Here is a 72,089-nt window from a genome sequence, read left to right as displayed (position 1 = left end):
GTGCAATGGTGTTGCAGTGGGCATTGTGTCCTTCAATTATGAGAAAAACTGCACCTATCCGAATGTCCCTAATGTCTACACGAATATTTCATCATACACAGACTGGATTCACGATGTGATCCACAGACATGCTTAAGATGTATTTATCTCTAAATATTGTTTAAATTGATACTTTGCTAATTCATCGCTGCATAAAATTGTATCGCTTAAACCAATATTCAGAGGCAGAAAAAGAGACAATTTTTTTTTTTGTAAAGTAATATTTATAGTTCCTGATGAGTCTCTAAATTTAAAGGAAATTTAAAGTCAGTACTGCATTTGCATCTTAAGCATGATTTTATTCTTTTATGGTCAGCATTTGGTTAAAAAAAAAAAAAAAAGCAACTCAAAAAGCAATGACTTAATAGAAACTCTCACTTACATATGTAATCTGAACATATGGTTTGACATGTCATCATGTTGTATCACTGCTTTCTTAGTAAACAGCCAAATCATGCTTTATGAGAAATAAATGTAAATGTGGCAAATTGTGGTGTTACTTTTGGCACACTCAGTGCGGCAACACTCATGTCCATCACAGTCTCACATGCTGCAAGTAAAAAAATGTGATAATGTTTGAGCTTAACATAACAACAATAATAATAAAAAAAAAACTCCTCCCAAATAAGGGTATAGTCTATTTTACAGTCAACAGAGTACATTAGTTAACACAGCAAACTGCAGATCTTCTGAGAAAGTGAAGGGAAAAAATAAATGCAATAATAGCAACAATCTAGCCTTGTTCATCTTTATATTCATAAAACTATACTCATTTGTTTATTTTACTTAAAACAGGTATTTTAAATAAATAAATAAATAACTTGCATTGTAATTTGACCACATTTTTAGCATTTCTCTTGAATTCTGCCTTTAAAGGATGGGACTCAATGTTCAGCTTACACACAGGAAGTGTCATTGCAGTCAGCTATATCCATGAGACAGTACTGTAAGTGTTCAATTAATGAGGTCCTTAACATTCTGCATGCCTTGACTGGTGTACCCACTCTTCACATTCGGAGCAACTGATAAAGCCTGGATGGATTTACACATGCCTGTGTGAAAAATGTTTAAAATCCATATTTTAGCACACTTACAGTATACTGCACGATAAATAGCTGGGTCCATACAACGAAGAGTTATTAAGGGATATTTTAAAGTAGTATCAGAAACCTTAAATTCTTCAGTTCATGAAATATAATTTTATGAATCAAAATTTTTACTGATCCTGCCATAAATATATACATCACCCTAATGAAATATTCAATACTGCTTACATGCAGTCTGCCTCGTTCTTTCTTCTCCGTTTTGTGCCCGTAACTTATGCAACAACTCACACAGCTTAAAAGATACCTATAGACATTCTAAACTTGAAAACATGTCTAGAATAGCCACAAAAGTGTCAGTGGGTGCTGAAGCTCTTATCATGATAAAGAAGCAGACTAAAACATTCTACATAACACAAGAAATATTAACTTGGCCAACAAATGGCAAACAAAATAACTTTTTGTTACTCTCATTTATCATTTAAATTTTCACAACTGTTTTTCTTTGCCCAAATATGGAGAAAATTTGTACTATAGTGGTGTGTAGTACAATAGTAATAGTACAAAAACAGTTAAGTCGATCCATCAAAATTACTTTAAGTAATAACATCGCTAACTAAACTAATATTAATATTAATAATTTATTCACTTCAAAACTGAATGCAATATGTCCTGATTTCTCAGACCAGATATGTCATCTTATCCCTATAGGAAAAAAATCCAAAACACAGACCACTGAAAAACTTCAAGGTTAGAAGGCAGAGCGTCTACAAGAAAAGACATCAAATGTCGAGAGACTGTGTATGTCAAGTGTTCTCTTACGAGATTCTGTGTCCTATAATCTCAGTTAACATGTCCACAAGCTCTAATATAGAGGTACCAATAATTTTGACAGGGTTTTACTTAAATCGACAGGTTTCTAATATGATTGCCACAAGTTACTTTTTTTACTTTTTAAGTTTTTTTTCATGAGCCTGAAAATCTGTGATGTAGCTGCACACCTGTTGTGCACCCTGCGACGTTACACAAACTGGTTTGTATGGGTTTGTGTTAAGGGTCATATGTATTTATTTTTTCTTCTATGTAGTAGAACACTTTTGTGCTGTAAGTAATGCCTGCCCACTTTGCTGGCTACTACCGCAAGTAAATTACAGACCTGTGGGAGATCCTTAAATTACATAAAATTATGCGTATAGACAGGTAGCAGTGTGACAGGTGATAGGCCAGGATCACCAGACTCTAGTATTCCCAGAGTCTACATCTAAAATAATATGATTGATTAAAAATATATAAAGTACATGAAGTACTAGGTTTTTTTTTAAATGATTAATTGACACATAGTGAGCTCTGTGAATCAGAGGGTCCAGGGTAATCTATGCAACCTAGCACCTACAGTAGCAACCATATATGAGGGTAACCACGTGTCTGCCTGCTTGGAAATGTAGCTGCATGCGGGTTTGCCTGTTGTGCAACCTTTAGCGCTACACAAACTGGTTTCATAAAAATGACAATAAACTCAGTGTACTATAGCGGCGTCCCTGGTCACCGGATCTAAACCCAATAAGCACTTTTGGGATGGGGAAGAATGGGATACTCATAGCATGAAAGTGGTGCTGACAGATTTGCAATACAATGCAGTCACATTAGCATGGACAAGAATTGAATAGAAATGTTTTCATTATCTTGTGAAATCAATGAAACAATGAACTGGGATATTCTAAGAGCAAAGAAAGGTTTTACACATTATTAGTATGGTGTTTCTAATAAACTGTTTGGTGAGTGTAGATGCTGAGACCAAAGTAGCATGCCTGTCTAAAGCAACTTCTAATTACTGCTGATATCATCTGGCCCTTCTCATCACTAAAGGTTGCTTTGAGTCAGTACCCAGCCAATCTTGTTTATCTCCTGTGCAAACATTCTACAGCTATAATGACAAGTAATAATTAAGAGACACAGGAAAGACTAAAGAAGTGTTATGCAACATCTTGTATCTGTGAGGTTGAGCGAGATAAAAAATACACTCTGGTTTCCTTGATAAGGTAAGTATCTGTGGTTATGTGTCTAGCTTTTTTCAGCACGTAGTATTATTCAAATGTATTTACAAATAGCAACATATATTTACAACTGCAATAAAACATTTATTTTTGTGATCATAAAATAAACCACAGACAATCAGGTACACTTCATTCATTCCATAATTCATTTATTCACTCTTTTTAATTTTACCCGATTTTCAAAACAGTTACCAATCCTTACTCATTACAAATGATCTTGTAAAAAACAGATACCAGCCTGGGAGAGTGAAGGTTACCATGTTCTAGCCATACATTATTGTAAAAAAAAAAAAAAACTACTCATTTATAATAGAAGTCTGAAGGTAGTTTTGTCAGACAAGCTGATGACAGTGACTTACAATTTCTATGAGTGTGTGATGTTTTTTTGTTTTTTTCAGGGACACTGTTATTATTATGGTATCAATCACATAACTCCAAAATCTGTATGGCCATTAAAAAAAATATATTTGTTAGTGCGACTCATCAGGAAAAAGGGCTTTAAACTGATTTGGTGTTGTTAAAATAGACATGTGTTAATAGAGAACAATTTTACAATAAAAAGTCTTTAAAATTGTGATTATGGATCTAGAGATGCAACTGAATCTGAATATATTTCATAAGTACAGACAATAATATTTTAAACAGAAACAAATACACTGCAAAAAAATGTATTTTAATTTTCATTGTTTCAATAAGCTTTTTTTTCTGTATAATGTGTATAATGTTAGGAGGCACGGTGGCTTAGTGGTTAGCATGATATAATGTGACGAATAGTGACTATATAATGTTTTTGTTTGTAGGAAGCAACTTTTTAAAACTTGCTCCACACCAGACACAACCTTATGATTCCTCATGAGCACTTTTCTCACAATTAAACAGTTTACTCAAACTACCTTTCCTGTCTTGATTCTGAAAATCTAGAAAAATATGTTTTAATTAGTATTCAGTCATACTGTAACCAACTGTCAGTAGTTTGCTCCAGTAGTCTGATCTGGACCAGACTTATTGGCTCATGCAAAATAAAATAAAAATAAATAGGACTTTTACAGTATATGAAATTTTACTGCCTATTATAGGATTTAAGTTGAAAATTTTTGCTAAGCAGAAGGAAACACATCTTTCATGAGTGGCTCCAATAAATAAATAAATGAACAGATTTAAACTTTACAATAGACATCGTAACTTGCAGCATGGCAATGTATTGGTTAGCACTGTGGTCTTACACCTTAGGGGCTCAATTCCTGCCTCTACTCATCCTTGGTGAGTGTCCTCCCACAGCCCAAAGACATGCAGACTAGGCTAATTGATATTTCAAATTGCCCATAGTGTGTGAATGACTGTGTGCATGTGTGCCCTGCAATGGATTAGCACCCAGCACCCAGCCTGAAGTCTCGTGGCAAAAGCAAGCAAGTCTTGGTTTACAAGTACCGAGTATCATGAGCACGTATCTGCTTCTTGTTTTGACACTAAGTGTCACATGTTCACAATTGAGCCAATGGTTTATCTCTCTTGTGCTCCGAAATTGTGTGTGTGTGTAAAGCAAAATGGATTTATTTTTACTTTTTTTCAAAAATAAAGTGCAGGTTAATTTGCTTTATTTTTACTTTATATTTTGTATTAATTATTTTTATATATTTATTTTTTTGGGTTGTGGAACGCTTGTGTGAGTGAGAGTCTCTATCGGTAAACTGGTGTGTGTTTGTGTGCATGTATGTCTGTGTGTATGTGCACGCGCGCTTGTGTGAGTGAGAGTCTCTATCAGTAAACTGGTGTGTGTGCATGAAAGTTGTCATACACAGTAGCCCCCCTTCCTTGTCCTCTTCTTTCTCTGGTCTCAATCACTACAGCCATGGTTCTTTTCAAAAGTAAAGTGCAGGTTAATTTGTTTAACTTTACCTTTTGTATTGATAGTTTTTATATTAATATTTTTGGGCTGTGGAATGAATTGTTGGAGTTCCCATTATTTTTTATTTGAAAATATGCTTTGATATACAAGTGCTTTGATAAAGAATAGTTTAACCAGGTAAATACTACTTTACACATTCAAATGGTTTTTTGAGTTGTCATGGTTGTATATAAAATCACTGGCATTAAAAAATAAACTTTTGAAGAACCATGTTTTGTCACTTTCTGTGCACCACGGCACCATGATGCTGTGTGAGTGTGTAGGTTGAAAACCAGATAAGAAAACCAGAGGTACAACAACTTCAATCTTATCAGATTATTACTACATGAGAATTCAATTTGTTGGCAAGAGTGCTTCCTGCAAATTAAAAAAAAAGATAAAATGAAATGCATTTAAGATATACAGTATTTAAATAAAAAAATATTAGAATTTAGGACACTAATTATGAGTTCCAACATGTTCCCAAATGACTTATTTAGTATGCATTAATGTATGTTTTAAGTTTTAAAAACAAGCTGAAAGTATGTTGTTTATGTGCTAAGTACACTGTAAAATGTATATTTAAATACACTTTTGTTTTTACACGGGTTGAGCCACCACTGGTTGTAGATGTTGGTATGTACTGTATAGTGGTTTACATTGTGTGTTAAGGCTATCTTTTACCAAATTAAAAATGTAAACCCCCCAACCTCTTAACCTTTTTACATACGAATCTTAAAAGATTTTTAGACTTCACAAGGTACTGACTGACTGGATTAAAGAACTGATAAATTCAAGTTTCCTTGAACAACAAGACTTTTGCCCATGTATTGCTTAAATTAATATTATAAGATTGTTGTAGTCCAGAAGTGGCCAACCCTGACCCTTAAGAGCTGCAGCCCTGCGTGGGTGTGTTTAGTCAATCAGAAGCTGAAAGATCATTCAAGCCTAAATTAAGAAACCCTTGAGCAGGCAAAACACTGAAGCTTCAAGAATGTCCCTCTATTCCTATTAATTGCCTTCTTGTATGAACCTGGTCACTGACACCTCAGCCTGTGCATACATCCTGTTGTTTTACAAGCTGAGGAAAACCCAATGTAGCAGATTCTATAGATTCACTGGTGACTATGTGGGCAAAAGGAATTACTAGGTCAGCCAAACTGTCTTGAACATTCATCATCCTCGTTAGAGACCAGTAATACTGTCAATCACAAGACTTATTCTTCCTAAATCTTAGAACATCACTTATGCTCTTACTATTACAATATAATCACAAATAAGATAAGTGTAAAGGAGCTCTTGGTAGTGCTTTATACTTTGAGTGAGAAAAGCATTTGAAAAAAAAAGTATACCTCCTGAGACACAAATTCACACCAAACATTAAGGAGCAAATAACAAGTTTAATCTTTACGTCTCTACAGTTACGTAGAAACTGCATATTATTTTTACACTCAACAAAAATATAAATGCAACACCTTTGTTTCTGCTCCGATTTTTCATGAGATGGACTTAAAGATCTAAAATTCATTCCAGATACACAATATTACCATTTCTCTCAAACATTGTTCACAAATCAGTCTAAATGTATGATAGTGAGCACTTCTGCTTTGCTGAGATAATCCATCCCACCTCACAGGTGTGCCACATCAAGATGCTGATCTGACATCATGAGTAGTGCACAGGTGTACCTTATACTGCCCACAATAAAAGGCCACCCTGAAATGTGAAGTTTTGTCTCACAGCAAAATGCCACAGATGCCACAAGCATTGAGGGAGCGTGCAATTGGCATGCTGACAGCAGGAATGTCAACCAGATCTGTTGCTCGTGCATTGAATGTTCATTTCTCCACCATAAGCCATCTCCAAAGGCGTTTCAGAGAATATGGCAGTACATCCAACCGGCCTCACAACCGCAGACCACGTGTAACCACACCAGCCCAGGACCTCCACATCCAGCAGGTTCACCTCCAAGATCGTCTGAGACCAGCCACTCAGACAGCTGCTGAAACAATTGGTTTGCATAACCAAACAATTTCTGCACAAACTGTCAGAAACCGTCTCAGGGAAGCTCAACTGCATGCTCGTCGTCCTCATCGGGGTCTTGACCTGACTCCAGCTCGTCGCCGTAACAGACTTGAGTGGGCAAATGCTCACATTCGATGGCGTCTGGCACGTTGGAGAGGTGTTCTCTTCACGGATGAATCGCGGTTTACATTGTTCAGGGCAGATGGCAGACAGCGTGTGTGGCGTCGTGTGGGTGAGCGCTTTGCTGATGTCAATGTTGTGGATCGAGTGGCCCATGGTGGTGGTGGGGTTATGGTATGGGCAGGCGTCTGTTATGGACGAAGAACTCCTTCTTCTTTGTCTTTCGGCTGTTCCCTTTCAGGGGTCGCCACAGCGAATCATCTGCCTCCATCTAACCCTATCCTCTGCATCCTCTTCTCTCACACCAACTAACTTCATGTCCTCTCTCACTGCATCCATAAATCTCCTCTTTGGTCTTCCTCTAGACCTCCTGCCTGGCAGTTCCAACCTCAGCATCCTTCTACCGATATATTCACAATCTCTCCTCTGAACATGTCCAAACCACCTCAATCTAGCCTCTCTGACTTTATCTCCAAAACATCTAACGTGGGTTGTCCCTCTGATAAACTCATTCTTAATCCTATCCATCCTTGTCACTCCCAAAGAGAACCTCAACATCTTCAGCTCTGCTACCTCCAACTCTGCCTCCTGTCTTTTCTTCAGCGCCACTGTCTCTAAGCCGTAGAGCATCGCTGGTCTCACCACTGTCCTGTACACCTTTCCTTTCATTCTCGCTGATACTCTTTTATCGCACAACACACCTGACACTTTTCTCCACCCATTCCAACCTGCCTGTACCCGCCTCTTCACCTCCTTTCCACACTCTCCGTTGCTCTGGACCGTTGACCCCAAGTACTTAAAATCCTGCACCTTCTTTACCTCTGCTCCCTGTAGCCTCACCGATCCTCCTGAGTCCCTCTCATTTACACACATGTATTCCGTCTTGCTGCGGCTAACCTTCATTCCTCTGCTTTCCAGAGCATACCTCCACCTCTCCAAATTTTCCTCCACCTGTTCCCTGCTCTCGCTACAGAGCACAATGTCATCTGCAAACATCATAGTCCATGGGGACTCCTGTCTTACCTCATCTGTCATCCTGTCCATCACCAGAGCAAACAAAAAGGGGCTTAGAGCTGATCCTTGATGCAGACCCACCTCCACCTTAAACTCTTCTGTCACACCTACAGCACATCTTACCACTGTCTTACAGCTCTCATACATGTCCTGCACCACTCTAACATACTTCTCTGCCACTCCAGACTTCCTCATACAATACCACAGCTCCTCTCTTGGCACCCTGTCATACGCTTTCTCTAAATCTAAAAAGACACAATGCAACTCCCTGTTACCTTCTCTGTACTTCTCCGCCAGCATCCTCAAAGCAAATACTGCATCTGATGTACTCTTTCTAGGCATAAAACCATATTGCTGCTCACAAACGTTCACCTCTGCCCTTAACCTAGCTTCCACTACTCTTTCCCACAGCTTCATTGTCTGGCTCATTAGCTTTATACCTCTATAATTGCCACAGCTTTGCACATCTCCCTTGTTCTTAAAAATCGGCACCAATACACTTCTCCTCCATTCTTCTGGAATCCTCTCATTCTCCAAGATCTTGTTAAACAAACTAGTTAGAAACTCTACTGCCACCTCTCCTAAGCACTTCCATACCTCCACAGGTATGTCATCAGGACCAACAGCCTTTCCACTCTTCATCCTCTTCAACGCCCTTCTCACCTCACTTCTACCAATATTTGCTACTTCCTGTTCCACAACAGTCACCTCTTCTACTCTTTGTTCTCTTTCGTTTTCCTCATTCATCAACTCCTTAAAATACTCCTTCCATCTTCCCATCACCCTCCTGGCATCTGTCAGTACATTTCCATCTCTATCTTTAATCACTCTAACCTGCTGCACATCCTTCCCATCTCTATCTCTCTGCCTTGCCAACCTGTACAGATCCCCCTCTCCCTCCTTACTGTCTAGCCTAGCATACAAGTCCTCATATGCTCTTTGTTTGGCCTTTGCCACCTCTACCTTCACCTTACTCTGCATCTCCCTGTACTCCTGTCTACTCTCTTCAGTCCCCTCAGTGTCCCACTTCTTCTTAGCTAGCCTCTTTTCCTGTATACACTCCTGGACTTCCTCATTCCACCACCAAGTCTCCTTGTCCACTTTCCCCTTACCTGATGATACACCAAGTACCCTCCTACCTGTCTCCCTGATCACATTGGCTGTAGTTGTCCAGTCAACTAAAAGCACCTCCTGACCACCCATAGCCTGTCTCAACTCCTCCCTGAAGACTTCACAACATTCTTCCTTTCTCAGCTTCCACCACTTTGTCCTCTGCTCTGCCTTTGTCCTCTTCGCCTTCCTCACCACCAGGGTTATTTTACACACCACCATTCTGTGTTGTCTGGCTACACTCTCCCCTACCAACACTTTGCAGTCACTGATCTCTTTCAGGTTACAACGTCGACACAAGATGTAGTCGACCTGAGTGCTTCTGCCTCCACTCTTATATGTCACCCTATGTTCCTGCCTCTTCTGGAAGAAAGTATTTACCACTGCCATTTCCATCCTCTTTGCAAAGTCCACCACCATCTGTCCTTCTACATTCCTGTCCTGAAAACCAAACCTGCCCATCACATTTTCATCACCTCTGTTCCCTTCCCCAACATGTCCATTGAAGTCTGCACCAATCACCACTCTCTCCCCTCTGGGGATGCTCTGCATCACTTCATCTAACTCACTCCAGAATTTCTCCTTCTCTTTTAACTCACATCCTACCTGTGGGGCATAACCACTAACAACATTGAACATTATCCCTTCAATTTCCAGCTTCAGACTCATCACCCTATCTGATACTCTCTTCACCTCTAGAACATTCCTTACAAACTCCTCTTTTAGGATAACTCCTACTCCATTTCTTTTCCTATCCACACCATGGTAAAACAATTTGAACCCTGATCCTAAGCTTCTAGCCTTGCTACCTTTCCACCTGGTCTCCTGTACACACAGTATATCCACCTTTCTTCTCTGCATCATATCAACTAACTCTCTTCCCTTCCCTGTCATGGTCCCAACATTCAAAGTCCCCACTATCACTCCTAAACTCTTGCCTTTCCTCTTCTCTCTCTGCTTACGAACACGCCTTCCTCCTCTCCTTCTTCGACCAACAGTAGCCCAATTTCCACTAGCACCCTGTAGGTCAACAGCACCAGTGGCGGTCGTTGTTAACCCGGGCCACGACCGATCCGGTATGGGAATTAAATTCTTGATTCGCATCATTGATTTGGCAAATGTTTTACGTCGGATGCCCTTCCTGACACAACCCTCTGCATTTATCCAGACTTGGGACTGGCACAAGAAGACACTGGATTGCGCCCCCCCGTGGTTGCATTCTGTTATGGACGAAGAACACAGGTACATTTTATTGATGGCATTTTAAATGCACAGAGATACCGTGATGAGATCCTGAGGCCCATTGTTGTGCCATACATCCATGAACATCACCTCATGTTTCAGCAAGATAATGCACGACCCCATGTTGCAAGGATCTGTACACAGTTCTTGGAAGCTGAAAATGTCCCAGTTCTTGCATGGCCAGCATACTCACCGGACATGTCACCCGTTGAGCATGTTTGGGATGTGCTTGACCGGCGTATATGACAGCGTGTACCAGTTCCCACTAATATCCAACAACGTCGCACAGCCATTGAAGAGGAGTGGACCAACACTCCACAGGCCACAATTGACAATCTGATAAACTCTATGCGAAGAAGATGTGTTGCACTGCATGAGGCAAATGGTGGTCACACCAGATACTGACCGGTTCTGAGTCCCCAGACCCCCAATAAAGCAAAAAACTGCACATTCCAGGGTGGCCTTTTATTGTGGGCAGTATAAGGTACACCTGTGCACTACTCATGATGTCAGATCAGCATCTTGATGTGGCACACCTGTGAGGTGGGATGGATTATCTCAGCAAAGCAGAAGTGCTCACTATCACACATTTAGACTGATTTGTGAACAATGTTTGAGAGAAATGGTAATATTGTGGAATTAATCTGGAATTAATTTTAGATCTTTAAGTCCAGCTCATGAAAAATCGGAGCAGAAACAAAGGTGTTGCGTTTATATTTTTGTTGAGTGTATATTTGCTTACAGTAAGTTTTTTTTTTTTTTTTTTTTTTCATTTGTACTTCACTCAAAGCAAAGGGGGTCGGGTCGTGTACACTCTTACCTAATAAAGAAAACCATAAGCAGGAAGTCATGATATGCATCTGTATAAAAGATGTGTCTTTTTCTTGGTGTGTGTTAGTGGAACAATGAAGGCATTGCACATTCTGCTGCTTTCTGCAGCGTTCAGCATCATCTCTTTTAATGGTAAGCTAATTTTTGAATAATAATAATATTAATAATTAGTGGCAGCTGGTTCAAATTTTTTTTGTAGGGGCCGAACAAAATTAAATTTTAACTTTTAATAATCGTCTGTAAATAGCCATTTATTAGGTGATTAAGCATCATTACTACTAATATAAAATAAAGGCATGACTTACATTGCATCCAGTGAAATCCAATGTGAAATAGTTACATGTTAAAGTAGCATTCTTCTCTGACTAACTTGGGCGGCAGATAATAATAATAATAATAATAATAATAATAATAATAATCTAGCACATACTAATACTACTGGACATAACATTTCCTTTTTTTTTCTCAAAACACTGAGCTATATATATGTTGTTCACATTGTATCTATCTATAATCTCGTGGTTTTAAAGTGTGGGGCGGCCTACTAGTGGGGAATACAGACATGACTGGTGGAGCGCAATGAATGGGAGAGAAATAGGGGCAAATAATAGGGAAGTACCTATTCTAATTCATGCTTTTCTTTATTTACAATAAAGATCGGACACTCGAAACTAAACAAATCACACGCAAAGAAATGGATCATTAATACAAGTAAATTAAAATAACAGAGAAATAGACAAAGAGATTAGAGAAAAAGTGTTACCATAGTGCAACACTAACAGTTTAACGTCGGCATGTTAATTGCAGAGGAACAATATATAAGGAAACATTCAGTATTATATATATAATTTTATTTATTCCAATATGTATGCTAATGCTTCTGTATTTTTGTTAAACATTAATATTGTAGCGTTTTTACGCCGGAAAGAATGCTGGAGAGACGAGTGAGCTTCCTGGCTGCCCAATGCAATGGCTGGGAGTATTTTAATTCGCTCTGACACAACAGCACATTTATAATAAACAGTCACAAAACACAAGACACACTTCTAACCCACACACACACAACCTGGCCGAACCCACTAACCCAAACACCTTTCCCCAACAGGGTGACAACATAACAACCCCTCCCGCAAAGCATGATGGTTCCCAACCGAAACCCCGCCCACGCCACATTGCCCCCACCCGAGCTGTGACCGTCCCCGGTCACCATGGCGAACTCAGTCCAGCAGGCGTGACGGTGGTCGGCGCTGGCGTTGGGAACGCCGGAGTCTTTTTGCGGGGGAAGGAGGGGCGCAGCCCTCCTCCTGAGGCGGACCGGCCTCCACAGAGTTCGAGGTTCCGCTGGCGTGGGGCTGGTAGGGAGCGAGCCGGTCCCGGTGGAGCACGACCAATCGCGACCGCCCCGTCAACCGCACCCGGTAAACTACGTCGGAGAGCTGAGCAACGACCGTGCAGGGGCCCACCCAGTGCGACATAAGCTTAGGCGAGAGGCCCCTTTTTCTTCCGGGGGAATACACCCAAACCTGCTCCCCAGCAGCAAAGTCTCGCCCCCGGCTGTGAGTATCATACAAGCGGCGCTGCTTCACCCCGGCGTTCGCCAAGTGCCTACGCGCCAGCTCGTGGACACGGAACAGTTTGTCTTTTAAAGAACAAAAGTAATCCATCCCCAGCTTCGCGGGTAAATCCACTTGTGGGGGAGGCCCGAACACAAGGTCCACGGGTGTGCGCAACTCGCGACCGAACATCAACGCAGCTGGCATCAGCTGTGAGGACTCCTGTACCGCTGTGCAATAAGCCCAAAGCACGAGAGGCAAATGTTCGTCCCAATCCCTTTGCCTGATCGCTGTGCAACTGCTCCGGGGCGCCGAATCGGCTGAACATCTCATCCACCAACACTCGAGCCGTGGTGGAAGCGCTCTGGTCAGGAACAGCAAACGCCTCCGGCCACTTAGTGAAATAATCCATGGCTACCAGCACATACCGGTTCCCGCGATCGGAGATGGGAAAAGGCCCAAGAATGTCCACGCCCATACGCTCCATGAGTGCCCCCACGCGGAAGTCCTGTGAAGGCGCTCGCGAGCGCTGGGTAGAGCCCTTCTTTGCCGTGCAGACGTCGCATCTGTGAACAAAGAGTGCACTATCAGTGTGACAGCCCGGCCAGTAGAAGCGGGCGCGCAACTGCTGTAGCGTTTTAGTGACCCCGAAGTGTCCCGCACCCGCATGCCCGTGAACCATTCCCAACACTCGTGCCCGCAGAGTCTGCGGCACCAGCAGCTGAAAAGATTTGCCAGCGCCACACGGCCGTTCCCAGTGACGATAGAGTAAACCCTCCCGCAACGCGAGTCGATTAAACTGCGAGTGGAGAGCTTTTTCCTCTTGTCCCAGGTGAGCAACCGCGGCATAATCCGGTCTCTGGCCCGCGTTAACCCAACCCAGTACACGCTGCAGCTCCGGATCCCTCTCCTGCTCGGCAATGAGCTGATCCCGGTCCATCTGTGGCACAGGTGGAACGACTACAGGCGATGCTTTAGGCGACGCAGTAACTCGGCTGCACGCCGCCTCGGACGGCGGATTACTGACGGAGGCTCCGGAGGACTGCGTAGGGAGAATGTTCTGATTCCCGGGGGTCGGGGAGTGTTCGATGTCGCGATCACCCACGCGCTCTTCAACCCGCTCGCAGTGCAGACAACGCTCTTTGCTACACGGCCGGCGGGATAAAGCATCGGCGTTAGCATGCAGTTTTCCCGCTCACTGCTGGACGGTGAAGTCGTAGTCCTGCAACCGCTCAAGCCAGCGCGCCAACTGCCCCTCGGGCTCTTTAAAACTGAGCAGCCACACCAGCGACGCGTGATCGGTCCGCAGCGAGAAGGATTGCAACGGATAGGAATCTTTGCGCGTCACCTCATTTAGCCGCCGGTAATAGACACAAAACCGCCACGATTTGTCCTTTTTGCGCACCAACACAACCGGTGAAGACCACGGTCCGGACGCTGGCTCTATGACGCCCGCGTCGGCCATCCCACTTCTGACACCAATTGTAGCGTTTTTACGCCGGAAAGAATGCTGGAGAGACGAGTGAGCTTCCTGGCTGCCCAATGCAATGGCTGGGAGTATTTTAATTCGCTCTGACACAACAGCACATTCATAATAAACAGTCACAAAACACAAGACACACTTCTAACCCACACACACACAACCTGGCCGAACCCACTAACCCAAACACCTTTCCCCATCAGGGTGACAACATAACAACCCCTCCCGCAAAGCATGATGGTTCCCAACCGAAACCCCGCCCACGCCACAATATTTTATCAGGCAGTACTAGTCTGGCATTTCTAGTTTCCAGTGCGGCAACAAAGTTGCTTTTTTTATTCTTCAGGCGCTGAACAGAAGGGAAGATCAATATCGTTCTACGCTTTTTGTTCGTGTGCAGCATTTTGCGATGATCCCTAAATCATTCGTTGCGCTGTAGAGAATAATGGTATGCTTTTTAAGCATGTATAATTTAAGGTGGATGGAGCTTAAAGACAATGTAGTGAGGAAATATATGTCTAATCAACCAAAAGCCAGCCTATGTTGCGCTTGGATTCATGGTGGGGATGGTGGGGGCAGAGGAGAGACCTGTGTGTGTTTTGTGTCTTAAACCGCTGGCAGCAGACAGCACGAGACCGAACAAAGTAGGAAGACACTTAGAGACAACACACCCCAGTCACGTTAATAAGCCACTCGACTTCTTTGAAAGAAAGCTCTAGATAAGTGACGAAGTAAGCCTGTTATAACAATAGCACGTGTATTTTATCTGTTTTGAACTTGGTGTTATTTGATCATATTGGTTTAGAAATTGATATTTCAATAAATAGTTAACTTGGCCGATTTCGTTATCATTTTGTTGACAAGTGGGGCTTGAAAATCCCCCCCCTAAGTGGGGAATGACAGAAAATGTTTGAGAACCACTGGAATAATCGGTTTAATCTACATCTCTGTATTTCTTTTGTGTGTAAATTTAAGAAATGGCAAGTCCAGTTATATATGGTACAAAAGCCCCGAAGAACTCACTGCAGTACATGGTATCGATGCAGTGGAATTGTGAGCACATTTGTGGGGGATTCCTCATCCACCCCAGCTATGTGCTCACTGCTGCCCACTGTAGGTAGGTTACTCATGTTGATTGATTCTTAATAGGTAGAAGCGTGTGGATTTATTTTTTTCAATGTAACAAGTTATCTGCTGCATTATAGAAGGCACAGCGATCTCAGTGTGGTCAACGGGACTCATGACATCAATCCGAGCAGAAGCAATCTGAGAAGACACAAAGTGGCTAAAATACACCCACACCCATCATATAATCAACCCATTGATGGGTATAACATCATGCTACTGGAGGTAAAATAAGTCTACTAAACTACAATATATTGAGTCATCATTCACAGGGCAGTTTAACAATATAAAATCCAAATTATAAAGCAATATTACCAGGGTTAAAAATGTTGCATTTAATTTTAGCACAATGTACAGTTTAATATTCAGTGTGATTGTAAGTCTAATATTGCTTTCATACAATAATTCTATTAACAGGTTATTGATATTGAGTAACTGACATTTCAGCCACAATATCAGCAAATATTTGCTTATGTTTTCTGCTGATTAAAATTTTGCTTGTTCATGAAAATAGTTTTTAAAAAAAGTCATAGCTGGATAAAGCATAGTATGTTACTCTGCACTGAAATAGACTAACTGACAGCCTTTAGTAAGTGTATTAACGCTTTCAGTGTAGTTACCTATTGCTAGAATTAAATACAGACAATGGAGAGACAACGAACTGAAAACAACTAAATGAGATAGGCAGTGTGGTTAAGAGATGTAAAAAAGTAAATAAGAACAAACATTTAAAATTACTTGCATATCATTCCATCTTGCTTGCAATGTTGTCACCCAGAAGTGTGATAAAACATCTATAAAACAGATTCAGAATTTTAAAGCCTATTTAAAGCCTAGATTTTTTATTGCAAGTAAGACATTCTATTTAATTGGCTTAATTTACCTTACAAAAACACTTTTGAATGCATTTATTATATTAAAACATAGGACCATTAAACTAGGGCTCATTGACAGGCACACACATGTAGTATCAGCTTATGGTAACTTATTATGGTGCTCACTTAGGCCTGGTGTGACTCAAACCATACATTACCACACAAGAGCTGTTCATATCAGGATTAACTGTTGTTTTTTGTTTAAGCATTTACCATTTTATATAATGATAAAAATCTTTAAATTAAGTGTAGCTTTATGAAGTAGCTATTTTTTTTATCTTAGTGCTACTCTGATATGGGGCAAGAGTAGCTGTGGTTAAGCTGGTGGAAGGTTTGTTTAGGTTTGAAAAACTGTCATAGGTTCAAACCTTAGCACCGCCAAGCCGCCATTGTTGGCCTCTGGACAAAGCAATCAACATTCAACTGCCCGCATGTAATGAGATAACTTTAAGTACCTCTGGATGAGGGTGTCTGCAAAATGCCGTAAATTATATGTTGCCCTCAAAATTTTTTAGAACATTTTTTTGTTTTAATGCTTAAAACTGGATATTCTTTAGCGTAGTCAATTTGCAGCTTGTATAGCAGTACAGATTTACTGTTCTCCAACCATACCGCAACATGCCTAAATAACTGGAAACAAAAATAAAGACACCCTAAGTGAACATGCCAAAACTGTGTCCAAAGTATTAAGTTTTAATATTTTGTGTGAGTACTATTGTTATCTAGCACAGCCATAATCATCCAGGGCATGGAATTCACTGGAGCTGCACATGTTGTTGCTGAGATCCTCTTCCACTCCTCCATAATGATATCACAGAGCTGCATGATGTTAGACACATGGCAAATAAAAATCTGAAATCACTATAAAGTTAGAAAGTGATCCCAAACTTTTGAGCGGTAGTATATACAGTATATTTTTTTAATTGTTATTGACCTATGCTGTGCCACTTGGGTTTTAATACTTAAATTGCAAGCTTTCTGTGAAGAGACTTTTATACAACAGTTAGTTCTAGAATGCTAATTTAATTGAATGAGTAAAAAGAGTTTTCAATTTATGCTATTTGACGTTAAATTTTATTTTCTAAATTTTTCTAAAAGCAATATGAGACTTGCAGTTGTGCTTTTTTACTGAATATTAGCACACCCATGGTGATTTATTTAGGGAGAACCTCTCCAATGTCAAAATATGCTATGTGCTGTATGCTACATCATACTGTAGGTTATAACAGAAACTAACCTGTTCCAGTATGTCCCACAACATTGAAGATTGAACTTTAACAGATCTGGAAGTTGAGTCATGTCAACTGGACTTTTTCTTCATTCAGTAGAAACAGTTCACTACTCATTCAACTAGCTCCTTCAATCAGATTTTTAATAGACCAAAATAATAATAATAAAAAAAAAACATTTTTTTGTTGAACAATTTTTCAACAAAAATTATTTTTATTATTTCTTTCTTGCATACTATATAATGTTAATTCTCTAACAACCAGCTTTCAGAGAGAGTCAATCTGAATGAAGATGTGAAGACCATCCGTATCCCAAGCAAGAACAATTGGATCTATATGCCGTGCCAGGTTGCAGGTTGGGGACAAAATACAAGTGAAAATGGAAAACAAGTGAATGACCTTATGGTGACTGAAGTCCCCATTATTAGTACGGAGGTCTGTAGGAAGGAGTGGGAGGGGAAAAGTATTAATCTCCCATACAACATTCTGTGTGCAGGAGGCTATCAAACCACCCATGGAGCATGTCAGGTATGATAACTGAGAAAAACTCACCAGTCACATTTTTAGGAATATCTGTAATTATGTGTCAGCAGCACAGTACATTAAAGCATGTACTGTAGATATACTGTAGGTCAAAAGCTTTAGTTCACATCAAACATCATAATAATGAAAAATTGTAATCTGTTTGACTTTTATCGTGGCCCGATTTACAGCATGCATTTCGGAAACCGCTGATCGCTTGGGAATAGTCTTTAAAGTTTACAACAAATTTTTCCTATCTTCAATTGTCTAGCCATGATTGCCTTTCCTGGCAGGAGTTGAACCTGATGTGGAATTCAACTGATGTAGCACATCAGCTGCCTCAATGTTTTTTTGTTTTTCTGAAATACGTAAACCAGCTCATTTGGTGCAAACATCCAGACATCACAATTTTCCTCATTTTGATGTTTTATGTGAGGTCTTTACCTGTAACTGCATGTTTTTTTGTTTTTATTTGCTGCTGCTGCTGCCACTTAATTGCCTGACTAAATAACTGCATGAAATAGCAGGTGTGCAAGTGTTCAGTGAACAGTAAGTGTATATGTTTGCTTCATTTTTCTTAACAATGAGACAGCTGAAAAGGTTGTGCTATTTGTCCTGTTTTGACAGGAGGATTCTGGTGGGCCTCTGGTGTGCAATGGTGTTGCAGTGGGCATTGTGTCCTTCAATTATATGAACAACTGCAACTATCCGGATGTCCCTAATGTCTACACGGATATTTCATCATACACAGACTGGATTCACGATGTGATCCACAGACATGCTTAAGATGTATTTATCTCTAAATATTGTTTAAATTGATACTTTGCTAATTCATCGCTGCATAAAATTGTATCGCTTAAACCAATATTCAGAGGCAGAAAAAGAGACAATATTTTTTTTTTGTAAAGGAATATTAATAGTTCCTGATGAGTCTCTAAATTTAAAGGAAATTTAAAGTCAGTACTGCATTTGCATCTTAAGCATGGTTTTATTCTTTTATGGTCAGCATTTGGTTAAAAAAAAAAAAAAAGCAACTCAAAAAGCAATGACTTAATAGAAACTCTCACTTACATATGTAATCTGAACATATGGTTTGACATGTCATCATGTTGTATCACTGCTGGCTTAGTAAACAGCCAAATCATGCTTTATGAGAAATAAATGTCAATGTGGCAAATTGTGGAGTTACTTTTGGCACACTCAGTGCGGCTACACTCATGTCCATCACAGTCTCACATGCTGCAAGTAAAAAAATTTGATAATGTTTGAGCTTAACATAACAACAACAATAATAATAAAAAAAACTCCTCCCAAATAAGGGTATAGTCTATTTTACAGTCAACAGAGTACATTAGTTAACACAGCAAACTGCAGATCTTCTGAGAAAGTGAAGGGAAAAAATAAATGCAATAATAGCAACAATCTAGCCTTGTTCATCTTTATATTTAAAAAACTATACTCATTTATTTATTTTACTTAAAACAGGTAGTATACTGCACGATAAATAGCTGAGTCCATACAACGAAGAGTTATTAAGGGATATTTTAAAGTAGTATCAGAAACCTTAAATTCTTCAGTTCATGAAATATAATTTTATGAATCAAAATTTTGACTGATCCTGCCATAAATATATACATCACCCTAATGAAATATTCAATACTGCTTACATGCAGTCTGCTTCGTTCTTTCTTCTCCTTTTCGGCCCCTAACTTATGCAACGCCTCACACAGCTTAAAAGATAGACATTCTAAACGTGAAAACATGTCTAGAATAGCCACAAAAGTGTCAGTGGGTGCTGAAGCTCTTATCATGATAAAGAAGCAGACTAAAACATTCTACATAACACAAGAAATATTAACTTGGCCAATAAATGGCAAACAAAATAACTTTTTGTTACTCTCATTTATCGTTTAAATTTTCACAACTGTTTTTCTTTGCCCAAATATGGAGAAAATTTGTACTATAGTGGTATGTAGTACAATAGTAATAGTACAAAAACAGTTAAGTTGATCGATCAAAATTACTTTAAGTAATAACATCACTAACTAAACTAATATAAATATTAATAATTTATTCACTTCAAAACTGAAGGCAATATGTCCTGATTTCTCAGACCAGATATGTCATCTTATCCCTATAGCAGAAAAAAATCCAAAACACAGACCACTGAAAAACTTCAAGGTTAGAAGGCAGAGCGTCTACAAGAAAAGACATCAAATGTCGAGGGACTGTGTATGTCAAGTGTTCTCTTATGAGATTCTGTGTCCTTCAATCTCAGTTAACATGTCCACAAGCTCTAATATAGAGGTACCAATAATTTTGACAGGGTTTTACTTAAATCGACAGGTTTCTAATATAATTGCCACAAGTTACTTTTTTTTTACTTTTTGAGTTTTTTTTCATGAGCCTGGAAATCTGCGATGTAGCTGCACACCTGTTGTGCACCCTGCGACGTTACACAAACTGGTTTGTATGGGTTTGTGTTAAGGGTAATATGTATTTATTTTTTATTCTATGTAGTAGAGCACTTTTGTGCTGTAAGTAATGCCTGCCCACTTTGCTGGCTACTACCGCAAGTATATTACAGACCTGTGGGAGATCCTTAAATAACTAAAATCATGCATAGTATAGACAGGTACAGTAGCAGTGTGACAGGTGATAGGCCAGGATCACCAGACTCTAGTATTCCCAGGGTCTACATCTAAAATAATATGATTGATTAAAAATATATAAAATACATGAAGTACTAGTTTTTTTTTTAATGATTAAACATAGTGAGCTCTGTGAATCAGAGGGTCCAGGGTAATCAGAGCAACCTAGCACCTACAGTAGCAACCATATATGAGGGTAACCACGTGTCTGCCTGCTTGGAAATGTAGCTGCAAGCAGGTTTGCCTGTTGTGCGACCGTCAGCATTACACAAACTGGTTTCATAAACATGACAATGAACTCAGTGTACTATAGTGGCCTCCCTGGTCACCAGGACTGAGCCCAATAAGCACTTTTGGGATGGGGAAGAATGGGATACTCATAGCATGAAAGTGGTGCTGACAGATTTGCAATACAATGCAGTCACATCAGCTTGGACAAGAATTGAATAGAAATGTTTTCATCATCTTGTGAAATCAATGAAACAATGAACTGGGATATTCTGAGAGCAAAGAAAGGTTTTACACATTATCAGTATGGTGTTTCTAATAAACTGGTTGGTGAGTGTAGATGCTGAGACCAAAGTAGCATGCCTGTCTAAAGCAACTTCTAATTACTGCTGATATCATCTGGCCCTTCTCATCACTAAAGGTTGCTTTGAGTCAGTACCCAGCCAATCTTGTTTATCTCCTGTGCATACATTCTACAGCTATAATGACAAGTAATAATTAAGAGACACATGAAAGACTAAAGTAGTGTTATGCAACATTTTGTATCTGTGAGGTTGAGCGAGATAAAAAATACACTCTGGTTTCCTTGATAAGGTAAGTATCTGAGGTTATGTGTCTAGCTTTTTTCAGCACGTAGTATTATTCAAATGTATTTACAAATAGCAACATATATTTACAACTGCAATAAAACATTTATTTTTGTGATCATAAAATAAACCACAGACAATCAGGTACACTTCATTCATTCCATAATTCATTTATTCACTCTTTTTAATTTTACCTGATTTTCAAAACAGTTACCAATCCTTACTCATTACAAATGATCTTGTACAAAACAGATACCAGCCTGGGAGAGTGAAGGTTACCATGTTCTAGCCATACATTATTGTAAAAAAATAAAAAAACTACACATTTATAATTGAAGTATGAAGGTAGTTTTGTCAGACAAGCTGATGACAGTGACTTACAATTTCTATGAGTGTGTGATGTTTTTTTTGGTAATTTCAGGGTAATAGACCATTCTCAGCGCAGCAGTGACACTGTCATTATTATGGTATCAATCACATAACTCCAAAATCTGTATGGCTATAAAAAAAAAAAGTATTTGTTAGTGCGACTCATCAGGAAAAAGGGCTTTAAACTGATTTGGTGTTGTTAAAATAGACATGTGTTAATAGAGAACAATTTTACAATAAAAAGTCTTGTGATTATGGATCTAGAGATGCAACTGAATCTGAATATATTTCAAAAGTACAGACAATAATATTTTAAACAGAAACAAATACACTGCAAAAAAATTTATTTTAATTTTCATTGTTTCAATAATCTTTTGTTCTGTATAATGTGTATTATGTTAGGAGGCACGGTGGCTTAGTGGTTAGCACGATATAATGTGACGAATAGTGACTATATAATGTTTTTGTTCGTAGGAAGCAAATTTTTAAAACTTGCTCCACACCAGACACAACCTTATGATTCCTCATGAGCACTTTTCTCACAATTAAACAGTTTACTCAAACTACCTTTCCTGTCTTGATTCTGAAAATCTAGTAAAATATGTTTCAATTAGTATTCAGTCATACTGTAACCAACTGTCAGTAGTTTGCTCCAGTAGTCTGATCTGGACCAGACTTATTGAGATACAAAATTAAACTTGACCCTGGCATGCAAAATAAAAAAAATAAAAAAATAGGACTTTTACAGTATATGAAATTTTACTGACTATTATAGGATTTAAGTTGAAAATTTTTGCTAAGCAGAAGGAAGCACATCTTTCATGAGTGGCTCCAATAAATAAATGAATGAACAGATTTACACTTTACAATAGACATCGTAACTTGCAGCATGGCAGTGTATTGGTTAGCACTGTGGTCTTACACCTCAGGGGCTCAATTCCCGCCTCTACTCATCCTTGGTGGGTGTCCTCCCACAGCCCAAAGACATGCAGACTAGGCTAATTGATATTTCAAATTGCCCATAGTGTGTGAATGACTGTGTGCATGTGTGCCCTGCAATGGATTAGCACCCAGCACCCAGCCTGAAGTCTCGTAGCAAAAGCAAGCAAGTCTTGGTTTACAAGTACCGAGTATCATGAGCACGTATCTGCTTCTTGTTTTGACACTGAGTGTCACATGTTCACAATTGAGCCAATAGTTTATCCCTCTTGTGCTGTGAAATTGTGAGTAATCATCACAATTGATCACAGTTTTGCAATGTCATCAGTTCTTAAATTTTTTGAACAACAAATATAAACTCAGGTCAAATATGGCATTTACAATCATCATGAAAATAAAATTTATATTAAAAAAAATCAAATTACATTTTAAGAATTATTCCCTGCTCTGTCTGTCTTAGTGCACATTTCTCACAGCTATAATCACTATAACACTGTGACCACGTGTGCGCAGAAAGCATCATTTATTTTGTGTTCGTGTGTGTGTGTGTGTGTGTGTGTGTGTGTGTAAAGCAAAATGGATTTATTTTTACTTTTTTCAAAAATAAAGTGCAGGTTAATTTGCTTTATTTTTACTTTATATTTTGTATTAATTATTTTTATATATTTATTTTTTTGGGTTGTGGAACGCTTGTGTGAGTGAGAGTCTCTATCGGTAAACTGGTGTGTGTTTGTGTGGATGTATGTCTGTGTGTATGTGCACGCGCGCTTGTGTAAGTGAGAGTCTCTATCGGTAAACTGGTGTGTGTGCATGAAAGTCGTCATACACAGTAGCCCCCCTTCCATGTCCTCTTCTTTCTCTGGTCTAAATCACTACAGCCATGGTTCTTTTTAAAAGTAAAGTGCAGGTTCATTTGTTTAACTTTACTTTACCTTTTGTATTAATAGTTTTTATATTAATATTTTTGGGCTGTGGAATGAATTGTTGGAGTTCCCATTATTTTTTATTTGAAAATATGCTTTGATATACAAGTGCTTTGATGAAGAATAGTTTAACCAGGTAAATACTACTTTACACATTCAAATGGTTCTTTGAGTTGTCATGGTTGTATATAAAATCACTGGCATTAAAAAATAAACTTTTGAAGAACCATGTTTTGTCACTTTCTGTGCACCACGGCACCATGATGCTGTGTGAGTGTGTAGGAGGAAAACCAGATAAGAAAACCAGAGGTATAACAACTTCGATCTTATCACATTATTACTACATGAGAATTCAATTTGTTGGCAAGAGTGCTTCCTGCAGATAAAAAAAAAAGATAAAATGAAATGCATTTAAGATATACAGTATTTAAATAAAAAAATATTAGAATTTAAGACACTAACTATGAGTTCCAACGTGTTCCCAAATGACTTATTTAGTATGCATTAATGTATGTTTTAAGTTTTAAAAACAAGCTGAAAGTATGTTCTTTATGTACAAAGTACACTGTAAAATGTATATTTAAATACACTTTTGTTTTTACACAGGTTGAGCCACCACTGGTTGTAGATGTTGGTATGTACTATATAGTGGTTTACATTGTGTGTTAAGGCTATCTTTTACCAAATTAAAAATGTAAACACCCCAACCTCTTAACCTTCTTACATACGAATCTTAAAAGATTTTTAAACTTCACAAGGTACTGACTGACTGGATTAAAGAACTGATGAATTAAAATTTCCTTAAACAACAAGACTTTTGCCCATGTATTGCTTAAATGAATATTATAAGATTGTTGTAGTCCAGAAGTGGCCAACCCTGACCCTTAAGAGCTGCAGCCCTGCGTGGGTGTGTTTAGTCAATCAGAAGCTGAAAGATCATTCAAGCCTAAATCAAGAAACCCTTGAGCAGGCAAAACACTGAAGCTTCAAGAATGTTCCTCTATTCCTATTAATTGCCTTCTTGTATGAACCTGGTCACTGACACCTCAGCCTGTGCATACATCCTGTTGTTTTACAAGCTGAGGAAAACCCAATGTAGCAGATTCTATAGATTCACTGGTGACTATGTGGGCAAAAGGAATTACCAGGTCAGCCAAACTGTGTTCAACATTCATCATCCTCGTTAGAGACCAGTAATACTGTCAATCAAAAGACTTATTCTTCCTAAATCTTAGAACATCACTTATGCTCTTACTATTACAATACAATCACAAATAAGATAAGTGTAAAGGAGCTCTTGGTAGTGCTTTATACTTTAAGTGAGAAAAGCATTTGAAAAAAAAAAGTATACCTCCTGAGACACAAATTCACACCAAACATTAAGGAGCAAGTAACAAGTTTAATCTTTACGTCTCTACAGTTACGTAGAAACTGCATATTATTTTTACACTCAACAAAAATATAAATGCAACACCTTTGTTTCTGCTCCGATTTTTCATGAGATGGACTTAAAGATCTAAAATTAATTCCAGATACACAATATTACCATTTCTCTTAAACATTGTTCACAAATCAGTCTAAATGTGTGATAGTAAGCACTTCTGCTTTGCTGAGATAATCCATCCCACCTCACAGGTGTGCCACATCAAGATGCTGATCTGACATCATGAGTAGTGCACAGGTGTACCTTATACTGCCCACAATAAAAGGCCACCCTGGAATGTGCAGTTTTGTCTCACAGCAAAATGCCACAGATGCCACAAGCATTGAGGGAGCGTGCAATTGGCATGCTGACAGCAGGAATGTCAACCAGATCTGTTGCTCGTGCATTGAATGTTCATTTCTCCACCATAAGCCGTCTCCAAAGGCGTTTCAGAGAATATGGCAGTACAACCAACCGGCCTCACAACCGCAGACACGTGTAACCACACCAGCCCAGGACCTCCACATCCAGCAGGTTCACCTCCAAGATCGTCTGAGACCAGCCACTCAGACAGCTGCTGAAACAATTGGTTTGCATAACCAAACAATTTCTGCACAAACTGTCAGAAACCGTCTCAGGGAAGCTCAACTGCATGCTCGTCGTCCTCATCGGGGTCTTGACCTGACTCCAGCTCGTCGCCGTAACAGACTTGAGTGGGCAAATGCTCACATTCTATGGCGTCTGGCACGTTGGGGAGGTGTTCTCTTCACGGATGAATCTCGGTTTACATTGTTCAGGGCAGATGGCAGACACCGTGTGTGGCGTCATGTGGGTGAGCCCTTTGCTGATGTCAATGTTGTGGATCGAGTGGCCCATGGTGGTGGTGGGGTTATGGTATGGGCAGGCATCTGTTATGGACGAAGAACACAGGTACATTTTATTGATGGCATTTTAAATGCACAGAGATAGCGTGATGAGATCCTGAGGCCCATTGTTGTGCCGTACATCCATGAACATCACCTCATGTTTCAGCAAGATAGTGCACGGCCCATGTTGCAAGGATCTGTACACAGTTCTTGGAAGCTGAAAATGTCCCAGTTCTTGCATGGCCAGCATACTCACCGGACATGTCACCCGTTGAGCATGTTTGGGATGTGCTTGACCGGCGTATACGACAGCGTGTACCAGTTCCCACTAATATCCACCAACGTCGCACAGCCATTGAAGAGGAGTGGACCAACATTCCACAGGCCACAATTGACAATCTGATAAACTCTATGCGAAGAAGATGTGTTGCACTGCATGAGGCAAATGGTGGTCACACCAGATACTGACCGGTTCTGAGTCCCCAGACCCCCAATAAAGCAAAAAACTGCACATTCCAGGGTGGCCTTTTATTGTGGGCAGTATAAGGTACACCTGTGCACTACTCATGATGTCAGATCAGCATCTTGATGTGGCACACCTGTGAGGTGGGATGGATTATCTCAGCAAAGCAGAAGTGCTCACTATCACACATTTAGACTGATTTGTGAACAATGTTTGAGAGAAATGGTAATATTGTGTATCTGGAATTAATTTTAGATCTTTAAGTCCATTTCATGAAAAATCGGAGCAGAAACAAAGGTGTTGCGTTTATATTTTTGTTGAGTGTATATTTGCTTACAGTAAGTTTTTTTTTTTTTTTCATTTGTACTTCACTCAAAGCAAAGGGGGTCGGGTCGTGTACACTCTTACCTAATAAAGAAAACCATAAGCAGGAAGTCATGATATGCATCTGTATAAAAGATGTGTCTTTTTCTTGGTGTGTGTTAGTGGAACAATGAAGGCATTGCACATTCTGCTGCTTTCTGCAGCGTTCAGCATCCTCTCTTTTAATGGTAAGCTAATTTTTGAATAATAATAATATTAATAATTAGTGGCAGCTGGTGCAAAAAAAATTTTGCAGGGGCGCAAACAAAATTAAATTTTAACTTTTAATAATCGTCTGTAAATAGCCATTTATTAGGTGATTAAGCATCATTACTACTAATATAAAATAAAGGCATGACTTACATTGCATCCAGTGAAATCCAATGTGAAATAATTACATGTTAAAGTAGCATTCTTCTCTGACTAACTTGGGCGGCAGATAATAATAATAATAATAATAATAATAATAACAATAATAATAATCTAGCACATACTAATACTACTGGACATAACATTTCCTTTTTTTCTCAAAACACTGAGCTATATATATGTTGTTCACGTTGTATCTATCTATAATCTCGTGGTTCTCAAAGTGTGGGGCGGCCTACTAGTGGGGAATACAGACATGACTGGTGGAGCGCAATGAATTGGAGAGAATTAGGGGCAAATAATAGGGAAGTACCTATTCTAATTCATGCTTTTCTTTATTTACAATAAAGATCGGACACTCGAAACTAAACAAATCACACGCAAAGAAATGGATCATTAATACAAGTGAATTAAAATAACATCAGAGAAAAAGTGGAATCATAGTGCAACAATAACGGTTTAACGTTATTGCAGAGGAACAAAATATAAGGAAACATTCAGTATTATATATGTCATTTTATTTATTCCAATATGTATGCTAATGTTTCTGTATTTTTGTTAAAAATTTATATTTTATCAGGCAGTACTGGTCTGGCATTTCTAGTTTCCAGTGCGGCAACAAAGTTGCTTTTTGATCCTTCAGGCGCTGAACAGAAGGGAAGATCAATATCGTTCTACGCTTTTTGTTCGTGTGCAGCATTTTGCGATGATCCCTAAATCATTCGTTGCGCTGTAGAGAATAATGGTGTTTATGCTTTTAAACATGTATAATTTAAGGCGGATGGAGCTTAAAGACAATGTAGAGAGGAAATATATCTGGGTATCTTATTTGCGGGTTTATTTACGCAGCTATTAAATTTGGAGATGCGAATATCAAACTAACTTAACCGCTGTCACAAACCCGGTCAGTAGAGTACTGTATGTAGTGAGTATAATAACGTCAATGGATACATTTGTTACATGGACCACAAAAAAGTAGGTGATTCAGCACTATCAGCCCAATCAACCAAAAAGCCAATAATGAAGCCTATGTTGCGCTTGGATTCATGGTGGGGATGGTGAGTGCAGAGGAGAGACCTGTGTGTGTTTTGTGTCTTAAACCGCTGGCAGCAGACAGCACGAGACCCAACAAAATAGGAAGACACTTAGAGACAACACACCCCAGTCACGTTAATAAGCCACTCGACTTCTTTGAAAGAAAGCTCTAGATAAGTGACGAAGTAAGTCTGTTATAACAATAGCACGTGTATTTTATCTGTTTTGAACTTGGTGTTATTTGATCATATTGGTTTAGAAATTGATATTTCAATAATAGTTAACTTGGCCGATTTCGTTATCATTTTGTTGACAAGTGGGGCTTGAAAATCCGCCCCTTAAGTGGGGAATGACAGAAAATGTTTGAGAACCACTGGAATAATCGGTTTAATCTACATCTCTGTATTTCTTTTGTGTGTAAATTTAAGAAATGGCGAGTCCAACTAAATGTCTTTTGATTACATTTTTTTCCAGTTACATCTGGAGAGAAAATAATCAATGGTACGAAAGCCCCGAAGAACTCACTGCAGTACATGGTATCGATGCAGTGGAATGGTGAGCACCACTGTGGGGGATTCCTCATCCACCCCAGCTATGTGCTCACTGCTGCCCACTGTAGGTAGGTTACTCATGTTGATTGATTCTTAATAGGTAGAAGCGTGTGGATTTATTTTTTTTCAATGTAACAAGTTATCTGCCGCATTATAGAGTGCACAGCGATCTCAGTGTGGTCATCGGGACTCATGACATCAATCCGAGCAGAATCAATCTGAGAAGACACAACGTGGCTGAAATACACCCACACCCATCATATACTAATTTCATTGATGGGTATGACATCATGCTACTGAAGGTAAAATAAGTCTACTAAACTACAATATATTGAGTCATCATTCACAGGCCAGTTTAACAATATAAAATCCAAATTATAAAGCAATATTACCAGGGTTAAAAACGTTGCATTTAATTTCAACACAATGTACAGTTTAATATTCAGTGTGATTGTAAGTCTAATATTGCTTTCATACAATAATTCTATAAACAAGTTATTGATATTGAGTAACTGACATTTCAGCCACAATATCAGCAAATATTTGCTTATGTTTTCTGCTGATTAAAATTTTGCTTGTTCATGAAAATAGTTTTTAAAAAAAGTCATAGCTGGATAAAGCATAGTATGTTACTCTGCACTGAAATAGACTAACTGACAGCCTTTAGTAAGTGTATTAACGCTTTCAGTGTAGTTACCTATTGCTAGAATTAAATGCAGACAATGGAGAGACAACGAACTGAAAACAACTAAATGAGATAGGCAGTGTGGTTAAGAGATGTAAAAAAGTAAATAAGAACAAACATTTAAAATTACTTGCATATCATTCCATCTTGCTTGCAATGTTGTCACCCAGAAGTGTAATAAAACATCTATAAAACAGATTCAGAATTTTAAAGCCTATTTAAAGCCTAGATTTTTTATTGCAAGTAAGACATTCTATTTAATTGGCTTAATTTACTATACAAAAACACTTTTGAATGCATTTATTATATTAAAACATAGGACCATTAAACTAGGGCTCATTGACAGGCACACACATGTAGTATCAGCTTATGGTAACTTATTATGGTGCTCAGTTAGGCCTGGTGTGACTCAAACCATACATTACCACACAAGAGCTGTTCATATCAGGACTAACTGTTGTTTTTTGTTTAAGCAGTATATTTACCATTTTATATAATGATAAAAATCTTTAAATGAAGTGTAGCTTTATGAAGTAGATATTTTTTTTTATCTTAGTGCTACTCTGATATGGGGCAAGAGTAGCTGTGGTTAAGCTGGTGGAAGGTTTGTTCAGGTTTGAAAAACTGTCATAGGTTCAAACCTTAGCACCGCCAAGCTGCCATTGTTGGCCTCTGGACAAAGCAATCAACATTCAACTGCCCGCATGTAATGAGATAACTTTAAGTACCTCTGGATGAGGGTGTCTGCAAAATGCCGTAAATTATATGTTGCCCTCAAAACTTTTTAGAACATTTTTTTGTTTTAATGCTTAAAACTGGATATTATTTAGAGTAGTCAATTTGCAGCTTGTATAGCAGTACAGATTTACTGTTCTCCAACCATACCTCAACATGCCTAAATAACTGGAAACAAGAATAAAGACACCCTAAGTGAACATGCCGAAACTGTGTCCAAAGTATTAAGTTTTAGAAATCACTATAAAGTTAGAAAGTGATCCCAAACTTTTGATCGGTAGTATATACAGTATATTTTTTGAATCGTTATTGACCTATGCTGTGCCACTTGGGTTTTAATACTTAAATTGCAAGCTTTCTGTGAAGAGACTTTTATACAACAGTTAGTTCTAGAATGCTAATTTAATTGAATGAGTAAAAAGAGTTTTCAATTTATGCTATTTGACGTTAAATTTTATTTTCTAAATTTTTCTAAAAGCAATATGAGACTTGCAGTTGTCCTTTTTTACTGAATATTAGCACACCCATGGTGATTTATTTAGGGAGAACCTCTCCAATGTCAAAATATGCTATGTGCTGTATGCTACCTCATACTGTAGGTTATAACAGAAACTAACCTGTTCCAGTATGTCCCACAAGATTGAAGATTGAACTTTAACAGATCTGGAAGTTGAGTCATGTCAACTGGACTTTTTCTTCATTCAGTAGAAACAGTTCACTACTCATTCAACTAGCTCCTTCAATCAGATTTTTAATAGACCAAAATAATAATTAAAAAAACATATTTTATATATATATATATATATATATATATATATATATATATATATATATATATATATATAAAGAAATAATCAACTTAGGATACAACACTTAATAATAATAAATTATTTTTATTATTTCTTTCTTGCATACTATATAATGTTAATTCTCTAACAACAAGCATTCAAAGAGAGTCAATCTGAATGAAGATGTGAAGACCATCGGTATCGCAAGCAAGAACAATTGGATCTATATGCCGTGCCAGGTTGCAGGTTGGGGACTAACTGAAAATGGAAAACTAGTGAATGACCTTATGGTGACTGAAGTCCCCATTATTAGTACGGAGGTCTGTAGGAAGAAGTGGAAGGAGGGGAAAAATATTAATCTCCCAAACAACGTTCTGTGTGCAGGAGGCTATCAAACCACCCATGGAGCATGTCAGGTATGATAACTGAGAAAAACTCACCAGTCACATTTTTAGGAATATCTGTAATTATGTGTCAGCAGCACAGTACATTAAAGCATGTACTGTAGATATACTGTAGGTCAAAAGCTTTAGTTCACATCAAACATCAAAATAATGAAAAATTGTAATCTGTTTGACTTTTATCGTGGCCCGATTTACAGCATGCATTTCGGAAACCGCTGATCGCTTGGGAATAGACTTTAAAGTTTCCAACAAATTTTTCCTATCTTCAATTGTCTAGCCATGATTGCCTTTCCTGGCAGGAGTTGAACCTGATGTGGAATTCAACTGATGTAGCACATCAGCTGCCTCAATGTTTTTTTGTTTTTCTGAAATACTTAAACCAGCTCATTTGGTGCAAACATCCAGACATCACAATTTTCCTCATTTTGATGTTTTATGTGAGGTCTTTACCTGTAACTGCATGTTTTTTTGTTTTTATTTGCTGCTGCTGCTGCCACTTAATTGCCTGACTAAATAACTGCATGAAATAGCAGGTGTGCAAGTGTTCAGTGAACAGTAAGTGTATATGTTTGCTTCATTTTTCTTAACAATGAGACAGCTGAAAAGGTTGTGCTATTTGTCCTGTTTTGACAGGGGGATTCTGGTGGGCCTCTGGTGTGCAATGGTGTTGCAGTGGGCATTGTGTCCTTCAATTATAATAAAAACTGCAACTATCCGGATGTCCCTAATGTCTACACGGATATTTCATCATACACAGACTGGATTCACACTGTGATCCACAGACCTGCTTAAAATGTATTTATCTCTAAATATTGTTTAAATTGATACTTTGCTAATTCATCGCTGCATAAAATTGTATCGCTTAAACCAATATTCAGAGGCAGAAAAAGAGACAATTTTTTTTTTTTGTAAAGGAATATTAATAGTTCCTGATGAGTCTCTAAATTTAAAGGAAATTTAAAGTCAGTACTGCATTTGCATCTTAAGCATGGTTTTATTCTTTTATGGTCAGCATTTGGTTAAAAAAAAAAAAAAAGCAACTCAAAAAGCAATGACTTAATAGAAACTCTCACTTACATATGTAATCTGAACATATGGTTTGACATGTCATCATGTTGTATCACTGCTGGCTTAGTAAACAGCCAAATCATGCTTTATGAGAAATAAATGTAAATGTGGCAAATTGTGGAGTTACTTTTGGCACACTCAGTGCGGCTACACTCATGTCCATCACAGTCTCACATGCTGCAAGTAAAAAAATGTGATAATGTTTGAGCTTAACATAACAACAATAATAATAAAAAAAAACTCCTCCCAAATGAGGGTATAGTCTATTTTACAGTCAACAGAGTACATTAGTTAACATAGCAAACTGCAGATCTTCTGAGAAAGTGAAGGGAAAAAATAAATGCAATAATAGCAACAATCTAGCCTTGTTCATCTTTATATTCATAAAACTATACTTATTTGTTTATTTTACTTAAAACAGGTAGTATACTGCATGATAAATAGCTGGGTCCATACAACGAAGAGTTATTAAGGGATATTTTTAAGTAGTATCAGAAACCTTAAATTCTTCAGTTCATGAAATATGATTTTATGAATCAAAATTTTGACTGATCCTGCCATAAATATATACATCACCCTAATGAAATATTCAATACTGCTTACATGCAGTCTGCCTTGTTCTTTCTTCTCCTTTTCGGCCCCTAACTTATGCAACGCCTCACACAGCTTAAAAGATACCTATAGACATTGAAAACTAAACTTGAAAACATGTCTAGAATAGTCACAAAAGTGTCAGTGGGTGCTGAAGCTCTTATCATGATAAAGAAGCAGACTAAAACATTCTACATAACACAAGAAATATTAACTTGGCCAACAAATGGCAAACAAAATAACTTTTTGTTACTCTCATTTATCGTTTAAATTTTCACAACTGTTTTTCTTTGCCCAAATATGGAGAAAATTTGTACTATAGTGGTATGTAGTACAATAGTAATAGTACAAAAACAGTTAAGTTGATCGATCAAAATTACTTTAAGTAATAACATCACTAACTAAACTAATATAAATATTAATAATTTATTCACTTCAAAACTGAAGGCAATATGTCCTGATTTCTCAGACCAGATATGTCATCTTATCCCTATAGCAGAAAAAAATCCAAAACACAGACCACTGAAAAACTTCAAGGTTAGAAGGCAGAGCGTCTACAAGAAAAGACATCAAATGTCGAGGGACTGTGTATGTCAAGTGTTCTCTTATGAGATTCTGTGTCCTTCAATCTCGGTTAACATGTCCACAAGCTCTAATATAGAGGTACCAATAATTTTGACAGGGTTTTACTTAAATTGACAGGTTTCTAATATGATTGTCACGTGTTCCTTTTTTTACTTTTTGAGTTTTTTTTCATGAGCCTGGAAATCTGCGATGTAGCTGCACACCTGTTGTGCACCCTGCGACGTTACACAAACTGGTTTGTATGGGTTTGTGTTAAGGGTCATATGTATTTATTTTTTCTTCTATGTAGTAGAGCACTTTTGTGCTGTAAGTAATGCCTGCCCACTTTGCTGGCTACTACCGCAAGTATATTACAGACCTGTGGGAGATCCTTAAATAACTAAAATCATGCGTAGTACAGACAGGTAGCAGTGTGACAGGTGATAGGCCAGGATCACCAGACTCTAGTATTCCCAGGGTCTACATCTAAAATAATATAATTGATTAAAAATATATAAAATACATGAAGTACTAGTTTTTTTTTTAATGATTAAACATAGTGAGCTCTGTGAATCAGAGGGTCCAGGGTAATCAGAGCAACCTAGCACCTACAGTAGCAACCATATATGAGGGTAACCACGTGTCTGCCTGCTTGGAAATGTAGCTGCATGCAGGTTTGCCTGTTGTGCGACCGTCAGCAGGCTAATTGATATTTCAAATTGCCCATAGTGTGTGAATGACTGTGTGCATGTGTGCCCTGCAATGGATTAGCACCCAGCACCCAGCCTGAAGTCTCGTGGCAAAAGCAAGCAAGTCTTGGTTTACAAGTACCGAGTATCATGAGCACGTATCCGCTTCTTGTTTTGACACTGAGTGTCACATGTTCACAATTGAGCCAATGGTTTATCTCTCTTGTGCTGCGAAATTGTGAGTAATCGTCTCCCCTGCTCTGTCTTAGTGCACATTTCTTACAGCTATAATCACTATAACACTGTGACCAAGTGTGCGCATAAAGCATCTTTTATTTTTGTGTTTGTGTGTGTGTATGTGTAAAGCAAAATGGATTTATTTTTACTTTTTCAAAAATAAAGTGCAGGTTAATTTGCTTTATTTTTACTTTATATTTTGTATTAATTATTTTTATATATTTATTTTTTTGGGTTGTGGAACGCTTGTGTGAGTGAGAGTCTCTATCGGTAAACTGGGGGTAGCTCAGTGGTTAAGGCATTGGACTACGGTTCGGAAGATCCCAGGTTCAAACTCCACAACCACCAAGTTGCCACTGTTGGGCCCTTGAGCAAGGCCCTTAACCCTCAACTGCTCAGATGTGTAATGAAATAAAAATGTAAGTCGCTCTGGATAAGAGCGTCTGCTAAGTGTAAATGTAAACTGGTGTGTGTGTGTGTGTGTGTGTATGTGAAAGTCATCATATCTTTGTCCTCTCCTTTCTCTGGTCTCAATCACTACAGCCATGGTTCTTTTCAAAGCTAAAGTGCAGGTTAATTTGTTTAACTTTACTTTATATTTTGTATTAATAATTTTTATATTAATATTTTTGGGCTGTGTAACAAATCATTTTTGCATTGGAAAAATATGCTTAGATATATATGAAATGAAAATAATAATTAAACCAGGTAAATACTGCTTTACACATTCAAGTGGTTCCGAGTTGTCATAGTTGTATATAAAATCACTGGCATTAAAAAAATAAACTTTTGAAGAACGATGCTTTGTCACTTCCTGTGCACCATGCTGTGTGAGTGCATAGGTTACACACAATGCTACAGCAGTAATTAGATAAGAAAACCAAAGCTACAACAACTTCGATCTTATCACATTATTACTACATGAGAATTCAATTTGTTGGCAGCCGTGCTTCCTGCAGCCTCAAAAAAAGATAAAATGAAATGCATTTAAGATATACAGTCTTTAAACAAAAAAAATGCATCGACCAGTTTGTCCATCGCATCATTACACACACACACACAGCGCCTGCGCGCACAAACAAAAACACTTATCGGTCTGCATTTATTTTTACTTTTTTTACAAGGTAAAGTGCAGGTTAATTTGTTTTATTTTTACTTTATATTTTGTATTAATTATTTTTATGTATTTATCTTTTGGGGCTGTGGAACAAATAATTTAAGTTTCCATTATTTCTTAAGTACAGACAATAGAGAGACAATGAACTGAAAATAACTAAAAGGTTGAGAGAAAGTAGGTGTTCACTTAATGAGGTCCTTAACATACTGCATGCCTTGACTGGTGTACTCGCTCGTCACACTTGGAGCAACTGATAAAGCCTGGATGGATTTCCGCACGCCTGTGTGAAAAATGTTTACAATCCATATTTTAGCACACTCTGTGTGGTTATGAGATGTAAAAAAGTAAATAAGAACAAACAGTTAAAATTACTTGCATATCATTCCATCTTGCTTGCTATGTTGTCACCCAGAAGTGTGATAAAACATCTATAAAACACATTCACAATGTTAAAGCCTATTTAAAATATAATTATTAGATTTGGAAAACTGTGTCCAAAGTATTAAGTTTTAATATTTTGTGTGAGCACTATTGTTATCTAGCACAGCCATAATCATTCGGGGCATGGAATTCACTGGAGCTGCACATGTTGTTGCTGAGATCCTCTTCCACTCCTCCATAATGATATCACAGAGCTGCAGGATGTTAGACACATTACAAAAAAAAATCAGGAATGACTATGAAGTTAAAAAGTGTTCCCAAGCTTTTGAGCGGTAGTATATACAGTATATTTTTAAATCTTCATTGACCTATGCTGTGCCACTTGAGTTTTAATACTTAAATTGCAAGCTTTCTGTGAAGATACTTTATACAGCATTTAGTTCTAGAGCGCTAAATTGATTGAACGAGTAAAATTTTTTTTTTTACAATTTCAGTTATTTAATGTTAATTTTAATTAATTATTTTTTTTACATTTCCAAAAGCAATATGACACTTGCAGTTGTGCTTTTTTTTTTCTTTTTTACTAAATATTAGCACACCCATGCTGATTTAACTAGGAAGAACCTCTCCAATGTCAGAATATGCTATGTGCTGTATGCTACATCATATTGTAACTTATAACAGAAACTAACCTGCTCCCTATGTCCCACAAGATTAAACTTTTTTAACAGATCTGGAAGTTGAGTTATGTCAACTGGACTTCTTCATTCAGTAGAAACTACTCATTTAACCAGCTTCTCCAGTCTGATTTTTAATAGACCAAAATAATAAAAAAAAAAAAAAAACATAATACAATGCAATTGTTTGAAAATAATCAACATAGGATACAACACTTAATAATAAATTATTTGTATTCTTGCATACTATATAATGTAAATTCTCTAACAACAAGCTTTCAGAGAGAGTCAATCTGAATGAAGATGTGAAGACCATCGGTATCCCAACCAAAAATGACCAGATCTATATGCCATGCCAGGTTATAGTTTGGGGACTAACTAAAAATGAAAAAATGGTGGATGGGGGGGATCTTAGACAACATTCTGTGTGCAGGAGGCTATTAAACCACCCATGGAGCATGCCAGGTATGATAACTGAGATGTCAGCAGCACTGTACATTAAATCATTTATTGTAGATATACTGTAGGTCAAAAGCTTTAGTTCACATCAAACATCCTAATGAGGTGGATGTTTGAGCCTGATGTGGAACTCAACTGATGTAGCACATCAGCTGCCTCAACGTTTTTTGTTTTTTGTAAGTACTCAAACCAGCTCATTTAGGTATCACATTCAGTGATATTACACTCATGTCCATTACAGTCTTACATGCTACAAGTAAAAAGAAATTGTGATAATGTTTTGGCTTATCATAAAAAATTAAATAATAATAAAAAAAACTCCCAAATAAGAGCATACTTTATTTTACAGTCAACAGAGTACATTAGTTAACATAGCAAACTGCAGATCTTCTGAGAAAGTGAAGGGAAAAATTAAATGCAATAATAGCAACAATCTAGCCTTGTTCATCTTTATATTCATAAAACTATACTCATTTATTAATTTTACTTAAATACCTTTAGAACAGGTATTTAAAAAAAAAAAAGAAAAGAAAAAAAAATTTATTGTAATTTTACCACATCTTCAGCTTTTCCCTTGAATTTTGCCTTTGAAGTATGAGACTTGTATATATGAGATTTTCCACATGTGCCACTCGTTGTTCAGCTTACATGCAGGATGTGTCATTGCAGTCAGCTATATCCATGAGAAAGTAAGTGTTTACTTAATGAGGTCCTTAACATACTGCATGCCTTGACTGGTGTACTCGCTCGCCACACACGGAGCAACTGATAAAGCCTGGATGGATTTCCGCACCCCTGTGTGAAAAATGTTTAAAATCCATATTTTAGCACACTTATACTTCATGATAAATAGCTGAGTCCATACAATGAAGAGTTATTAAGATAAATTTTAAAGTAGTATCAGAAACCTTAAATTCATCAGTTTATGAAATACAATTTTATGAATCTAAATTTTTACTGGTCCTGCCATAAATATATTCATCTCCCTGATTAAATAAGATTCAAACGATTTTCTTTGCCCAAATATGGAGAAAATAATTATTTTGTACTATAATGGTATGTAGTACAATGGTAATAGTACAAAAAGTTAAATCAATCAATCAAAATTACTTCAATTAATCACTAAACAAATTATTATTAATAACTATATTTATTCAGTTCAAAACTGAATGCAATGTGCCTTCATTTCTCAGACCAGATACTGTATGTCATCTTATGCCTACAGCAGAAAAATCCAAAACACTAAAAAACTTCAAGATGAGAAAGCAGAGCGTCTACAAGAAAAGACATCAAATGTGGAGGGACTGTGTATGTCAAGTGTTCTCTTATGAGATTAAGTGTCCTGCAATCTTATTAAACTCATTAAGTGTTAACATGTCCACAAGCTCTAAATAAAAAGGTACCAATATTTTGACAGGGTTTTACTTAAATCAACAGGTTTCTAACAGGATTGTCACATGTTACCTTTTACTTAACTATTTCTTGAGTTTTTCAATGTATGATTAAACTAATCAATCATAATTTGACTTTTTCATTATAAGATATGATGAAAGATATGTGATCTTAAAATATTTCAACTTCAAACACTTCGCAGAGAGCAAATTATGGTTTACCTGAGTTCCATGCGTCACACGGGGAAAATTCGATTTTGGGTGCTGCAGGAAGCTAAAGTTTAAAATAAACAGACAAAAAAAAAAACGGATGGAAACGTGTTGATTACCAATATGGCCATTAACTTTTAAAATAAATTGTCTAACATGATAAACTGGATATTCTTATTTATAACTTATTTTTAATCCATATTTAAATTGTACAATTGGATGTACTGTAGCTAATTTAAATGCCTGAGCATTTTAAATATACCTTACCTCCAAGCCAAAGTATTTTGTCCACTCGTCCACGGCAGGAGGGATGGCTGCTTTAGCTTTGCTTAGAGCCTCAGCACCCTCAGCGCCCCCAGTAAGAAGTCCTAAATCATAGGCCACGTAAACAGCCCCTCCTGCAATGCCCACTTTTGTGGCTAACCTTAAAAGAAAAAAAGTGGAGTTAATTTACTGCCAAGCCTAATCCAAGATGACAATTGTTGTAGGCAGCCTATATAGCTGAATGACTACATTGCCAGGTTAAGCTCCATCTCTAACATTCTCCTCCTAATATACCCCTCATCCCTGCTCTGAACATGTCCAAAAACATCCTAAAGTGGACTCTCTTCTAATTTTGTCCATCATAATTTTGGATCATGATAATACTGTATTGTGTCTGATAATTCAGACTTATTTAAACAAGAAGAGTGGGTATTTGTGGACATCAAATTTTGATGACAAACTAAATATATTTATACGTGTCCATAAATATTTTTTATTATACTTTTTTTTTCAATGTGCACTAGTTTTTCAAGATTGACAGATTTAGTATCAGAGTTCTATTTGGATTTGTTAAATTGCCCCGTACAACATCGTGGTGATATAAAATACAGCACAACACAAATGTAACTTGAAGGAAACATATAGATATATGCATTACTTCATTACGTCCCTGAGTGGTACATACTGTACATGTAATGTCCTTGAACTCGCACCAATAAACGGAACTCAAATAAGGCTTTGATCTACAGCAAGGTTACATTATTCAATAAAGAACTGTAACATTGTTCCAGTGCACAGTGGAAGACGACCTGTTAAATTGTCTCTATTAAATACTACTTTACCTATTAGCCATTAGGCTAACTGCTTAGCTAAGTTTTCTCGGATGTGTAATTTCACACAAAAAAAAAACGCTTACTTCAGCACTGGAAAAATCTTAGCTGCCATGGCGTCACAGAGTTTACACCCGAATCCCAATATTGGTATGTGTAAATGTATAAAAGAAAAGTGCAAAACAATTCAGTACACAACAGCTAGCTAACTAGCATCACAGCTGGCTCCATTCGCAAGGACAGTGCTAGAGGCAACCGGAAGTGACTTTTAAGGACTTTTAAATAAAGTTTTTTTGTGGAACTTTGCACGAGTGCGGTGAATTTAACGTGTATATAATAATAATAATAATAATAATAATAATAATAATAATACATTACACTAATAAATAGGAAAAGTAGTAGTAGTATTTATTTATTTATATACTGGAGTATTTTCAATACAGTCTTCTAACCGCTCGGTAGCAGGTTTATTTAATGTAAACAGGATTTAGGCTGCGCTTTAATGATTAGTTGAAATGGCGAGGTCACATCTGATTGGTTAAAGAGCACGACGGACGCGGACTGACTCACGTGGAAAAAGAAAAGTATCTTGCTTAAATATGTGCCCCCCTGCCATAGACCACCACACACATAATCGCTATCAAATTTTATATTGGAACATAAATTCATAGATTTATTATTATCAAATATGATATTACTAGTATAATAAATTTAATAACAATAAACAAATAATTTCTTTTATAATGTTTATTTTGTGGCACATTTATTTTTCAGGGCTTTGTCATGAATATGCAAATAAACACTTATATATAATAAAAATAAATATTGTTTATGATAAACAATTAGCTGAAACTAATTTATTATAAAATAAACAATTTAAAAGTATACATGGTGCATATAAAAAATATTTATATTTTTTCATATACAACATATTTATTTTTATATTGCTTATTTTATTTTATTGTCTCATGTAATTTGTAAACCATTAAACTATGAATTTATGTTCTAATACAATATTTGATAGCGATTATGTTGGGGGGCATTTTTTTTTAGCACATAACATTTGCCAGTGTCTTAAAAGAAAATGAAGATAACTACGCTAAAGATTACCATTTTATAAGATGTTCTTGTATTTCACTTTTACTTGTTCCCATTCCCTATTTGAAATTCTCCATAAGCCTCTAATAAAAGCCTTTGCTCCCTTGAGAATAAACTGAGCTTGCTCTTTTGCTATTTCGTCAACCAATCAAAGGGGTTGTGATCAGTGTTTCTAGCCATACTGATCAACAACAGGTGTGCTCGAAGAACCAACTAAGCCACATCATAATTAGCACGAAGATCTCATCTTAGATGTGTCAGTTCATCTCTAATGTGTCAAGCGACGCACGAATAGCAGACCCCTATATATATATATATATATATATATATATATATATATATATATATATATTAGCAGAGATGTTGAGGTTCTGTTTGGGAGTGACAAGGATAGATCGGATATGAAATGAGCTCATCAGAGGTACAACCCATGTTAGATGTTGGGTTCCTTCAAAGGGAACAGCTGAAAGACAAAGAAGAAGATTATCATTGGATGCTACATGGTGTCATTGTTCTTGGCGGACGTGGCTAACTTTTAAAGCGCCTCCCACTCTAAAATCAGTTGACCAATAGAGATTTAAGGTGAGTGCGAAATCTCAGAAGCAAAGCATACCAAAACAAACAAGCAAACAAACAAAGATTAAACAAAAGTGCATCTGAAAAAATCCACCAATTGTATATTATATTGTATATGTAAAGCGAAATTGTGTTGTTAATGTAAAATGTTTGATTATTGGTTCGAAAAATGTTGACATGCGTCAGGCTTTCACTGGGAGGTTTAAGCAGTTTAAGCAGTTTACACTTTGACCTCTGTAAGTTGTGCAATCAGGGAAAAGAATAGTCTCCTTTATACAGACAGACGTGGGCACATAACCGCCACTGCAGCTCTTCTCAATGAAGCTCTCAGTTAAAATCTTTTTAATCGGAGCTCTGAGCGCAGCTTTAATTGCGCTTCAATGGAGCGGCCCTACTTTTAGTGAAGGTGAGTGTAGGTTTGTTGTTTCTTTTTTTCTTGCACTTTAATTCTTATAGAACAAATCGCGCAGCTTGGCTTAACTTCACATACGATGACCGACTTACAATGACCCGTTGTCACGTGATCGATAAATAAATAAATGTGTGAGGAAACCTACCAAGCATAATACCAATACTAAAACCAGGCAAAGAGGCTTCAGACAAACTACAAACAAACTACATAAACTACATACATCACAAAAAGAAAAGACGATGGAAATGATGGATAACAGAAAGACCAACACACCATCTCAAAATAAACAAACTCTTATCACCATACCAAAATGGGTTCAAAAAAGGAAGAAGTACTATGGACGCAATATCAAACCTAGAATCCAAAATAAGAAAAAGGCAAACTAATAAGAAAGCGGTAATCAGAGTCTTTTCTAACATTGAAAAAACATACGATAAGCTATGGAAAGAAGGTCTCTTATGCAAGCTCGACAAATTAGGAATAAGAGGCAAAATGCGTAACTGAATAATTTTTTTTTTTTTTAAATAGGACAATAGAAGTCAGAGTGGGCACAGAATACTCAAGAAAATATACAGTGAAAACGTCACTCACAAGGAAGCGTGTGTAGCCCAGTGCTATTTAACATCATGAGAAACAACATATTCGATAAAGTTATAGAAGCAATAGGAAAATCACAATATGCAGATGACGGAGCACTGTAGGTCTGAAGGAGAAATACTGAGTACCTCAACACCAAGACATTGCTAGAAATAAAAGATGAGGAGTTATCTATGAAAAGACACACAGTATCTGCTTTACAAGAAGAAATAAGATATCTCTGAAACTATACAAACATGAACTAAAACAAGTACAAACAGTCAAGTACCTAGGAATGTATTTTGACGAAAAGCTAACCTGGAAAATACACAATGAGAATGAAAGAGAAATGCAACAAAATCACAAATGTAGAAACAGGAAACTCATGCAGACAGGACATTCTATTTAACATATTACAAATAATATCAGAATTACATTAGAAGGGTCCAAACTGATGCTCCACACTCTAGTCCAGCAGGTGGCAGCAATAAGTTGGCTGCCAGCCGCCAAAAAATAACACAGAAGAAGAAAAAGAAGGCGAAACCTACCAAGCACAAGGCAAAAATTTTAAACACCACTGTAGTGATGAAAAGTTTGGATCATTTTAGAGACTATGTTCCTTGAATCTCGTTCATCAAAGTGAGCGAATCTTTTCATTTAGTTCTGAACGACAGTTAATTTCGTTCTTTTGGTCAGAAATGTAATAAAATATTATATTTTTAATAAACAGACCCCCAGCACATCTACACGTGTACACAAATTTTGGCTATAGTTCCAGTAATGAAAATATTACAATGCAGCTTAGGACATATGATGAACAGAATGAGCAGCCCAACTCTCATATCTTTTGGTCCGAGTCGTTTATTATTTTAGGCTATGAGCGTCTATGAGAGTCACATGACAAAAGGATTAACGATTCGGACCAGAAGACTCATAAGCAGTGTTGGGTGTAACGCGATTCAAAGTAAGAGTACTTGGATTACCTTTTTGATGTAACGAGTAATCTAACACGTTAGGTCTGCCATTTAAGTACTCAGTTAGATAGTTGTTTTTTCAAAAATGTAATCCGTTATTCAGACAATTTATATAACCCGTGAGCCTGACAGCAGTCATTCCCAATCCATTATTGTGTGTGTGAAAGTCGTCCTACAAGCCCCACCCCCAATAACCCGCCCCCCTGTGTTATTCCTGCTATTATACCCCTATCTCACCTATGCTGTTTGACTATGCAAGGACTGAAGCGCGGAAAGATGGAAACCTATCAAAACTCACGGTGAATCATGATGATCCGTACTTACAGCCACTGCGCCAAACCGCTTTGGTGAGATAGGGGTATTAGTAGTTAACAGATTATGGGCCAAACTTTGCTGATTGATGATGGTAAAATAATTATAAAGGTCTTGACTAAAACAACATGTATGAGGAATCACAACGGAGGTTTTATTTTCTGCAATGGAAAAATACTCTAACTAGTTACTTTTATTAGTATAATATAAAAGTAATGCTGTAATGTAACTGATTACTTTTTAAAGACAGTAATTTTGTAACGTAATTAGTTACTTTAAAAAGTAATGGCCCCCAACACTGCTTATAAGTTAAACCGCTCAGTTCTGTTTCCTGTATAATGCACTGCATGGGAGTGACGTGACAAAAGAACAAACGACTCAGACTAAAAGACTCATGAGATGAACTGCTCATTTCTGTTTCCTGTACATAACCAACAGAGGTTTTGCGATGCTTTGCGCATAAGTACCCAGTAGAAAATAAACAAATCACTCTCTGAGACTACTCGTCATTGGCGGGAATCTAACACGGAGGGTCCAGAGTCAGTTCTGAAAAATCCCAGCGATGACCGTTGAAATGATGCCCCTCTGACACTTCGCATCATGGTTGAAAAATACTTTCAAAACAAAAGTTGAACAGACGTGTTTGACGTTACCTGATTCACAACAGCAGTCATCAAGAGTCTTCAGTCATCCAAATGTTTGCTGGGAGGGCAGGACATTGTTAATAGTTAAGTAGTGTATATATACTGTACACTCACCTAAAGGATTATTAGGAACACCTGTTCAATTTCTCATTAATGCAATTATCTAATCAATCAATCACATGGCAGTTGCTTCAATGCATTTAGGGGTGTGGTTCTGGTCAAGACAATCTCCTGAACTCCAAACTGAATGTCAGAATGGGAAAGATACTGTAGGTGATTTGAGCATGGCATGGTTGTTGGTGCCAGACGGGCCGGTCTGAGTATTTCACAATCTGCTCAGTTACTTGGATTTTCACGTACAACCATTTCTAGGAGAATGACAAAGAATGGTGTGAAAAGGGAAAAACATCCAGTATGCGACAGTCCTGTGGGTGAAAATGCCTTGTTGATGCTAGAGGTCAGAGGAGAATGGGACGACTGATTTAAGCTGATAGAAGAGCAACTTACTGAAATAACCACTCGTTACAACCGAGGTATGCAGCAAAGCATTTGTAAAGACCATGTCCATTCCAGCAGGATAATGCACCATGTCACAAAGCTCGAATCATTTCAAATTGGTTTCTTGAACATGACAATAAGTTCACTATACTAAAATTGCCCCCACAGTCACCAGACCTTAACCCAATAGAGCATCTTTGGGATGTGGTGGAACGGGAGTTTCGTGCCCTGGGTGTGCATCCCACAAATCTCCATCAACTGCAAGATGCTATCCTATCAATATGGGCCAACATTTCTAAAGAATGCTTTCAGCACCTTGTTGAATCAATGCCACATAGAATTAAGGCAGTTTTAAAGACGAAAGGGGGGTCAAACACTGTATTTGTATTAGGTGTTTCTAATAATCCTTTAGGTGAGTGTGTGTGTGTATATATATATATATATATATATATATATATATATATATATAATAACCATTTGCCATTTTATATATATATATATATATAATAACCATTTGCCATTTATAATAACCATTTGCCATTTTATATATATATATATATATATATATATATATATATATATATATATATAATAACCATTTGCCATTTTATATATATATATATATATATATATATATATATATATATATATATATATAATAACCATTTGCCATTTTATATATATTATTAAGATCATCTTATTTGCATGGGGTATAAATATAAAGTATCACTCCATCAGACCATTTCAAGCCTTCTTTCTCTTTATTCACACAATGCTCCACAATGACAAAGTAAAAAAAGTATTAGTCTTAGATATGCAGTCGCATCTCAATATCAACTATTCAGAGGAGATTGTTGTATATTTTGGATGCTTTCAGCATTGTTTACATTGTAGGAAAAAATAAAAATCAGGAATGATCATGTTAGAAGATAGGGTTAGAGTTAGAAGTGTGTACAAAAGAAGTGTGTTGGTTTGTTCCAGTATTTAAGATCCCCCTAAATGGGAATGTGTGTATGAAAATATCTGTAATTTCTGAATGGTTAATGCCCCACTTTTGTAAGTCTTTACTTTGCTCACATCTTGAGTGTTTTATTTCAAATTTAAGCAAACTTCTCTTTTTTCCAAAATGTATGAGCCTGAATGTAATTTCACTTTAAGATGAGTGCAAAACAACTATAAACATGAAATGGTCTGAAAACCTTTCCATAACAATGTATGTTTGAATACAATCAGACTACTATCATCTACACTGCCTGAAAAAAAATAAAGTAATTGTATTGAAATTAGTTTAAATTAAGACTTAAGAGTCCTTAACTGAAAAATTACTGCAGTGATTAATACACTGGCTAGCTAATAATAATAATAATATAATTATTATTATATTAAGAGAGAAAAAAATGAATAACTGTGGCAAGAGATTATTTTAAAACGTGGTAAAGTTTTAAGTTTCAAGTTTATTTGTCACATGCACAATCATACAGAGTACAATATGCAGCGAAATGATTTTTGCTACCACAGAGTCGCGACGGCAGCCACCTAGGGCGCCATCATAGAAAATAAGGAATAAGATACATTAGGATAACGAGGGTAAAAAAGTTGCATCTCTTAGTAAAAATCCCAGATGCATTTACAGCAAGAGCATTTCCACACTCACAATGTGACAAGAACTTAAAGGATTAGCACTAAATGGCCCATTGAAAAATTTGTGTGATTTTTTTTGGACATTTATTATATTACCATGAAAAAAAAACTAAAACAAATGGAATTTATAGTTTACTGACTTTTACAAATCAGGGAATGGAAAGAAAAAAATACCAAAAATCTTATTAAATTCAGCTGGAAATGGATCAGTTGGAAATTAATCTGCTAAAATCTGCTCATTTTTATGAATGCTGCCAATAATTCTGTAAGACACAGTATAAACATGGTTTTTAATTTGATTGCAGGTTGTAAAGAAGTGTCTGGATCTGGGAGCTCAGAAAGCTTTGTATATTTCAGCAGATATGTCTAAAATGGCTGATGCAGAACGAGTAGTGGAGTTTGCTGAAGAGCAGCTTAATGGGCTGGACTACATGGTGCTTAACCATGTAGGGGCAAGTTCATTTAGCATGTGGGATAGTGATGTGGATCACATTCGCTGGCTCATGCAGGTAAGGCAACATATTGGAGTTGCTACATGATTTTTAATATCTCTGACTGTTTCACATTACATATTGTGAATCGCTACACACTCACTTGCAGATGAGCTCCTTCACCATACAATATTACTACCAAACCCACAACATTAAATGTATCTATTAATAGTTGAAAGTATGACAAATATCAAGTCATTGCATAATAAATTAGAATTTGGAATTATTGACAGGTTGCTATGGTTTAAGAGCGGAAAAAACACTTACATGTATTGCAATGACTAAAGTAAGTCTTCTTGCTCTGACACATCTTAATCAGAGCATTATTGTCCTGATAGATGTGTAAAATGATAATGCGCCATTATATGTCAATTTTTATATGTAATTAATCATACTGTCTAAGATTGATCACATTTCACCCTTACTTGTATTATGTGAAGGTGAATTTCCTCAGTTATGTGAAAATGACTGTGAAAGCTTTACCAGCCTTGGAGAAGACTAATGGATCAATAATGGTTGTTTCTTCTATGGCTGGTAAGTAAAGAACTTCTTAAATCCTTTTCAGCAATCTGTTCTGAAGAAGTTGTCATGTAAATGTTGTTGAACTTTGCAGGTAAAATTTGTACCCCGTTTGCTCTGCCATATATTTCTACCAAATTTGCCGTGAATGGTCTCTTCGGGAGTCTCCAGCATGAGCTGGTTATGAAGCACAGCAATGTATCTATCACTATCTGCACCCTGGGCTTTATCGACACAGAGTCAGCCATGAGGAAAGTCAAGTAAGCAGGGCACACACACACAAACACAAACACTACAGGCAATTTGGGAACAGCAATTAGCCTAATCTACGTGTATTTGGACTGTGGGAGAAAACTGGAGTACCTGGAGGAAACACACCAAACACGGGGAGAACATGCAAACTTCGCGCACACAGACCTGAGGTGGAAATCACACCATCAACTGTAGAGGTGCAAGGCCATAGTGCTAAACACTACGCCACTGTGCCGTCAAAAGACATAAAAATAAATTTATTAAGATATCTTTGCACTTTAAGTCTATTGTGACGTTGTCAAGTGTTTACTTTTCTACTTTCACTCAGGCTGGTATTCAGTAATTACTAGATACAAATGGAAAGTCATTTTCCTTCATGTACACAGTGTTTTTTGATCTACAGTAATTACATTTGACAAAAATGTAAGCTCTGTCCACCAACTATTGGCTACTTATGTAAAAGTAACACAACACTAACAAATTACTTTAGATTATAACTAGTAATATATTACTCTTTTACAGAAAAGTAACTAGTAATTTTAATTATTAACTTGCACAACATTGCCAAGAAGTTAAAGTCCTTATCTTAAATGCAAGCAGCATGCATGAGCTGAGACCTGACTTTAACAAAAGAAAAATAGAAGAGGAATAGGAGTGTCTTTATTTGTGGATGAGGAGGATGAAAACCAAAAATGAGCAGTCATATCAGAAAAATTAAAACAACAATCATATATAAAGTTCTATTCAATCTTCTATTGTTAGATAGTTCAAAGCTATCTTGGGTCTGACACAAAAAGAAAATTTTTTGATTCCATTTGATTTTTAAAAAGTGCCTATAGATCTTTTAGACCATGATGTACACTGCTGGGCAAAAAAATCACCACCACCTGGATTTAACTAAGCAAATATAGTTAAATCTTTTTTCTTTTTTTTTTTAGTCTTTTGTTGGGTAATTATTGCAGTGATTAATATGTTTCAGCTGACAACAAGTTAGTAGCTTTTCAACAATGTCATAAATATATCCCGTGGTTGTGGAAAAGATGTTACTCTGTTTTAGAAGGGTCAAATTTTTGGCCTGCCTCAAGCCAAGAAAACAACCAAAGAGATTGCTGGAACTACTTAAATTGGGTTTAGAACGGTCCAACACATTATTACAACATTATGCGGCTAAAAAAATTGGTCAGCTGATAACCTAAATGTCCTGGATGGCACAAGCATATTTCAAAATGACAATACCTGGATTCATTAGGCTCAAATTGTAAAAAAAAATAAAATAAAAAAGTCTCAGCTACAGGGAGAAAAATGTGACTCTTGGATGCAACTAAATGTTGTGACACTGTGGTTTACCTTCCTAGGGTTGGTCCACCTTTTGCCTTCAGAACAGTCTTACATTGCATTGTCAGAACATTGCATTTAAACAAGGTACTGGAAACATTTCTTAGAGATTTTGGTGCATGTTGACATGTTGGCATCAAATAGTTGCTGCAGGTTTGTCGATTGCACATCAATGATGCAAATCTCCTGTTCCAAAACATCCTAAAGGTGCTCTATTTAAATGAGATCCGATGACTGTGGATTCCATTTGATTAAAAAAAACGGTTTGAGATGTGTCATGGCGTGCGCCTGTGATGGGCGTGGCGCCCAAATTAATATCGCTCCTCGCTCACTAGGTAGGCGCCCTCTCCTTCTACTGGTGCGCGAAGGAGTAGGCCCGTGGAATTAAGCACGACTGGTGAGCTATCGCCGCTAATGATCCCGGGCTTCTCCCTGCGCTATAAAACACAGCGGGGAGTGTAGCTCGGGGTCTGACTCTTGGGAAGCTGGACTTTTGCTATGCAAAAGTGGCACAGGAGCAGGCCAGTGTGACGCGCCCCCCGCATGCCAGCGGGGCACTGCCAACCAGACCAGCACATGCACCATCCACACAAGCTTTCCTTCCCCTTTCTTTCCGTCCTTTCCTTCTTTAACCCTTTTTCCTCCCCCATTTTTTTAAATAATTTACCCCCCCCCCCCTTCCCCCCGCCCCATAAGACCTCGCCTCGTGTCCGTGTTTCATGGTGTCGCCCGTGCACTTGGGGTCGAACCCGTTACAGATGGTTATAGTTTTGTGACATGGCGCCTCATCCTGTGGTCATAAAGGGTTGTAAATGGCCAGCGACAATACTCGGGTAGGCTGTGGAATTTAGTTAATGCACAACTGCCATTAAGTGGACCAAAGTTTGCCAAGAAAATATTCCCTACACCATTACACCAGCAAGAACCTGAATCTAAAATGCATGACAGGATGGAACCATGCTTTTGTTAGTTGTTTATGCCAAATTCTGACCCTGTCATCCAAATGTCACAGCAGAGACTTAGCAGACCAGATAACGTTTTTCCAATCGGGAATCATATACAGTACTGTGCAAAAGGCTTAGGATCCATATTATATGCTGTACCAATTTTTTTATATATATGTTTATCATGTCTGCATAATTATTTACAAAATCATTCAGTATTTCCATATATAACTTAAAAATTCACTACCATTTAAAAGTTTGGGGTCACTTTCTAACTCCATGATTGTTCCTGATTTTTATTTCTTTCTACATTGTAAAGAAATGCTGAAGGCATCCAAAAATGCATTAATCTCCTTTAAACAGTTAATGGTGAGATGTGTCTGCTACTTACTGTATGCTCTGTAAGAGACTTCATAACGCCTCTAATCTGAGGTGCTGTTAATTGGTCATTTTTCAGGCTGATAATTCGAAATGAACTTGTTTTTGTTGTTACGTTATTACCTAATTCCATATGTGTTATTATATATATATATATATATATATATATATATATATATATATATATATACTCAGCAAAAAAAGAAACGTCCTCTGACTTTCAACTGTTTTTACTTTCAGTATACTTAATGTGTAAATATTTGTATGAACACTAAAGAGTCAACACCATAAGACATAAACTAAAAATGTTTCACAATGTGTCCCTGAATGAAGGGAGGCTCAAAATCAAAAGTACCAGTCGGTATCTGGTGTGGCCACCAGCTGCTTGAAGTACTGCATCTCCTCCTCATGGACTGAGCACTGACGGAGGGATTGTGTGTTTCTGGTGTGACTCGGGCAGTTGTTGTGGCCATCCTGTACCTGTCACGCAGGTGTGATATTCGGATGTACCGATCCTGTGCAGGTGTTGTTACACGTGGTCTTCCACTGCGAGGATGATCAGCTGTCCTTCCTGTCTCCCTGTAGCGCTGTCTTTGGCGTCTCACAGTGCGGACATGGCAATTTATTGCCCTAGCCACATCAGCAGTCCTCATGCCTCCCTGCAGCATGCCTAATGCACGTTCACGCAGATGAGCAGGGACCCTGGGCATCTTTCTTTGGGTGTTTTTCACAGTCGGTAGACAAGTCTCTTTAGTGTAAGATGTTAAGGTCTTAACGACCATTCCACAGGTGCATGTTAATTAATTGATTATGGTTGATTGATCATGCATGGAAAACATTGTTTAAACCCTTTACAATGAAGATCTGTAAAGTTATTTGGATTTTTACAACATTATTGTTGAAATACACAGTCCTGAAAAAGGGACGTTTCTTTTTTTGCTGAGTATATATATAAAACGTCCCTTTTTCAGGACTGGATCTGTCTTTTAGTGCTCTAGTAGTTTGAATGGCTTTTTCCCCTTCCACCTCCATATCTATTTCTAGGAGGCTTGTTACATTTGAGTCATGATTTTGTGCCCTTAAGCTACGTAGGAGTTTTTCTCTTCCTCTTAGGTCTTCAGTTGCACCTTCTCTGTTATTAAGTTCTGATACTTCCTTGTCTGCAGTCAAGCTATGTTCTTGCGTTGCATTTAGTCGAGTTATATTTTTAATACTGTCTGCCATTTCATTTAAAGCTTTTAATAGGCTTTGACTTTCTTTCAGGGCTTCTTTGTGTTCTTCTGTTAGTTCTATTTGTTTTGTTAATTCAGTAGTGTTTTTTCCATTAAGATCTTCAAAGATTCTATGAAGTGACCTATCTTCCTCTTCTAGTTGAGTTATCTTCACTTCACCTTTTAGCTTGACTAATTTTCCCTGATTGTTTTCTTTTATATTCTTTCTTTCTTTTAACTCTGAACGAGTATGGGCAAAACTATTTGGTCTTGTGCTTGCTTCACCTTGCTGAGGGATAGGCAGTTCTTTCTTCAGGCTTGAGTTTTCACCAGGACATGAGACCCATCGAGGTTTCATCCTAGCGTTGTCTCCAGTTCCTTGCCCTCGTGAACTAGTGCCGGTGTATTCATTCCAGTATGTCTGAGCGTTTTTATTCATCATGTTTTTCCATGACTGCTCTTCAGGGAAAATTGAGATTTCTTCACTTGGTAACCCTTTGGTTGCATGTCCTTCTGCAATACTTTTTGAATCTGGGGTTGAAAATTGAGCTTTTCTTCCAGCTCCTCTACCAGCAGAATTTAGATTTAGTTCCTGCTCCTTTGACCGTGCTAATCCTTTCAGTGTACCATTAACTTGTAATTCTACGTTTGTCCATTCATCTTCAATTGTTGTTACTTCCATCATAGGGATAGTAGGATACACTTTATTTTCCTGGGGCTGTTCAGTGTTATAGGGTGGTGGCCTCATGCACATCTCTGGTGGTGACGGAAACGTTTCTTCCTCTCCATTTTGCCTTTCTGTAATTTCTTCTTGTTTGGCTTTGTTCTTTTGTTCATTTTCCTTGATTTCCTTTTCTCTTTTTAATATCATGTTCATCATTTGTTGTTTAGTTTTCTCCTGTTGCCTTTGCGGTCTACGTTGTCCTTCCTTCTTAAAATAGTCTATTATCATTAACTTAAGTTTGAGTTTTTCTTCCATTTCTTTTTTCTTTTTTTCTGCTTCCCAGCTTATGATCTTCTGTCTCAATTGGGTACATGTTTATACGTTAAACGACCCATCAGTAAGCCATTGGTCTGAATATCCTTTTGTTTTATCATGCCATTTTTTCATATATTTCCTGATCTCTTTTTCGAGTAGTGTTGTTTCATATATTTCCTGATCTCTTTTTCGAGTAACCGGTGTTATATATATATATATATATATATATATATATATATATATATATATATATATATATATATATATATAAAGGAGCGAAAGGAGTGAGTGTGACAAAGTTACCAGAAGAACTTATATTCTCCAGCATGCTCAGTAAAACCTAAAACTATTTTACTTATAGTTCTGTGTAAAAGACTTGGGCACATACAAAAATATGGCATAAAAGACTAGAGCAAATAAAGCAATAAAAAGTTATAAAATAAACAGACAATATTTGGAGTGATAACTTATTGTTTAAACCAGGAGTTTTAGACACAAATCAGTTTTAGAAAATAGTTGTTAGGTTTTACTGAGTATGCTGGAGAATATGACTTCTTCTGGTAACTTTGTCTCACTCTGTCCTTTTTATTTTTATGCAAAAAAAATGCACTTAGGTTTTTTTGTTTTCATCTGAAAACTGGTCTGTCTTGTGCTATTTCTTTTCTTTACAGCCATGCATATATTCTCCTGTAATGTTATGTATACATTTTTAAGTTATTTTATATATGAAAATACTGAATGATTTTGTACATAATTATGCAGACATGATAAACATATACTGTATAACAAAATTGCTACAGCATATAATATGGTGCCTAATACTTTTGCAAGGTACTGTACATAAACATAGTTTTTCATAAATGCAATAATATACAAAAATCCTGAATGAATAATTTTTTTCCTGCTATCTGAAGAGTGCAATGTTTTGCTTTTTTGTGTGGTGTGTAATGACTGATTTTTACAAAGTGTTGGCAGGGTGCCTTGGCAGCAAGGTTTGGTTCAAAAATACATTTGAATTGATAACTTGCAAAGGCAAGTCAAGATTTTGTGTTTGTGGCTTGAGGTTTGATGTTAAATAATGTTGCTTCTAATTTCTAATAAAACATGTATATCCTAATTAAGTTGTTTCAGTTCCTGGTTGTAACACTATAAAATGTGAAAGTTCAAGAGAAGTGTGTACTTACGCAACACACCATATAATTTTGTATGTTTATACAGAGGCTACCTTGACGTTCCTGCTTACCCTGCACATGAGGCTGCATATCAGATCATCAAAGCTGGAGCACTTCGACAGAGCGAGGCCTACTACCCCTGGTACACCTACTACTCCACACTCTTCAGAGACTGGTTCCCTTACTACAGAGATCAGTTCATTAGGGCCATGTTTAAATACCAGCCATGAGGAGGTGCTGATCTCATTAGAAAGCTTGGGTTTATTTAGTGCTCTGGATAAAATCAAGAAAGAAAAATTATAGCACAATGTGAATGAACATTTAATGATAAATAGGTATACTATTATATTTATTTTTAAATCATTGCTTCCAGTTCAGCAGCTCAGTTCAGAATATACAAAGTCTGAGCACCGTGATTTGTTTTATGGACAGTATAAAGCTGTGTGCTGTGTTCCAGCATCATTCCATCAAATACTGCATTGTTAGCATTTATTTCATAGCCACTGTGTAAGATTCTGATTAATCAGATGCTGATAAATTTTCTGTATTAGCAATTTCTTTGTCTTAAGTACACAAAAGAGAAACTGGTTATGAGAGTTTGCATTTTCTGTAACACAATGTGAATGTGATAACGAGAACAGGGAGACCATATGGGGCCGTCCTCAGCAACAAGCCATAGCAACAAGAGCTCAGACCAGAAGCCAGGAAATAATGAAGGTTTCAGTCTATACCTAAACACTAAGACTCAGTCTTTAGCTGAAACATTAATTGGAAGTCTATTCCATAACTTTAGGGCTGTGTAAGAAAAATCTCTGCCCCTGCTTAAAGCCTGCTATAAACACCAGGCTTAAAGCCTGATTTGACACCTCTGGTCTACACATACAGTATACTATACTAAATTACCCCTAAGTAAAAGGATAGGCTCTGGATCCACAGTGATCCTGACCAGGAAAAAACTGTTCCTGAAGAAAAGATGAATAAATAAGGTAAATACTGTATACTGTAGTTTGAAATATATAGACATAAAGAGTCAGCATGTGTTATATGTTACAGGTTATTTTCATTATTAAGGGAGTTAATTATAAAATGCCAGATCATTTTTATACTAAAGTTACCATATCATACTATCTAATGGAAAAGGGTTTGAACTAAATGCTGTATTACAGTTTTTATGTGGGCAGAGAGTAAATGTATTGTATGTATAGTATGATTCATTACATCATGTAACAATTCACTGACCAACTGATTACTGCAGCTCTTTGTATCATGTTTTTTTAGTCTCTTATTTGAAAAAATTAAATACAGTCATACAGTAAATATAAAATCTGTAACTCATTACACCTTTAACACCTGACTTTAAATGGTTCTGAGGTGTGCTGCCTTATCGCACCATTATCCTTATAACATTACTGATTAGATATTGCAGCAGAAGGGCAAAACATTTTGACCTTTAGACTCAGATTTTTAAGACATCTTAAGACAAAATGAACTCAAATTTGTGCACCAAACTTATTTTCATTTTCAGTTAAAAATGAATATGTACCATCATTCTGTCCCATAAAAAGGCTAGCTCAAAAAAAATGTGAGCCCAATACTGCTATTTATGTTTATGATAAATGTATATAAACCTTCTAACTACAACTGTAAATTCAGCTAGCTAATTATTTTACATTGCTTTGCTTACTTTAGCTTTTAGTTAGTAGTGTTATACATGAGAAAATGTTTAAATTCTACCTAGATTTTAAGAATGATCAGATAAGTCAACTAGCTAGCCACAAACAAATTCAAACTGACCATTTATTTCTACCTTTAATATTGTAGCGGTTTTACCGCCGGTAAGGATGTTGGAAAGACGAGTTAGCTTAATTGCTGCCCAATGCAATGGCTGAAAGTATATTTTTAACATACAGCATCTATAGCATGAGCAGCACAATCACACGAGAATCACATCCAATTTAGCCTTAGCATAAACCGGATCACATTCAACAGGTCATACACACTCCACACACAAACATGGCCGAAGCCCCCAGCCTTGCAATAAATTGGTATCTTGTCCAGTGTGTACCCCACCTCGTGCCACAAGTCTTCTGGGGTAGGCTCCAGGCCTTGGTCCCAGAATCTGGAGAAAGAGAGGAGTGGCACAATAAGATTTGTACAGTCAGTGGTGGCCATGCTATCTACTGGTGTTGGTCCACCCTGGACAGGATGCCAACCCATGTGTTTTATTAGGTCCAAGGTCAGCACAACTGTCTACCAGGAGGTTTTTAAGCAATTCATGCTTCCCTCTGCTTACCAGCCTTATGGAGATGCTGATTTCATTGTTCAGTAGAACTTGGCACCTACCCACACTGTTAAAAGTACTGATAGTTTAAGGAACATGGTTCCTCTGTGCTTGATTGGCCAGCAGACTCACCCAATCTAAACCCCATAGAGAATCCACGCCTCTACGCCATTCGGGGCGTCTGTGAGCTTGTGCACGCGGAGGGAGCGGATAGCACTGTCCTCTGAGTGTGTTATTCAAATTAAAATAAAATTAAAAAAAAAAAATTATTTGTCACATACACAGTCATACACAGTACGATATGCAGTGAAATGCTTAGGCAACTGCTCATCACCAACCCAACGGTGCGTGAGCAAGCAGTTCGAAAAAAGAAACACTTAAAATATACATATCTCATACACATGTGATATTTGAAATGAATTTATTGCCATGCATCTGTATTTGCCAACCCTTTTTTAAAACAACTTGTTAGTAAGGCTAATTAGGGGGACAAAAGGGTTCAAACTGACTTTGGAGCAAAGTTCATGTGATCTGAAACTGTTGTTCGAGAACAATTTTCTAAATAATAATAATAATAATTCAAAATTCTGATTATGGATCTAGAGTGCAACTGAATTTGAATATAATTGAAATGTCAGTAATAGACAGTAATATTCTAAACAGATAAAAATAGGAGGGATTTATTTTTATTAATGTTTAAATAATAATTAAAAATAATACACAGCTCATGGCCTCATTTAAAGTATTCAATAATAACCAGCTGTCAGTGGTTTGTTCCAGTTAGACCCTGTTATGCAAAATAATAAACAAAAAAATGTAATAATTTACATTTTTACTGACTGTTATAGGATTCATGTCTTTGGACTAAACCTAAGTTAAAGTAAAATTTTTGCCCACACACTGGTACCTAACTCAGGACACTTAGGGCATGCGGCAGGGTACACCCTGGACAGGATGCTAATCCATAGCAGGGCACACACAAACACACATTCACACACTGTAGGCAATTTGGGCAATTTGGGAACACCAATTAGCGTAATCTGCATGTCTTTGGACTGTGGGAGGAAACCGGAGTAAGGAAACCCACGAAGCACTGGGAGAACATGCACGCAGACTGGAGGCAGGAATTGAACCTGGATATTGGAGGTGCAAGGCAACAGTGCTAACCACTAAGCCACTGTGCCACCATTCCTACAGTAAATCTATGGTTCATAATGAAAGTCTACTTAAAGGACACTTTAAATGTGAAATATAAAATTCTGGTTTACACCAGTTACAGTTAATATCTGAATACAGATGGGATAAATACCTGATAGGGTACATAAACTATACAACATGCTTTTTAACTGACAAATATTTTTATTTCTTTTATTTGTTGCTACATAAATAATTCTATATGGTACTTAAAACCCTTTCTTTGGCCTGGAATGCGTTTTGGTGCTATAGTGCATACAGAACTGTTACAGAAGTAATTAGATAAGAAAACCAATGGTACAACAACTTCGATCTTATCACTTTCATTATTACTCATAAAAATTCAATCTGTTGGCAGAAGAACTTCCTGCAGCCTCAAAAAAAGTGATAAAATTAAATGCATTTAGGATATATTTAAAAATGATTTATTAGAATTTAAATACACTAACTATGAGTTCCAAAGTGTTCCAAAATAACTTATTTAGTATGCATGCATTAAAGTATGTTTTAAGTCTTAAAAGTAAGCTGAAAGTATGTGCTTTATATACTAAGTGAATTTAAATGTAAAAAAAAAAAAAAGGATACTTAAATACACTTTTGTTTTTACAAAAGTTGAGCCACCACTGGTTGTAGGTGTATAAACCAGTGGTGTTTATACACCTACAACCAGTGAGACCTTTATACACAATACAAGTGTATAAAGGTCTCACATTGTGTCATAAGGCTTTTACCAAATTAGAATGTAAACATCCCAACGTGTCTGACCAATTTTTTTTAATTCACAATGTAGTGACTGGATAAAGGAACTGATGAATGAAAGTTTCCTTTAAAACAAGACTTTTGCCCATCTATTGCTTAACTTGAGATTATGAGAATGTTGTTGTATTCCAGCGGTGGCCCAATGCTAATTCTAAATTTAAATGGAAAATCTCCCTATGCTTGGTGGGTTTTCCCCGGATACTCCGGTTTCCTCCCACAGTCCAAAGATATGCAGGTTAAGCTAATTGGCTTTCCAAAATTGCCCATAAATGTGTGTGTGTGTGTGTGTGTGTGTGTATGCTCTGCAATGGATTGGCACCCTGTCCAGGGTGTACCCTGCCTCGTGCCCTCCTGGGATAGGCTCCGGGCCCCCGCGACCCTGAATACAGGATAAAGCGGTAAAGAAGATGAGTGAGTAAGTGAGTGAGTTCATGTTAAAATTCAACAAATGGTGCTATACATTTTTTATTACTTGCTTATAAGTTTGCAATTAAATTCCATGCAAAAGAAGTCAGAAATAAGATGAGTGTAAACATAGTTCTTAGTAGTGCTTTATACTTTGAGTGAGAAAAATATTTAGTTTGAGCCTGAGACACTAATTCACACCAAACATTAAGGAGAAAGTAACAAGTTTAATCCTAGTTAAATAAAAACTACATATTATTTGTATATTTGCTTAAACTTTTTTTGGGGGGGAGAATATTTTATTTGTACTTCACTCAAAGCAAAGGGGGCCGGGTCATGTACACTCTTACTTAATAAAGAAAAACATTATCAGCAAGTTGTGATATGCAGCTGTATAAAAGATGTGTGTCTTTGTCTTAACATACACAGACTGGATTAAAAATGTAATTCAAGAACATGCTTAAGATGTATTTTCTCCACACCTGAACCCTAATATTTGTATGTGTAAATGTATGTAAAATAAATCTGCATGGCAGAACAATTTCGTACAACACCTAGTTAGCTAGCATCACAACTAGCTTTATTTGCAAGGGAAGGCTATCGACAACCAGAAGTGGACTTTTAATTTTTTTTTTTTTGTGGAACTTGCCTGAGCATGGACGCATGAGCTCGGTACATTTAACTCATATAATAATAATAATAATAATAATAATAATAATAATAACGGTTAGGACTATTTATTTATTCATATTGTAGTATTTCCAATGCAGTATTCAATCAGGGCATACATTTTTTTAGAGAATTCCTGTCGGCTTTTCAGACGCATTTTTAAACTATGAATTTCTTGTCCTGTCACATTCCAATAATGTTTTACAGGTACAGAACAGGTGACTGTGATGGCCACTAAAGAACAGTGATCCCATTTTCTTGTCCAGTTTATGTGCATTGTGTGCATTTTGTTGTGCACTCTAAGACGCTTATCTGACTTCTCACTTCAAGGCATTTATGACATTGTTTTAGCCATGGTACTCTATGGTTAAAAACTCCACTGTTATTGTATTGGTGTTTTAGACTGGTACTGTCCTGTGTTTGTTTCTTTAAAAAAAAATACAGAACAGAAAGTAAAAAAGGAGCAGATCAACGGCGCCATCTAGTGGTTAATTTTCTACATAAAGGGGAACAGACCAGAACAGTCTAACGTGGCTACCTTTCAGAGCGCCTCCTATCTTAAAATCAGTTGACCAATAGAGATTTACGGTGAGTGCCTTAAACCCACCCCTGAAAAAAGTGCCAAATGTCAAAAGCAAATTAAATCAAAGAAAGATAAAACAAAAAAATACATCAGAAAAAAAAAATCTAAAATTGTAAAAGGTAAAGGAAAAATGAGTGTTAGTCAGGATCAAGTTTTGGTTAAAAAATACAAATAAATCCATAGAATAGGCTTGCGTGATTGATTGATGGATTGATTGACCGGTTGATTAATTGATTGTAAATTATACATCCCCCTGTATTTGTGTCCTCTTTCTTTTCCTGTCCATACAAGGACGGTTTCTTTCTTTTTTATCTTCATATTTATAAATCCACGGTCACTGCTGTTTTTGTTCCTTTAATGTAAACATTATCTCCCTTTGGAAATACTGTTTATTATGGTTATGGCAGTAAAGCGAATTTGCGTTGTTGATGTAAAACATTCGATTATTGGTTCGAAAAATATTATTGATATACAAGACGTTTGAGCTTCCGCTGGGAGTTTAGGTAGGCTGCAGTTTACACTTTGGCTTGTGGTAAATTATGTAATCAGGGAGGAGGTTTGTAGTCTCCTTTATACAGACAGACGTGGGCTCATAACCGCCACTGCAGCTCTTTACAATGAAGCTCTCAGTTAAAATCTTTTTAATCGGAGCTCTGAGCGCAGCTTTAATTGCGCTTCAGTGGAGCGGCCCTACTTTTAGTGAAGGTGAGTGTAGGTTTGTTGTTTCTTTTTTTTTCTTGCACGTTAATTCTTGTAACACAAATCGCGCAACTTTTAAAAGAAAACACGGCACGACTCCATTACTGTGCGCCACTTTACTTCACACACAATGACGGACTTCTCGTTTTTCTCCACCGCGCGCGCGGGAGAACACTGAGAACAAACTCCACGCACACAGACCCGAGGCGGGAAAACAGATATACTGCAACTCACACCGGAGGAGTCTGTTCTCGGTCTGTTCCCCTCACACACTTCTATAAGTGTACAGTCTGTACTTTACCTACACTTATAGAGTTTTATTTTGAAACCTGTCAAAAAACTGTGGGGGAAAAAGGAGAAATTTTAGAGATTATCATTCAACGTATGTAACAGGCACATCTAAAGTCCACCTTATAAAAAAGCCAATCAGTGAATCTGTTTTCTGAAATTGTTTACAATTAAAAGAAATCAATCATGTTACCCTATAGCAAAAACATGCAGAGTTAAAGGTATTTTGCTAAGCTTGTGGTATTTGTCAAACGATATTATGTCAAACAAGTCACTTTTGCATATGAATTAGTACACCAGTATGTCTATGTTCTGCCCCCAGAGTCCCTGAAAGGCATGAGGGTGCTAGTGACCGGTGCTAGTACTGGCATTGGAGAACAGGTGGCATACCACTACGCCCGCATGGGTGCTCAGATTGTCATCACAGCAAGAAGAGAACATGTATTAAAAGAGGTCAGTGGGCAGGACATTGCTAAAATATAACAAGAATAATAAGAAGAACCATTTGTTATTATTAAGATCTTACTATTTGTATAGGGTATAAATATATAGTACCACAGACAATTTCAAGCCTTTTTTCTTATCATTCTACACACAATGCTCCACAGTGACATAGTAAAAACAGTATTAGTCTTAGACATGCTGTACCTTCTAACCTAAGTAGTCTAAGTAGCTTCTTAAACAACCATTTTAAAATAAATATCCTGTGGTTGTAAAAAAATATATATATATAAAAATAAAAAGATGTTACTCCGTTTAGGAGATCACATTGTTGGCCTGCATCAAGCAAGAAAAACAACTAGTAAAGTATAGTTCAGTAAAAAAAAATACTGAAATTACCAAATTAAGTTGGGTTAAGAGTAAGACAGGTCTAACACATTATTAAAGTGCTGAAATATATATTTTTTTTACAGGAGAAATTGGATGGGGAAAAATACATAAATAACTATGACAAGAGATTAATTAAAAACTTGAAGTTGCATCATAAATATGTTATGTGGTGCGGATTGAAAAATTGCACTACGAGATGTATTAATCTTTATAGGAGGGGGTCAACGTACAGTAATTGGAGTTTGTAAGAGTGCTTATGACACGCGTGGGAGAACCTTCCCGATTGGAGATAGCGGGGAATTATTAATTAGGGAACTCAAAAGAAAACAGAAAACACAAAATAAACAGAGCACCGCCATCTGCGCAAGACCGGACGGGGCTCGGGTAATTAAAAATAAATCTTAAAATCCTCTCGGGCCTATGCCTTTACCGAGGATTTATAGGAAAGACTTTTGTGTTTCTTTTTACACTTTATACATATCCTGAGAGTGCACGCTTAAAAGGATAGCGTGCCGCTCTCACTTTTTCTTGCCGGCTGGGACCTTCTGCGCACTTTGTCTTTTCTTTTCTTTGCTTTGCATTTTGGCCGTGATACCTTACCAGTGCTACATAAATGATTGCACGAAGTGTGTAGGTATCAGGACCCTTAAATAGATATGCCACCAGGTGTGGCGTGTCCAGGCTGATTGCCTTGTGGCGGCATTGCCTGGCAATCACGTATATCAAATTCAAATTTTATGTATATACAGTAGATGGCCGCACCTCTGCCTGTTCAGATCTCCACGGGGTAACAGCTAGGGATAGGAAGTTTGGATCATTTTAATGACTCGGTTCTTTGAATCTTGTTCATCAAAATGAACTTCTTTTTTTTTTGCCATTTAGTTTATTTCGTTCTTTTGATCAGAAATAAAATAAAATGTTACATTTTCAATAAACAGACCCCCACCACGTCTACATACACAAATTTTGGATATAGTTCCAGTAATAAAAAATATAAAAATGCAGCTAAGGACATATTATGATAAACAAAATGAGCAGCTCACAGCTTCTGGTCCGAAAAAACTTATTCTTTTGTCACTTGACTCTTATAGACGCTGTGCATTACACAGGAAATAGAATTGAACGGTTCATTTCATGAGTCTTCTAGTCCGAGTCATTTGTTCTTTTGAATTTATTGCACTGCCTAGCGCCTATGGAAGTCACATGACCAACAAATTAACGGTTTGGACTAGAAGAATCCCAGATGCATTTACAGCAAGAGCATTTCCACGCTCACAATGTGACAAGAACTCATATGATTAGGACTAAATAGTCCAATGAAAAAATTAGGTGTGTGACTTTTTCTTGTACATTCATTATATTCCCATAAGAAGAAACTAAGACAAATGGAATTGATAGTTTACTGACTTTTACAAATCAGGTAATGGATAGAAAACAAAATGCCAAAAAATTGTATAAATTCAGCTGGAAATGGATCAGTTAGAAATTAATCAGCTAAAATCTGCTAATTTTTGCGAATGCTGCCAATAATTCTGTAAGACACAGTATAAACATGTTTCTAATTTGTTTGCAGGTTGTAAAGAAGTGTCTGGATCTGGGAGCTCAGAAAGCTTCGTATATTTCAGCAGACATGGCTGAAATGGCTGATGCAGAACGAGTAGTGGAGTTTGCTGAAAAGCAGCTTAATGGGCTGGACTACATGGTGCTTAACCACATAGGGGCGAGTCCATACAGCATGTGGGATAGTGATGTGGATCACATTCGCTGGCTCATGCAGGTAAGGCAACATATTGGAGCAGCTACATGATTCTCAATATCTCTGACTGTTTCACATTACATATTGTGAATCGCTACACACTCACTTGCAGATGAGCTCCTTCACCATACAATATTACTTCCAAACCCACAACATTAAATGTATCCATTAATAGTTAAAAGTATGACAAATATGTCATTCCATAATAAATTTGGAATTTTGAATCGTTGACAGGTTGCTATTAAGAGAGGAAAAACACTTTGACATGACTTTTGTCTTTTTGCTCTAACACATCTTAATCAGAGCATTAACTTATTGTCCTGATGTGTAAAAAAAAAATGAAAAAAATAATGATAATGTGCTGTCATATATAATAATTTTTATATGTAATTAATCATACTGTCTAAGGTTTATCACATTTACTTGTATTATGTGAAGGTGAATTTTCTGAGTTATGTAAAAATGACTGTGAAAGCTTTACCAGCCCTGGAGAAGACTAATGGATCAATAATGGTTGTTTCTTCCCTGCTTGGTGAGTAAAGAACTTCTTAAATCCTTTTTAGAAGTTTGTTTTGAAGAAGCTGTCATGTAAATGTTGTTGAACTTTGCAGGTAAAATGTGTTCACCGTTTGCTCTGCCATATATTTCTACCAAATTTGCCGTGAATGGTTTTTTCGGGAGTCTCCAGCATGAGCTGGTTATGAAGCACAGCAACGTATCTATCACTATCTGCACCCTGGGCCTTATCGATACAGAATCAGCCGTGGAGAAAGTCAAGTAAGCCATGAATAAATACAGCAGATTTGTTCTGTTTAGAGACACTGTACAGAGTCATCTCTGATGGTGCAGTGGAGAGATATGATGGTTGATTAATTAAGAGTAAGATATAAGTTTTAGCGGTTTTCAAGTTCAAGTTGTTTTCACTGGCAGAGGGTGATGGTAAGTTCCAAAACAATGCAGTAATAATTAGTTACTCATATTACTTTTTTCACATACTATCTCATCTTACCCTCCTGTCTACAGTACATGTTCTGCCCATATACACTCAACAAAAATATAAACGCAACACCTTTGTTTCTGATTTTTCATGAGATGGACTTAAAGATCTAAAATTCATTCCAGATACACAATATTACCATTTCTCTCAAACATTGTTCACAAATCAGTCTAAATGTGTGATAGTGAGCACTTCTGCTTTGCTGAGATAATCCATCCCACCTCACAGGTGTGCCACATCAAGATGCTGATCTGACATCATGAGTAGTGCACAGGTGTACCTTATACTGCTCACAATAAAAGGCCACCCTGGAATGTGCAGTTTTGTCTCACAGCAAAATGCCACAGATGCCACAAGCATTGAGGGAGCGTGCAATTGGCATGCTGACAGCAAGAATGTCAACCAGATCTGTTGCTCGTGCATTGAATGTTCATTTCTCCACCATAAGCCGTCTCCAAAGGCGTTTCAGAGAATATGGCAGTACATCCAACCGGCCTCAAAACCGCAGAACACATGTAACCACACCAGCACAGGACCTCCACATCCAGCAGGTTCACCTCCAAGATCGTCTGAGACCAGCCACTCAGACAGCTGCTGAAACAATTGGTTTGCATAACCAAACAATTTCTGCACCAACTGTCAGAAACCGTCTTAGGGAAGCTCAACTGCATGCTCGTCGTCCTCATCGGGGTCTTGACCTGAGCTCGCCGCCGTAACAGACTTGAGTGGGCAAATGTTCAGGGCTGAAAATGTCCCAGTTCTTGCATGGCCAGCATACTCACCGGACATGTCACCCGTTGAGCATGTTTGGGATGTGCTTGACCGGCGTATACGACAGCGTGTACCAGTTCCCACTAATATCACCAACAACTTCGCACAGCCATTGAAGAGGAGTGGACCAACATCCACAGGCCACAATTGACAATCTGATAAACTCTATGCGAAGAAGATGTGTTGCACTGCATGAGGCAAATGGTGGTCACACCAGATACTGACCGGTTCTGAGTCCTCAGACCCCCAATAAAGCAAAAAACTGCACATTCCAGGGTGGCCTTTTATTGTGGGCAGTATAAGGTACACCTGTGCACTACTCATGATGTCAGATCAGCATCTTGATGTGGCACACCTGTGAGGTGGGATGGATTATCTCAGCAAAGCAGAAGTGCTCACTATCACACATTTAGACTGATTGGTGAACAATGTTTGAGAGAAATGGTAATATTGTGTATCTGGAGTGAATTTTAGATCTTTAAGTCCATTTCATGAAAAATCGGAGCAGAAACAAAGGTGTTGCGTTTATATTTTTGTTGAGTGTATTAATTATTGCACATTTTACTTAATTTTATACACAAATGTTTAGTTAGTGCACAGGCTGTAGTTGTTGAAAAATCTTAGGGTATTGGGCAGTTATTTCACAAACCAAACTGTTATCTCATGTAACATAGTTATGACATAACATCTTGGCTGTTAAAAAAGTTAAGCCATAAACTGTGCACACTAACTAGTTAGTCAGCACACTGTTACCAATGTGAACACACTGTCCGATGTTAGTAACTAGTAATATTATGTTACTTTTCTTAATTAGTGTTAATTTTGTCAGCTATTTTCAAAATGTTTGGCTATTTTAATCTTAGTCCCAGGATTAATGTCCCTGTTAGTTTTTATTGTATTTAGTCAATCTTATCCTATTTTTGTTTAGTCAAGTTTAAGTCGACTAAAAGTCTGGGCATTTCAGTCTAGTTTTAGTCAAAGGAACCTTTAAGTAATTTAGTCTAGTATTAGTTAATGAAATGTAACATTTAAGCAATAAGATTATTATTTATGAACTCTACAATCTAGTCAATCTAGTTTAGCCAAAACCCCCTTTTTTTTTAGCTTTTCACTAAATAACCTAAAAATTTTTCAATTTATCTTTTCATCTGATGTTTTCAGCTAATTATATTTATTTTTAAACATCAGAACAACTGCTGCATGTCCAATATTCTTTTTTTCAAACTACAAAACAGTAGGAGCAGTATAAAGTGTATACAGCAGGACAATACAGTGTTAAAACTTTTTTTTTTTAAATATGAATTTACAAACTACTGTTGTAAGGATAGCTCCTCTGGTTCACAATCATTTGCTAGCCTAATAGTTTGTTAACTGTTTAGCTATAAAATAAAATGCATAACATATAACAAAACCTAATTAGAACAAAGAGGCTATAAAACTACCTTGAATATTTTATGGTATGCCTTGATGTGTCTCTTCAGGTTTGTGGTATTTTTCACACAAATTGTGTGCCTATACTGGTCCCCCTCCGATATTACTACATGTCGACTTATTTCTCTGGTTCAATATAAAGAACATAGTCCGAAATATCGTCTCTTCTCTTTCTTACTGCTGTTATAACGAAGAGTTAAAGATGACTGTGGTTGTAAGATCACCCTGTGACCCGTGAAAAATGCTGCTCATGTCGTAATGAATGAATACCTTATTGTAGTGGATTGTGTCAAAAATGAAATGCACATTTTAGTCTAGTCTTTTTCCGTCAACAATATTGCATACTGATTTCGTCATCGTTTGTCACTGATATCCGTGATGTCTCGTCATTGTGTTGTCATTATGTTCGTTGACACTATTTTTAATATGGACCATTAGTGATAGTGAAACCAATTTTATTATTTTTTTGGTAACTAGGAATACAAATATGCAACCGTGTGTCAAGCATTTGTGCATTTTGGCTCTCTATGAAGAATTGTCAAAAGCTTTGGGCATGAGGTGGAGTGAACAGGGTGCCAATCCATTGCAGGGCACACACACACGCATACTTTGGAAATGCAAATTAGCCTAATCTGCATGTTTTTGGATTGTGGGAGGTTAACGGGGCTACCCGGAGGAAACCAACAAAGCGCAGAGAGAACATGCAAACTCCACGCACCCAAACCCGAGGTGGGATTGAATTTCTTCAAATATTTACGCACTTAAATGCAAGCAGCATGCATAAGTTGGGACAAGACTCCAACAATGGAACAATAGAAGAGGTATAGGAGTGTGTTTTATTGGTGGATGAGGAGTAGAAGGATGAAAACCAAGAATGAGCAGTCATATCAGATAAAATTAAAGCAACAATCATAGATAAAGTTCTAGTCAATTTTCTATTGGTACTTTCAAAACTATCCTAGGTCCAATTTTTTTTTTATTTATAATCAGATAAATAAATAAAGAAAAGTGCCTAAATCACCACCGCCTGGATTTAACTAAGCAAATAGTTAAGAGCTTTCCATTGTATAATTATTGAATGTAGTAAAAGGCCAGGTTTTTCCTTCCGTAGATCTTTTTCTTCCCTGATGGCACAGGCATATTTTAAGATGACAGTGCCTGTATTCATCAGGCTCAAATTGTGAGTCCCAGCTATAGAGTCCCAGTTATAGAGTCAAATTGTGAAAGAGTCCCAGTTGGAAGAAGCATGAAAAATAATTTTCACACATGGATTGGCCACCACAGAGTCCAGACCATAAACCCTTGAGAATCTTTGGGATGTGCTAGAAAAGACTTGAAAAGCTCTCACAGCGTCAACACACGATCTTAAAAATGTGACTCTGGATGCAAATGTTGAGTCACAAATATTGAGTCACCTCCCTCGTACTGGTCCTTTTTTTGCCTTCAGAACAGTCTTAATTCTGCATTGCATTCAAAGGTGCTAGAAACATTCCTTACAGCTTTTGGTACATGTTGACTTGATGGCATCACACAGTTGCTGCAGGTTTGTCGATTCCACATCGATAATGCAAATCTACCACATGCCAAAGGTGCTCTATTTAATTGAGATCTGGTGACTGTGGATTATAGTTTTCATTTCATCAACAAACCGGTTTGAGATGATTATAGTTTTGTGACATGGCGCCTTATCTGGTGGTCATAAAGGGTTGGAGATGGTCAACAACAAGGTATGCTGTGGCAGGTAGTTGGTAGTTACAGTAATGCTGAGTTGCCATTTAGAGGACCAAAGTTTGCCAAGAAAATATTCCCCACACCATTACACCAGCACCAGCCTGAATCTAAAATGCACGACAGGATGGAGACTCTGCCATCTGACTGTCACGGCAGAAACTGAGACTCATCAGACCAGACAACATTTTTCCAATCAGATATTGTCCAATTTTGGTGAGCCCATGTGAATTGTAGCCGTGTTGTGCTTTCAGAGATGCTCTTAGGCATATATCGGTTGTAACAATATGTTAAAGTATTTGGATATCAGCTCTAACCAGTCTGGCTATTCTCCTCTGACCTCTGGCAGCAACATTTTTGCTCAGTTTAAACTTTAGCAAATCATCTTGACTATGTCTACTTGCATTTACATTGTTATCTAGAGCGACTTACAAAAAATGTTAATGCTTTAAGTTTCTGCCATGTGATTAGATGACTGATTAGATATTTGCGTTAACAAGCAGTTGAACAGGTTGCCGTTGAGTGCACATATACATAAAAATAGATTTTTATAAATGCAATAATGTGCAAAATTCCTGAATAAAGCATTTTTTGCTAGAAAGGTTTGGTTCTAAGCAAAAATTTAATATTTATATGAGTTTTATGTCAACTCTTTTTTTGTTTTACAAATTCAGAAAAACTGTAATAACGGATTTAATAGCACTCAAACATAACCAAACACTTGATCATGTAACACTAATTACAGACTGCTGGACTCCATTAAACAAATAAAATTGCTTCTAATTTCTTATGAATTATGTATATCCTAATTAATGTTTTTATTTCTGGTTGTATCACTACAAAATGTGAAAGTTCAAGGGGAGTGAATACTTATGCAACACACTTTATACTTTTGTACGTTTATACAGAGGCTACATTGATGTTCCTGCTTACCCTGCACATGAGGCTGCATATCAGATCATCAAAGCTGGAGCGCTTCGACAGAGCGAGGCCTACTACCCCTGGTACACCTACTACTCCACACTCTTCAGAGACTGGTTTCCTTACTACAGAGATCAGGTCATTAGGGCCATGTACAACTACCAGGCATGAGGCACTAGGCACATTAGATAGCTTGGGTTTATTTTGTGCTCTGGATAAATTCAAGAAAAAAAAATTAAAGCACAGTGTAAATGAACATTTAATGCTGAAATTATATTTTATTTAACATTCTTGCTTCCAGTTCAGCAGCTAAGTTCAAAATATACAAAGTCTGTGCACTGTGTAGTTTTTTAAAGAATTAAAAATATAATTTAACATTATAGATGTTATATTATTTTGTGCTGTCTTCCAGCATCCTTTACACTGCATTGTGTAAAGATTCTGATTAGTCAGATCCTGAATAACTTTCTGTATCAGCAATTTCTTTGTCTTTAGTTCACAAAAGAGAAGCCGTTTGTGATGATAAGAACAACTTGATTTGTGTATGTTCTACAACATTTAAGCATACACTAATTATACACTGACTAACTTTTTACCACTGGAAAATAACTGTCTTTTAAAGGAATAAAACACTTTGGGATGATAACAGTAACACTGCCTTGTGTTTTTCATGATTTTTCATTGCTCATAATTTTCTAATAACATTCTTGACAGTTTTAGGGAAACCTTTTTGATTTTTAAAGATTATTATGTCTTTTGATCCACTGTTTTTATTGATTGACTTTCATGTCTTTTTACTGGACAGTCTGAGGAGGAAGCTGCAGTTTCTAATTAAAATCCAGAACTGTCTAAACCTTGTTTAAGAACCTATGTTTATTCCACTTTACAGACTAGTACACAATAGGAGTAGGAGGAGTTTGGGGGAGTTTTTAGGTGATGGTATGTATTAGTACACGCGGGTCTGTTCAAGTTTGTTAATAATTAATACAAACCAAAGGAGCAAACATTTGCAACTCCTACTACTGAAAATATTAACTAACAATTCTATAGCTACCCATGACCCAGTATGCCACTAATAAGGGTGACAGGACGGCATGGCGGCGCAGTGGTTAATCTTGCCTCCGCACAGCTCCAGGGCCCCAGATGTAATCCTATGTTTGGGTTACTGTCTGTGTGCATGTTATCCCTGTGTCTTGGTTACTTCCCAGCTATGAAAAACATGCCTTTGCTAGACTGTCTACACCACAGGTGTAAAATCTTTCCCAGAAAGAGCTGTTGCATGTGTGTGTGCAGGCTTTCATCCCATCCAAGCAGAAGCCACACCTGATTTCACCTGGCTTTCAATAGACTATCAGGTGTGGGTTCTGCTTGGTTGCATTGAATTCATGTTCACTCTCACTCTTACTCATTCACTATAGTGTTTATCCTACAGTATAAAGGGTCACAGGAAACCTGGAGCCTATCCCAGGGGACTCATTCACAAGTAACTGTAATTACAAGCCATCAAAGAAAAACTGCCTGCATCAGCCAAGTCAAAGGACATCTTCATGATCAGTCATCACATACAGGGCCATCTTCATCACCAAGCCATAACGATGACAGCTCTAAGCAGAAGCAGGGCACCAGGATGTGTCAGACAGGTTGAGAGGAAAGATGGGGTCAGCATAGCTGGAAACTTAGTGCCATGTGCAGCATGAGAGAGAGAGAGAACAGTTAGGTATACTATATCACATGATATATAAGACCATATATTTGTTGTAAGCAAAGTGTAACAGAGACTCCAACAGGACTAATAATGACAAAGGGAAAGCCAGAAGGACAGCATCAAACCATAGCAACTCACCATGAAACTCTACATCCATGAGTCCCCCAGATCTACACCTTTGCCTAAGACAATGCTACTGTATTAGCAAAATGCTTGGCTAAATAAATAAGCTTTCGGTCTAGACATAAATACTGAGATAATGTCTCAAAGGCTATTCCTTAAATTTCGCAATAAGAAATAATGCCGTTATTGCAGTACAGTTACTAATGAACAGTCACTACTCTTGGACACAAAATGTAAAAAAAATTATAAATAAATGCTTTACGTGTCCACACACATGGTCACAATGTCATGATACAGTCCACACGCACACAGATGTTAACTATACAAGTGATGCACACACACTGAGACTGAGCATGGGTGAAGATTACCCATAATCCCGCAGCACAAGAGTGAGAAAAACCATTGGCTCAGCAGAAACACTCGGCAGACACAGCGCATGCATACTACTTTTATGTCAAGACCCTGTTCATTTATCAAGTTAAAATTTACACTGTGAATCCACAGTGACCTTGACCAGGACAAAACAGTTCCCGAAAAGAAGATAAATGAATAAATAAAGTTAATGTAGTTTGGAATATAGCCATAAACTTGTACACAATTGTATTTTTTAAGTGGTCAGTACTCTTAATTAACCTGACGTTAAGGGTAACCGAATTCAGCATGTGTGCTTAGTTATAGGTTATAGGTTATTTTCATTGTTAATAAAGTTAATTACAAATGTTAATAAATTGGATAATTTTCATACTAGACTTTCAATATCATACTATCTAATGTAAAAGGGCTTGACCTAAATGTTAACCTTATGGTTTTTATGGGTGCAGAGAGTAAGTGTACTTACTGTATGATTCATTACATCATGTAACATTTCACTGACCAGCTGATTACTAAAGCTCTTTGAATAATTTTTTGTCTCTTCTTTAAAAAAAGGGGGG

At 37.2% G+C, this 72,089-nt stretch overlaps 5 protein-coding genes across 6 annotated transcripts in view; 4 read left to right on the top strand and 1 right to left on the bottom strand.

Moving 5' to 3' along the window:
- LOC128543015 (anionic trypsin-2-like) overlaps positions 1–519 on the top strand; it is a 5,672-nt gene extending 5,153 nt beyond the window's left edge. The window contains exon 5 of the mRNA XM_053513291.1: positions 1–519. This exon is cut by the window's left edge and continues 23 nt beyond it. Within this exon, the coding sequence (XP_053369266.1) occupies positions 1–136 (136 nt within the window). The 3' untranslated portion in view covers positions 137–519.
- Positions 520–11,437: 10,918 nt separating this feature from the next.
- Positions 11,438–19,180, top strand: LOC128543133 (anionic trypsin-2-like). Its single transcript, XM_053513476.1, has 6 exons — positions 11,438–11,495; positions 14,205–14,217; positions 15,382–15,513; positions 15,605–15,746; positions 17,890–18,153; positions 18,775–19,180. Exons 1-6 carry the CDS (start codon positions 11,438–11,440, stop codon positions 18,931–18,933), a joined length of 768 nt encoding a protein of 255 aa, XP_053369451.1. The 3' UTR covers positions 18,934–19,180.
- A 7,909-nt stretch (positions 19,181–27,089) lies between these two features.
- LOC128543225 (anionic trypsin-2-like) lies at positions 27,090–32,565 on the top strand. The gene is made up of 5 exons (XM_053513590.1): positions 27,090–27,147; positions 28,838–28,982; positions 29,072–29,216; positions 31,278–31,538; positions 32,160–32,565. The coding sequence occupies exons 1-5, from the start codon at positions 27,090–27,092 to the stop codon at positions 32,316–32,318; spliced, it is 768 nt and encodes a 255-aa protein (XP_053369565.1). The 3' UTR covers positions 32,319–32,565.
- A 5,063-nt stretch (positions 32,566–37,628) lies between these two features.
- On the bottom strand, positions 37,629–40,260 carry micos13 (mitochondrial contact site and cristae organizing system subunit 13). Its single transcript, XM_053512607.1, has 4 exons — positions 40,091–40,260; positions 39,178–39,334; positions 38,923–38,974; positions 37,629–38,104 (listed from the first exon to the last, which is right to left on the bottom strand). The coding sequence occupies exons 1-4, from the start codon at positions 40,117–40,119 to the stop codon at positions 38,007–38,009; spliced, it is 336 nt and encodes a 111-aa protein (XP_053368582.1). The 5' UTR covers positions 40,120–40,260; the 3' UTR covers positions 37,629–38,006.
- A 1,698-nt stretch (positions 40,261–41,958) lies between these two features.
- Positions 41,959–69,755, top strand: hsd11b1la (hydroxysteroid (11-beta) dehydrogenase 1-like a). Of its 2 annotated transcripts, none has more exons than XM_053513938.1 (6): positions 41,959–42,084; positions 61,217–61,347; positions 63,299–63,502; positions 63,920–64,013; positions 64,093–64,258; positions 69,317–69,755. In XM_053513938.1, the coding sequence occupies exons 1-6, from the start codon at positions 41,997–41,999 to the stop codon at positions 69,498–69,500; spliced, it is 867 nt and encodes a 288-aa protein (XP_053369913.1). In that variant the 5' UTR covers positions 41,959–41,996; the 3' UTR covers positions 69,501–69,755. The 2 variants fall into 2 exon arrangements, with proteins under 2 accessions (XP_053369913.1, XP_053369912.1); XM_053513937.1 differs by lacking the exon at positions 41,959–42,084 and adding an exon at positions 60,473–60,612.
- The last annotated feature ends 2,334 nt before the right edge of the window (positions 69,756–72,089 follow it).

This window comes from Clarias gariepinus, chromosome 15 (genome assembly GCF_024256425.1).
Source record: "Clarias gariepinus isolate MV-2021 ecotype Netherlands chromosome 15, CGAR_prim_01v2, whole genome shotgun sequence".
Classification (NCBI taxonomy): Eukaryota; Metazoa; Chordata; class Actinopteri; order Siluriformes; family Clariidae; genus Clarias; species Clarias gariepinus.
Note: the sequence above shows the minus strand (reverse complement) of the source record. Positions and strands in the feature narration are given on the sequence as shown.

What these genes read in the sequence shown, in the direction of transcription:
- LOC128543133 (XM_053513476.1), top strand. Translation starts at nt 11,438, where the DNA reads ATGAAGGCATTGCACATTCTGCTGCTTTCTGCAGCGTTCAGCATCATC. An exon ending in CTCACTGCTGCCCACTGTAG is followed by an intron (nt 15,514 to 15,604) that starts GTAGGTTACTCA and finishes GCATTATAGAAG; the next exon opens with GCACAGCGATCTCAGTGTGG. An exon ending in CCACCCATGGAGCATGTCAG is followed by an intron (nt 18,154 to 18,774) that starts GTATGATAACTG and finishes CTGTTTTGACAG; the next exon opens with GAGGATTCTGGTGGGCCTCT.
- LOC128543225 (XM_053513590.1), top strand. Translation starts at nt 27,090, where the DNA reads ATGAAGGCATTGCACATTCTGCTGCTTTCTGCAGCGTTCAGCATCCTC. An exon ending in CTCACTGCTGCCCACTGTAG is followed by an intron (nt 28,983 to 29,071) that starts GTAGGTTACTCA and finishes GCCGCATTATAG; the next exon opens with AGTGCACAGCGATCTCAGTG. An exon ending in CCACCCATGGAGCATGTCAG is followed by an intron (nt 31,539 to 32,159) that starts GTATGATAACTG and finishes CTGTTTTGACAG; the next exon opens with GGGGATTCTGGTGGGCCTCT.
- micos13 (XM_053512607.1), bottom strand. Translation starts at nt 40,119, where the DNA reads ATGGCAGCTAAGATTTTTCCAGTGCTGAA. An exon ending in AAGATTTTTCCAGTGCTGAA is followed by an intron (nt 39,335 to 40,090) that starts GTAAGCGTTTTT and finishes TTTTCTTTTAAG; the next exon opens with GTTAGCCACAAAAGTGGGCA. An exon ending in GTGTGACGCATGGAACTCAG is followed by an intron (nt 38,105 to 38,922) that starts GTAAACCATAAT and finishes TTTTTCACACAG; the next exon opens with GGGTGCGGAAATCCATCCAG.
- hsd11b1la (XM_053513938.1), top strand. Translation starts at nt 41,997, where the DNA reads ATGAAGCTCTCAGTTAAAATCTTTTTAATCGGAGCTCTGAGCGCAGCT. An exon ending in GGTTGTTTCTTCCCTGCTTG is followed by an intron (nt 64,014 to 64,092) that starts GTGAGTAAAGAA and finishes TGAACTTTGCAG; the next exon opens with GTAAAATGTGTTCACCGTTT. An exon ending in TCAGCCGTGGAGAAAGTCAA is followed by an intron (nt 64,259 to 69,316) that starts GTAAGCCATGAA and finishes ACGTTTATACAG; the next exon opens with AGGCTACATTGATGTTCCTG.